This window comes from Antechinus flavipes, chromosome 1, assembly GCF_016432865.1.
Source record: "Antechinus flavipes isolate AdamAnt ecotype Samford, QLD, Australia chromosome 1, AdamAnt_v2, whole genome shotgun sequence".
Taxonomy (NCBI): Eukaryota; Metazoa; Chordata; class Mammalia; order Dasyuromorphia; family Dasyuridae; genus Antechinus; species Antechinus flavipes.
Window position 1 is genome coordinate 705,556,359 of NC_067398.1, and position 59,750 is coordinate 705,616,108.

The following is a 59,750-nucleotide window of genomic DNA, read 5'->3' on the forward strand; positions in this document are numbered from 1 at the left end:
CACTTCTCTCGTTGTCTCCCCACTTCTCTCGTTGTCTCCCCATTTCTCTCGCTGTCTGACTCCTCACTTCTCTCGCTGTCTCCCTACTTCTCGGTTTTCCCAATCTGGCCGCATCTGGGAATGCGTTTCTCTCTCCCCTCTCCCTCCTGCCCCCGCCCCTGCCCCCTTCCCTTCACACGGAGGCGGCGCCCTTGGCTCTGGTTCCCGAAGGAGCCCCAGCAGCAGCAGCAACAGCAACAGCAGCAGCAGCAGCGAAGACAGGAGGCAGCAGCAACAGTAGCAGCAACAGCAGCAGCGGAGCAGCAGCAGCGGGCGGAGGGATGAGAGGTGAGGTCACGTCTCCCCTGAGCCCAGCGCTGGCTTTTCAGAGCTTCTTTTGGAGCCCCCGACCAGAGTCCGCAGCTTCGGCACTCGTCCTGTGCTGCCCCCGCCTCCTCGGCCTCTCCCATGTCTCAGCACGACCCCGTATCGAACTCCAAGCGGGCTTTGGACGGCAGTTCCGAGACCCACATCGAGGATGAGGTCCCCGAGGAGGAAGAGGAGGTCCAGATGCCCCCCAACTACCTGCTGCTCACCATTTTGTCCTGCTTCTGCCCCGCATACCCCATCAACATAGTGGGCTTCGTCTTCTCCATCATGGTGAGTCCGGGCGGGCACGTCTAGGAGCTACGCCCTCCCCAGAGGGGAGAGGGGGGTGGATCTGTCCCGTCCGCCGCCACGCTTCCCCTCCCCGTATGCCATGCCCGCCCCAGCCAGCGGGCAACCCTGCCAATGGACGGATGGACGGACAGCGGAGGCTCGGTGGCTCATTATTGACCAGAGCAGCTGGCCGTGGGGTGATGGGGTTGCAGCGGGTTGAGTATCTGCCCGGCCTTGTCCCGGGACAACCCGGCAACCTCTTGGCCGGAGCCTCCAGCCTCACTCGGCCTTTCCTGCACTGGGAGATCCCCAAGCTCCTTCGCCGGCATCCCAGTCCCTGTCCCCGACAAGTAGAGCTCCTCCATTCTCCTGCACACCTTGCCCCAGGTGTGTGACTCCTGGTTCTCCCAGCCGGGAGGGCCGCCCCAAACCTTGCGACATATATTCTTAGCATTTCTGTGGCTTTGTACAAAGGGCTTCCCTCACAAGAATCCTGTTAGGAGTCGGGTTCCATCAGGAATAGTGTGTTCCTTCTTATGTTACACATGAGGAAACCGAGGTTCCGAAAAACTCATTTGCGGAGTCTCACAGGGAATATCAGGATGAACTGGAGCCCAAGATTTTTATTCCAAATGCAATGCTTTCCCCCCATCATATAGTCTCCCTGTCTACACCTAAAAGCCCATTGTTAATTTTGTCTCAACTTTGGGCAAAGGGAAGTTTCTGGCTCTCTCCCTAACATCCCTTTCACCCCAAATCTGAAGTGTCTACCCACTTGCAGCAGCAATGTCGCTAATGTCGACCTGGCCACTATAAAGGAGGGAAAGGAAACAAGCCAGATTTGCCAGGGTCCTCTTTGAATTTACAAGGGAGCCCTTATTTAATCGCAACCCTTTCCCAGAGTCTGTTTGGCAGTTTGGGAAATCAGCCAGTCCCACCCTTGCCAGGGCTACTGAAACATTTTGTGAATGTTATAGCTTAGAAAGAAGGCTAAGTAAGAGGCTAGTTTGGGTCCCTGTGATAGGGAGACCTTCCCACTTCTGGGAGACACAGCTAGCACCAAAGCAGATGGCCAGAGATGAGAAGCACAGAGATAAACCTGGCAGGATCCAGAGATGAGAATCACAGAGATAAAGCTGGCAGGATCCTCTTTCTGACTCTGAGGTGTACAGTTACAATCTCAGGGTATTTCTCAGAATTTCAGAGTAGGAAAGGACCTTAGGGATCACATAGTACAATCTATGTCTGGATTTTAAAAAAGAAGAAGAATTCTCCATAATCTTCCTAACAAACAATAATTCATCCTTGGAAAATCCATAAACTGGCTCCTTGCTGGGTCCCTTTTTTACCTTTTAACCTCCTTACCACCAGGCAGAGGTGCTACCTTCTCCAAACTACTTTCCACACAACTATTGAATTACTAAAACAAACATCTCAACATAGAATCATAGAGTTAAAAGGGATCTTAGAAGCAATCAAATCCATCTCTGTCATTGTACAGATGAGGAAATTTAGATTCATCAAGGTTAAGTGACTTACTTGCCCAAGGTCATACACCTCATAAATATCTGAGGCAGGAGTTGAACGCAGGTCTTCCTGACTCCAAACAGCATTTTAACCATTTTGACACTAGTTATCTCAATGCTGGCTTGTTCAACAACTTTCCTTGATTCTCTCTGGTTTCTAAGATTAAAAAAAAAAAAAACGGTAAGCCTGATATGAATATAGCCTTCCACAATATGATTCCCACTTACCTTTCCCATCTTTGTTGTCATTGCTGTTGCTACCCTTCATGTACTCTCTGCCCTAGTCAAAATGGCCTGCTACTTGTTCCCCTTACAGAAAATTCCATTCCAATTCCTTCCCACAGGTCTGGAATGCATTCCCTACCCCCATATCCTGGAATCCCTAGTTTGGGATCCTTTCTGCCTCTAAAAATCCAATCGAGGTACCAGACCCTACACATCCCCTTTCCTGATTACCCCCAATTGTTAGTACCCTTTTTCTCTTGATAATACTTTCTATAAATTTGAATATTCTGTCTTCAATCTTTAGTAAAGCATAAACTCCCTAAGGGCAGGCAAACTGGCTGTTGTCATCTTTGTACCATCAGTTTCCCCCTCAGTGCCAGGTACTCTGTAAGTACTTAATAAATGTGTGTTGAAGCAGTTGCTTTCATTAGGTGACCTTTGAGTTCCGTTCCAGCCAAAAATCTGCAATCTAAGAGTTTGCCTGTGAGAGGAAGGTATTAAAAGAGCATACTGCCAGGGTAGAAGAGTATGAAAGAGGGGAAAGAGAGAAGAAAATAGTAAATATGAGGTGGTTGTGAATTCTCCCTATACATTTTCTTCTTTTATTTTTGGGCTATTAAAATAGAGGACAGTTATGTGGTGCAGTGGATAGAGCCCTGGATTTAGAATCAGGAAAACTCATCTTTCCAAGTTTAATTTCAGTCTTAGATACTTAATAGATTGTGATCTTTGGCAAGTCTCTTAACCCTATTTACCTTATCTGTAAAAGTAAGCTGGACATCTCTAAAAAGAGCTGTAGAAAATGGCAAATCACCCCCGTATCTTTGCCAAGAAACCCCAAAATAAAGTCAGGAAGATTTAGAAATGACAAACAACAATCCTTATTAACAGCAGGATAGTCAATCCACATTCATTGATAATCCATTCATTTGAAATTTGTACTGAGCTGGGCTCAACCATCTCTGTTAAGGTTCACAGGGTTTAAGTACATCATCTGGAGTTCAAAATAGTTGTCTAAACCATATTTATTGAAAAAGGCTTAAAATATTTAAAAGAACAAGATCTGCAGATATTATTTTCAGTAATATCTGAAAGATCACGGAAAATGGGAGAAGTGCCACAAGATTGGAGAAGAGCAAATGTCCTGATTTCCATAAAAGGAAAGAACAGTTTGCAAGCCAGTGAATTTGACTTCAGTTCCTGGGGAAATTCTAGAATGAATACTTCAAGACATGATTGGCACAGGTGCGGAGAGGGAAGAGGCGATCACAGAGTCAACCTGGCTTCAACAAGAATAGGTCATGTCAGACTAAACTCATTTTTTTTGACCAGATTACTATATGAGGAAAATGATACTGACTCTAGATTTTTAGCAAAGTTTTGACAATATTATCTTCTACTATTTTAACATGGTTGACTTTTGGCCTCACTATCTTAGAATCAAGTCTGCCATATTTTTACCCCTTTAGGTTATTGGGTAGGTGCAAGGATTGGGAATTCTTGCTTTTCTCTGTCATCCATTCAAACCCCCATTGTCCTGCCATTCTTAGAGGAACTGGAACTATCACCTCAGTTCCATTTAACCACTTATTATTAGATTCATTTTTAGAAAAGGATGGTTACTGTAAAGATATCATAAGAACAAATATTCAGACATTTTCCCCAAAATCCTCTGGAGCATAATCTCCCCTACATTGCAAAAGACTTGGGTGGGGAGCAGATTAGGGTGACGATCTAGCTCAATTCCAATATAACATTAATCCCAGCTAGTTTAAAAACAGAAGGATTGGTTTCTGTTAGGCTGGCATCTTGATACCATGTTACTCACAGCATCACAGCATCACTACTAGACTGTCTGTAGTATCCTGTCTGAATTTCTGAACTCCCAGATTTTCAGACTCCATTCTCTCTATCAGGAATGGAAAAGAAAAAACAAAAAGAAAGATCCAGGTCTGTTTCTCTGAGTCATGTGACTATAGGGGGTAGAGGAAGGAAGTGAATGAAGGAGTCCTTCACCTTCAAACTTCAGATAGGAATGACATAAAAGCCTCTACAAGTATCTAATCAGACTGTTTAAAAGACGCCAAGAGTTGTAACTTTACAGCCAGCAGGAAAAGACTGTCCACAGGATGGGTTGATGCAAAAACTCATCCTTCAGTCTCCAATGTCTCAGAGATAAGTATCTAGAGTCATCCGTATAAATGATGCTATCTTAGCAAACTGGTGAGGTCTACATATAGCCCAGACCCTCACTGTACTATTCCTGGGCAGACTACGGACACATATGTATGAGAAGTTAATGCAGTGAGATGAAAAACTGGTTGAATGGCTAGGTCAATAGATGGTTGTTGATGATCCAGTGTCAACATGTAAGGAAGTCTCCAGTAGAGTGCCCAAGGAACCTTTGCTTGGCCCTGTGCCAATGTTTTAATCAATGATTTAAATGAAGACCTAGATGGCATGTTCATAAAATTTGCAGGTGGCCCCAAATTGTGTAGCTAACAGCATATGGTGAATAATAGGAAGAACCAAAAAGGATTTTGTCAGGCTAGATCATTGGGCTGAATATGAAAAGATGAAACTCAATAGGAAAAAATGTAAAGTCTTGCACTGACTACAAAGAATCAGCTCCACAAATATAAGGTGGGCCATGTTTAGAGAGAAATTGTTCAGATGAAGATCCAGGGATTTCAATGGACTGCAATGAGATGGCAAAGTGATATGACAACCATTACTACATTAAGAGAGGTCTAATTTCCAGAACTAAGGAGGTGATGATTTCTCTGTACTTTTCTCTGGTGAGAAAGCCTATATAACAGTTCTGGGCACCAAAGCTGAAGAAAGATGCTGATAAACTAAGTGTTTCTTGACAACCAAGATGGCGAAGAATGTTGAGTGTATGTCACATGAGGGTTACTTGAAGGAACGGGGACATGTTTAGCCTAGAGAAGGGAAGACTTCAAGGGAATATGATAAGTGCTTTAAGTCTTTGAAGGGTTACTATATAGAGGAAGAATTACATGTGTTCTTCTTGCAATCACAGTAAATATTGCAAAGAGATCAATTTAGGATTGCCATCAGGAAAAACGGTCTAACAATTTGAAGTTATCCCATCAGTGATAAGGGGGCTAGGGAAAATGATGTCCCTTCTATTTTCCAGCATACACCAGAAATAGCAAATTGATCCAAAACATGGGGTAATAATAATAATACTTGTAGTGTTTGCATCAAAGGGCAGTTTGTAAGCATGGAATTGCCATAGAAATGTGGTCAATAAAATGAACAATCACTTCTTCCTCCAGAAATTTGTTTTTAATTTTCCAAGTATTTTTTTCCCTTTTCATAAAATGGATATGCAGATCCAAGTAAGGGCAAAGTACATGCAAAGTAAATGAAAGATAATGGGGGGGGAGAGAATTATAAATCACTTCCAGAAAGCTGAATGCAGGAAGTGCTCCCTCCCCTCCCCATCGAGCTGTGGAGCCAATACAAGATGATGGGGAGGAGGAACTCCATTCCTAACATGGGCCACAGTCTATGCACAGTCACAGAAGATGACATGGCATATACCAGAAACAGTAAAGTGATATAAAACATAGGTAATAATAAGACTTGTAGAATTTGCATCAAAGGACAGTTTGGAGGAGAGTACTTTGTAAACATGGAGTTGCCACAGAAATGTTGTTGATAAAAATGAATAATCACTTCTTCCTCCAGAAACTGATTTTTAATTTTCCAAATATTTCTTTCCTTTCTCATGAAATGGAGTTGGTGCTCTCCAAGTAACTACTGTTAACACAGGAAGTGCTGAGTTTCAGATGGAGGTCATTAATATTTGGTTACAGACTACAGGAGTAGATACAAATCCAGAAGACTATCACAAGGCTAGTTCTCTATGAATATATTGGGGGTTCAACAGACTTCACATGTCTTCTCTGTTTTGTGGACCACAGTGTGGTCATTGTCCATTAAGAAGTAACTTTCTCATTCTCTCTTTCTTGTACTTTCTCTGTCTGCTTCTCTATATTTCCTTCTTTCTGTTGTTTCTCTGTCTCTCTTTCTCTATTTCCCTGTCTTTCACTCTCTCTGTATCTATATCTGACTAACTCCTCTGCCTCTAAATCTCTCTTTACGTTTCTGTCTCTTTTTTTGTCTGTTTGTCTCTCTTCATCTCTCTGTCTCTCTGTATATCTCTTTGTCTATCTCTTTCTTTCTCTCTCTTTATGTATCTCTCTTTGTCTCTATCTGTTTTTGTCTCTATCTCTCTGTCTTTGTCTCTATTTCTCTGTCTCTAGTTTTCTGTATTTCTCTTTGTCTCTTTCTCTGTCTCTGTTTCTCTACCTTTCTCTGTATCTTTCTATATCTCTCTGCCTCTGTCTCTCTGTATCTCTATCTCTTCTTTCTCTTTATGTATCTCTCTTTGTCTCTATCTGTTTTTATCTCTATCTCTCTGTCTTTGTCTCTATTTCCCTGTCTTTCACTCTCTCTGAATCTATATCTGACTAACTCCTCTGCCTCTAAATCTCTCTTTACGTTTCTGTCTCTTTTTTTGTCTGTTTGTCTCTCTTCATCTCTCTGTCTCTCTGTATATCTCTTTGTCTATCTCTTTCTTTCTCTCTCTTTATGTATCTCTCTTTGTCTCTATCTGTTTTTGTCTCTATCTCTCTGTCTTTGTCTCTATTTCTCTGTCTCTAGTTTTCTGTATTTCTCTTTGTCTCTTTCTCTGTCTCTGTTTCTCTACCTTTCTCTGTATCTTTCTATATCTCTCTGCCTCTGTCTCTCTGTATCTCTATCTCTTCTTTCTCTTTATGTATCTCTCTTTGTCTCTATCTGTTTTTATCTCTATCTCTCTGTCTTTGTCTCTATTTCCCTGTCTTTCACTCTCTCTGTATCTATATCTGACTAACTCCTCTGCCTCTAAATCTCTCTTTACATTTCTGTCTCTTTTTTTGTCTGTTTGTCTCTCTTCATCTCTCTGTCTCTCTATATATCTCTTTGTCTATCTCTTTCTTTCTCTCTCTTTATGTATCTCTCTTTGTCTCTATCTGTTTTTGTCTCTATCTCTCTGTCTTTGTCTCTATTTCTCTGTCTCTAGTTTTCTGTATTTCTCTTTGTATCTTTCTCTGTCTCTGTTTCTCTACCTTTCTCTGTATCTTTCTATATCTCTCTGCCTCTGTCTCTCTGTATCTCTATCTCTTCTTTCTCTTTATGTATCTCTCTTTGTCTCTATCTGTTTTTATCTCTATCTCTCTGTCTTTGTCTCTATTTCTCTGTCTTTATCTTTCTGTATCTCTCTTTGTCTCTTTCTCTGTCTCTGTTTATCTTTCTCTATATCTTTCTATATCTATCTGTCTCTGTTTCTCTGTCTCTCTGTATCTCTCTCTCTCTGTTTTTCTGTCTCTCAATCTCTCAGTATCTTTCTTTGTCTTTGTTTCTGTCTCTGTCTCTCTGTCTATCTTTATCTCTGTTTCTCTGTCTTTCTATTTCTCTATTTCTCTCTATTTCTGTTTCTCTGTCTCTGTTTCTCTCTGTGTCTCTATTTCTCTATCTCTCTGTATCTCTCTATCTCCATTTGTCTCTCGCTTTATCTCCATCTCTATCTTTTCCCCCTCCCCATCTCTTATTCTGTATTTCAAATTTTCATCCAATTTTCCAGCTCCCTTCTTACAAGGCTTCCCATTCTTACCATTGATGTGCTCTGACATTGGTATAGTAAAGAGAACATCTTGTACTTGGAGAAAAAAAGATCTAGTATGACATCCTTCTTCTGATATTTACTAGAGAGTGACCTTTGGTATTTCATTTTCCCTTTATGTGTCCCAGCCTTCTTACTTGTAGAATGAGCCCCCACCTCACAGGGTTGTCATGAGGCTCCAATGAGATAATGCCTGAAAAACACTTTACAAACTTTAGATGGCTATCAAGATATTTGCTCTTAGCATTATTTCTCAAGAAAGAGAAGCTTCTAACCCACAAGACCCCATTAACATCTCTCCTTCCCTCCTCTTCTACTCTAATAACAATTCCCATTTACACAGCACTTTATCCTTTTTAAAGTGTTCTCTTTGAAACACCCTTAGAGGGTAGATGGTATTATTTGTCTTTGTGGAGGAGAAATCAGTTGCTGTTCTTCTCATAACCTCAGTTTCCTCCTCTGAAAAATAGGGATGATAACAAACCTCATTCTAACCTCCTAAAAAGGTCAATAGGAGGAAAAGTATTTTTCCACTTTTAAATACTACACAAAATTTAAGCTCTTCTTTTATTATTGTTATTATTATCACATTCTCATACTTTTTGATGAAATTTAGATGAAAATAGTCATCATTATACTATTATTCTTTTTATACTTAATATTCTATGAACTATTCAAATAAGATAATTTTTAGTTTAATAAAATTATTATTATGAAATTAGTTGGTTTGGGAAATTATTATTTGAAAGAATTGGGCTGGGTTAGATTGGATCAAATTGGGTTGATCTGAAGTGAGTTGTATTGGTTGTTTTGTGTTAAATTGGAATGAATCAGGTTGGATTGCTTTGGGTTAAGTTGGGTTGGGTTGGATTATAAAGATGGCAATCTGAAGTATCTTTAATGAAAAGGTATAAAGGACTGAAACTTTGAGTTGATGCACTGGAATCAGATAACTGAGCACTTAAGGCTAATTACCGATTGGATAATACTCTATTACCATATGCTTGGAAAATGGCCCTTCTCACTATTCTGTGCTGGCTTGATCTTTTGGTATATACAGATAATTGTAGGAGGGATTAGGGGGTGGAGTAAAACAAGCCAGAGTCACTTTGGCTGTGGACAAGGAGAAGGGAGGTTGTGGAGAGCTTGTGTCCATCCCCTTCACTTCTCTCCCTAAAGACCAAGAATAAAGATCAAAGGCTTTTGCTTATCTTGACTCCGGCTGATTCTAAGGCATCCAGGGTGCTAACCTGGACTTCACAATTTAATCAGTTACTTGGATAAATGAATAAGTAATATGCTTATCAAATGTTTATATGACCCAATGCTTAAAGAATCAGTTAAATCACTGAATTTCAGTCAGATTCAAAAGTGATCATAATCAATTATAATAATGAGCTGAAACAAATAAAAAAGAAATTATTAGGATTAATGTATGACGTATATTTGTTTTTAAAAATCAATATCATTAGAACAGGTTGGAGCTAGGTGCACTGTGTGAAGGTTTGAAGTTTTTAGGGGACTGCAAGCTCAATTAGTCAATTAGTGTAACATAGTGATCCAGTAAATTAATATTTGGGCTGCATCAAGAGGTATATATTACAAAGTAAAGGAAGGAATAGTCTGTTCACAAGTATTATATTCAATTCCATATTTTAAGGACATTTAAAAACTGTAATATGTCCAAAGAAGGACAAACAACATAGGGAGAGGTCTAGATATCATACCATAAAAACATCAACTGAGAGAAATAGAGGATTTGTAATAGAAAGGAAAAGAAATGGGAGAAAGGATCAAAGAAGCTATTGTCAAATATTTCAAAGGGTACCACATATTGTAATCAGCTTAACTAAGAGTCATGGATGGGAGCTGTAAAAAGATAGATTTTATATGTATGTGCATGTGATATTTGTTTATATGTATATGTATATATGTCTATCATATAATCATACAATATTATATTATATGTCACATATCACTATATATATATATCAATTGGGACATATATATGTTTATAAAATCTAGACAGGTATATGGATAACTGCATAAATGGATAGATAGGTAGATAAATAGATGCATAGATGGATAGAAAGAAAGAAAGATAGACAGATAGACAAATAAATGTAGGTGTGAGTATCCTCTATATCAGGAAAAAAATCAAGAATCAATTATCCAAAATTAGAAGAGGCTACCTCAAGAAGGAGTGGGTTCCATCACTGGAGATCTTCCAGTGAAGACCAGATAATTCCTTGTTGTATGGGAAGTTTTATAGAAGGGAAGCTTATTCAGGCGGGCATTGGACCATAAGATTCATCTAGATCCCCCTTCTTTAGCAATCACTTGTCAGGGTCTTTCCTTCCTCCAGAATATCATTGAAGATATGCTTCTTCTACAGTATATCTGTCTACACTGGCTCTTTTTAGCATTCTTGTGCTCTCTTCAATCACTCAAAGATTTTCTTTTCCCTGAACAGCCTTAAGCTTAAGAGGAGAAAGGAAGGAGGGGAGAAATTTGGAACTTAAAACTTTAGATAAGAATGTCAAGATAAATTTTTAAAATATTAAAATAACAAAAAGCTAATGTTTAGATAACACTTTAAGGTTTACATATATATACACATACACATATGTATGTGTATAACATATGTATATATATACATATGTATATATATACATATATATTCATTTGAGCTTTACAACAGACCTATGAAGTAAATGCTATTCTTATACACATTTTACATTTGAGAAAATTATATAATTATATAGAGGCTATATAATTAGCCTCTATGATTTTTACAATGTCACAAAACTAGTAAGTGATTCTTATTGATTCTTATCACTTCTAGATCTACATTCTAGAATCAAGATTCAAAGCCAGGTCATCTTGTCTCCAGGTCCTGTGTTCTAATCCCTATCTAGCCACCTAGTTGATCAAACCCAGCAAATGGTCTTCTAGCCTCTGCTTGAAGAACCCATCACATCTTGGAGAACCCAAGCCCACTCCATTTGGGGACAGCTCTCATTGTTAGGAAGGTCATCCTCATAGCAATACTAAACCTGTCTCTTTGGCAACTTCTGTCCCTTTAAAGTTCTCTATTGATGCTGTCCTAATACTCTTCCAAAAGAACTCTTCCTTGAAATAAAAAATATAATTAAGTAAAACAAACAATGACTTGGTTTACAAACCAAATAAAAAAAAATCCTGTCTTCTGATCAATACCTCATTTTGTATCTCGAATCTACTGAGAGGTGGGAGGTATGTGACATCCTAGGAACACAGATCTTGGTTTGGGAAGGAGCTTTGTAGTAAAAATCCTCTTATTTTACAACTAAGGAAAATGAGTTTCAGAGATGTACAGAGACCAGCCCAAAATCCCATGAGTAAATAAATGGCAGAGGCTAATTAGAATTGAGATTCATGTCTGCTAATCCATTCTGAGTTTTGATTTATTTTGGTCGATTCTAAGTTTTGATTTATTTTGATCTTGTTTCCATTTACATTATTGTGGCCATATTTAGATTGTTCCTAAGGATCTGCCAACTTTGATCTGCATCAGTTTAGACAAATCTCAAGTTTCTCTGAATTTAGCATGTGCATCATTTACAGAGCAATCATATACTATTACATTCATAAACCACAATTTATTTGGGCATTTCTCAATCAATGGGCACCCATTTGGTTCTAGTTTGTTGATGTTGATGTTGCTGATACTACAAAAAAGTACTGCTATAAATATTTTGTTATATATAGAGAAGCTTTCTCTATGTCATTGACTATTTAATGGCTTTCTATTTTTCCAAATACACCCCAAAATAATTTTCAACATTAACCTTTGCAAAATTTAACATTCTATTTTTCTCTCTCCTCGCCTATCAACTCCCATAGACAGCAAGCAATCTAAAATAGGTTAAATATGTGCAATTCTTCTAAACATGTTTCCAAATTCATCATGCTTAACAAGAAAAATCAGATTAAAAGGTAGGAAAAAACATGAGAAAAAAACAAGCAAATAACAACAACAAAGTGATCTTTGATCTGAGCATAGTTCTCCATAGTTCTCTCTCTCTGGATGCGGATGGCTCTTTCCATCACAAGTCTATTGGAATTTTCTTGAATCACCTTATTGTTGAAAAGAATCAAGTCCATCACAGTGATCATCACATAAACTTCTTGTTCCTGTTTACAACATTCTCTTAGTCCTACTCACTTTACTTAGTATCAGTTCCTGTAAGTCTTTCCAGACTTGTCTGAAATAAGCCTGTTCATCATTTCTTATGGAACAATAATATTCCATTACATTCATATACCATAACTTATTCAGCCATTCTTCCACTGTTGGGCATCCACTTAGTTTCTAGTTCCTTGTCACTACAAAATGAACTGTTATAAACATTTTTTTGCATTTTCTCTTTTTTATGATCTCTTTGGGATACAGGCCCAGTAGAGACATTGCTAGATCAAAAGTTATAGCCCTTTGAACATAGTTCCAAATTGCTCCCCTGAATAGTTGGGATCAATTCATAACTCCACCATCAATGCATTAGTATTCCAGTTTTTTTATGTCCCCTCCAACATTTATCATTATCTTTCCCTGTCATCTTAGCCAATCTGAGAAGTGTGAAATGTTACCTTAGAACTGTCTTAATTTGCATTTCTTTAAATAGTTATTGAAAGCATTTTTCATATTAGAAATAACTAATTTTATCATCTGAAAATTGTCTGTTCATATCGTTTGACCATTTATCAGTTGGGGAATGGCTTGTATTCTTTATAAATTTGAGTCCATTCTCTATATATTTTAGAAATGAGGTCTTTATCAGAAACACTGGAGATAAACATCTTTTCTCAGCTTTCTGCCTGCCCTCTAATTTTGGCTGCATTAGTTTTGTTTATACAAAACCTTTTTAATTTAATATAATCAAAATTATCCATTTTGCATTTCATAATGTTCTCTAGTTCTTCTTTGGCCATAAATTCCTCCCTTCTCTAGAGATCTGACAGGTAAATTATCCCTTATTCTCCTAATGTGCTTATAGTATCACCTTTTATGTCTAAATCATGAACCTATTTTGACCTTATCTTAGTATAGGGTATTAGATGTTGATCACTGCCTAGTTTCTGTCATACTATTTTCTAGTGTTCCCAGCAAATTTTGTCAAATAGAGAGCTCTTATTCCAGAAGCTGAAGTCTTTGAGTTTTTCAAAAACTGTATTACTATAATCAATGACTAACCCATTCCACTGATCTACTGCTGTACTGCCCTCAAAAAGCTTCCATTATACAAGGGGAAACAATATATATACATACAAGTATATTCAAAATGTATACAAAGTAATGGAGAGAGGATTGGCTCTGGGGTCAGAGTTCCTAGATTCAAATCTTGCTTTAGAAGCTTACTATTTATGCAACTGAATAAGTCACATAATATCTGTGGGCCTCAGTTTCTTTATCTTTGAAATAAAGGAGTTGGACTAGTTGCTTAGACTAGAACAGAAAGACTAGAACTCTTCTAACTCTAGACCTAGAAGTCTGGCAAAATTCATACTAAGCAACCTAAATGGAAGCCAGAATTCAAAATTCAAGTACCTAGTAGCATGGTACTCAACATAGAGGCAAACAGGGTTAAGTGATTTGACCTGAACGACAGAGCTAGTGTCTGAGGCTAGATTTGAACTCAGGCGGCCTCACTCCAGACCTAGCACTCTTTGTATTATGGTACCTCATAGCTTCAAGTATTATTTCAATACCTCTTGCCATCTCATGGAATCTGAGTTCTGTTTTGCCTATTTTAGTTTTGAAGGAGTCCATTTTGGAGATAAGGTTTATCACTTTCCCTTCCAAGTTATTTCTTTTCCTAATTCTTTTCTCAAGAGCTTTTATTTCATTATTTAGCTCTTGCTTCATTTCTTTTTGGCATTTATGTAGTCCTTGTGGAAAATCTAATTTTTTCTTTTCAAATCCGCTTGCAGTTAGAGATCTTTAGAGTTCATTGGGATCTCCTTGCAGCGTAGTTGTGACATATTAGTGGGTTCTCCAGTGGCTCAGCTGTCCAATGGAAAGGGGGTCCAAGTTGGTTTGTTTTTCATCCCATGGGTCTTTTCTGTTTGCCTAACCACAGGCTGTCTCATCCAAACCCAGGTTCTGCCTCCCCAGACAGAGTCAGCGGTTAGCATCATGGCTCTCTGTGGCCATCCGCACTTGACAGAATGCAGAAATAGATCCCACTGAGGGTTTTAAAATAACTGCCTCTAGTTCGATTCAATTCAATTCAATTCAATAAGCCTTGTTTCAATAGGTGCCAGATTTGTATTTGATCCAAAGAGTAGTTGTAGGGATTAGCAGACAGATCTAGGTTTGATAAGAAGAAAACATTTATTCACCAATTGGCAAACATTTATTAAGTGACTACTATGTGCTTGGTTCTGAGGATACAAAGACAGAAATAAAAACCTCCCTGCCCCTAAAACAGCTGGAGCTCTGTAGAAGGAGACATAAGTCAATACAAAATATTTTCTCAACTGAGCTTTTATTTTCATGTCAAATCCTCTATTCAAGCAAGGCAACACTTTCTCTGTTACTTGTGGGCACTTAGAGGTTAAGAGACTTATCTAGTATCAATATGTGTCAATGGCAAGACTTGAACTCAGGTCAACAGAAGCCAGCTCACTAGCCACTTCCTAAGAATGAAAGCTGTAATAAGTGGACTGTGTAGCCTTGGGAAGTAGTTGTTTCCTTCTCACTGGAGCTCTTCAAGCAGAAACTGAATTGACCCCTTTTCAGGTATGTTTTAAAAGGGATTCTGCCTGGGGGAGGGGGTTATTTAGCCATTGAGGTCCCTGTAATTCAGGTACTGTGCTGAGTGCCTGGAATACCAAGACAAAAAACTGGAAGAGTCTTGCCCACAGGGAGCTTACTTTTTTTTGAGCTTACATTCTAATAGGAAGAAACAACATATACTCATATAAGTAAATCTCAAAAATATACAAAGTATCTTGGGCAGTAAATATTTCACAACTAAGAACATTCGGAAAGGTCTCATTTAAAAAGGTAAAATTCAAACTGAGCCTTGAAGGAAGTTAGGGAGACACAGAAGTGAAAAGGAATGGATAGAGCCAACAGGAGATTTAAGGTCTCATGGAAATAGGTGTGAGCCAGGTTTTAGCTGAAAGGGTTAAGGGAAAGAAGAATAATATGAAAAAAATCTTGACATACAGGTAGGGGCCAGACTATAAAGGACTTTATATGCTAAATTAAAGGATGTATGATTTTCTAACAGATCTAGAAATAGTTAGAAAACTATTTTTTAGTTTTAGAATCTAATGATTCTCAATCATTAGATCTCATTAGAATCTAATGAGAATTAGATTCAATGGATCATAGAAACATATATATCAACTACACTTAGCTACTGTACCTGGTTTCACCTCTGAGGAATAAGATAACCCTCCTTGCTGTCCCAACCCCTTTTTCTGCCTTCTTTTGTGTGTAATCTCCTTCCATTGGATTGTAAACGCCTTGAAAATGGGAGCTGTCTTGGTTACAGGTATTCCTAGTATCTGGTGAATAATAGGAGCTTAACAATCTTTACTGTATTGGATTGGAACTGTCAATTATTAAGTATCTACTGTGTGCTAATCACTGGAGTATATAAAGAAAATAAAAAGACTATGTCTGTTCTCAAGGTTCATGTCTAACAGATTCTAACAGGTGACAAGATAGATGGGATAAACTGGAGGTAGCTTCAGAAGGAAGACTAGCATTAAGAGGGCTTAAAAAAAAGGTTTATTATAGAAAATGAGATTTTCTTCTGGTACTTATAGAAAGCCAGGAGACAGCGATGAGGAAGAAGAGCGTTCCAAACATGGGGGAGAAGCCAGAGAAAATGCCCAGAGCCCTCCAAAAATGGATTGTCTTATGTGAGGAAGAGCAAGGAAGACAATGGGCCTAGATTACAGAGAATATGTGAATCTATACAAATTAAACGCAACCTACTTAAGGAAGGAGGGTACTATTACTTGGGGATTTTAGATGTAAGAGGTAATGCTTGGACTGAATCTTGAAGGAAGCTAGGAATTATTTGAGGCAGAGGAGAGGAGAGAATGTATTGCAGACATGAGGGACAGCTGTTAAAAATACATGGAGACAGAAGATGGAGAGCCATCTCTGAGAATGAAGCCAGTTTGCCTAAACGACAGAATGTGAAAGAGGGTGGGAGGGTAATCTATGAAACTGGAAGCTTTATTGGGCCAGGATGTAAAAGGCTTTAAATTTCAGTCAAAAGAAATTGATACTTTATCATAGAAATAAATAGCTTTTCTAATTGTTGAGTACAAGAGTAAAGTAGTATATTTTTATTCCCTTTGTTTCTCTTCCAATCCAATTCAGAGATTTTTCTAATGGACCTCATTTAATGTCCTCTCGCTCCTTTCTTCCTCCTGAGTAGCTATTTCTTAATCTTTCTCCAGGGTAGCTAGCCCTGAGTTTGGAATCAGGAAATTGAGGCAAATAGAGTTAAGTGACTTGCCCAGACTCACACAGCTAGTAAGAGTCTGAGGCTGGATTTGAATTCAGATTTCCCTGATTTCTGGCTCAATGCTCTATCTACTGCATCACTTTTCTGCTAAATGAGCTCTATAGTTTCTTCTCCTAGTTCTGGAATTCTATGATTCTCTGACCTCAAAATATTTCTAAACATCAGATTTTATCCAATGGAAAGAGTTTAAGCTGCTCAGAAAGTTATTTTTTTCTTCTAATAAGCTTATTCCATCGATATACAAAGCATTACCTATTCAAAATTTGTGATCTTCACCAAAATTGCCAAATTTCCTCCCCAGATTTTTAGCTTAAGAGATAACAAACAAAAGGACAAATTTTCCCTTTTCCTTCAAGATATCTGTGGAGCAAGAAAACCCAAAAGTAGGAGGTGAATAAATAAAATGTTTTGGATATGGCCACCAAAATAACTACCATAAGACATAGGTCTGATCCATCTCTCTTCTGCACAAAATGCTTCTGTTGTTCTCTATTGTTACTAGGAAAAAATACAAACTCCTTAGCCTGGCAGTTATGGCCCTCCTAAGCCTAACTCCAACCTCTTTGGCTTCTGTGTATACACTAAAGCTTTACCCATAAGCAACTTCTCTGCTTTACCTTTCCCAATCCCCCTTTTCTCTCTCTCACTAAAATCATAAATGCCATAATGAGAAAAGAGCTGGACTTGGTGTAAGAAAGACCTGAGTTCCATCTGACTCACTAGCCATGAGATCCTGGGAAGGTCACTTCAGCCTCAATTTTCTCATTTATAAATGATGATGATGATGACGATGATGATATCACCGTTACCAGATAGACTATTTGAGAACCAAGTGAAATAACCTCTGCAAATCTCTCCACAAAACTTAAAGTATTATATAGGATTTTCATTCTTTTTGTTGTTGTTTGCATTTTGTTTTCTTTCTCATTTTTTCCTTTTTGATCTGATTTTTCTTGTGCTACAAGATAATTGTATAAACATATATGTAATATATTATATTAATTATATTAATTAATAATTACATATATAGCATTTAACATATATACTTTAACATGTTTAACATATATTGGATTACCTTCCATCTAGGGAAAAGAGTTCTGGGAGAGGGGAGGAAATTTGCAACACAAGGTTTTGCAAGGGTCAATTATCCATGCATGTTTTGAAAATAAAAAGCTTTAATAAAAAAAAGCTTAAGTATTTTATAAATGTTAGTCATTATGCAAATGATTATTCTTTCTTAAATATCTTCTTCCTCCTATTCTCCTTCCTTCAAAGTTTAGCTTAAGCCCCATTTCCTATATGATGAAGCCTTTCTTGATTTCTGGCCTCCTTTCCTAGTTTTTGGGGGCTTACTCCCAACTTCCATACATGTTGTTGTATTTCCCAGGGGATTGGTCATCCCTTGTCCATATATCTCTAGCATCTATATAAAAAGAGAAATTTAACTATCTGTGCATTCATGAGGGAAGGATGCCCCCAGTAAGGAAACTCTCTCTCCCAATTCAGACCAGCACCTGCCCTGAAGTTCAGTATTAGCTACTTAGAGCACTCAGTGAAACATGGGGGATTTGGCCAGGATCATGCAATTATTATGTGGCAGAACTAGGTCTCTCTGGCTTTGAGGTCAGCTCTCTCTCAATTAAGATATGTTGCCTCTCTGGCTGTCATATAATAGGCACTATATAAATGTTTATTGATGATTGATCGGCTCCTCCAATTTTCCTAGGATCCCTTTTGGATCTGTTCTCTGCACTGTCACACTCTTAGCTGGCATCATACTTACCCTTGGATATTATAGAATCTCAGAGTTGAAAAGAACCTTGGAGTCCATCTAGTATAACCTAAAACTAAATGAAGATCTTTTATACAAATTTACTGACAAATAGTCATCCAGCCTTTGCTCACAGACCTCCAGGGCAGGGAGATCCACTTTTCAATACAATCTATTTCACTTTTTGGACCATTTTTATTATCTTTCTCTCTGAGTCTCAGTTTCTTCCTCTGTGACAATCAGAATTATATTCAATAATCTTTAAGGAGTCTTCCAGCTCAAAGTCAACAAGCATCATTAAACACCTACTATGTGCCTTAGTACACTGTATCAAGCACTGTTGATACAAAGGAAAGCAAAAGCTAGTCCTTGTTCTCAAGGAGCTCACAGTCCAATGAGGGGGATGGAAGGAGGACAACAGATGGGAAACTAGATGGAAAATTGGAGGTAGTTAATAGAGAGACTGTACTAAGATTATTAATTAATATAGGGAAGGAATGCAAAAGATTAAGACAGCCAGGGAAGGTAGGAGACAAAATTGAGGGGAAAAATCCCATGACCACAATAAACATCTTTTTGTGCTCTGGAAAAACTAAGTAAGTCAGGAAAGAGTGGCAGGCATTAATCAAAAAGAGGCAGCAAAGCAGTAAAGTCAAAAGCTCTCTGGACTTATAGTAAGGTGCCTGGTATGCAGTAGGTGCTTAATAAATGGTTCCTGATTAAGTGAGGGTGAAGAACATGTACTAGGATTGAATTAAATGGTCTCTCAGATTCCTTCCCGGTCTGTGATTTCTATGTGTTCCTATGAGCCATATAATTAGCTTAGCACTCAGTACAATGTCTGACACATAGTAGGTACTCAATAAATGTTTATTGATTGATAAACTGCATGACCATGAGTCAATTGCTTTCTCTCTCTCAATATCATTTTGCTCATGTGGAAAGTGTGGAAGATAATACTTGTATTTCCTGTTTCAAAGAGTTATTCATAGAATCAGGAAACCTTAGTCTTGAAAGAGATCTCACAGGTAATCTAATCCACTGAATTCCTAAAGGAGAAGCATCTGTATGCCCTCCAAGACAACTGTTTGTACACTCTCCCCTTGAAGATTTCCAGAGAGACAGAATCTATTCAATCCCAAGTAAGTTCACTTTCCAGTAATTGTAATTTTAAGGAAGTTTTTCAGCATAGCCTCCAAAATAGAATTTTTTCTTAAAGAATTATCTCTGAATTGAGATCAATTCATTTATGATTGATTACTCCTCGGATCCTGTCATTTCAGAAATTCTAAAGCACCCAACCATATACTCTTATGCAGTCCTAATCTCTCCATTTTGTCTGTAAGGATAAAATGGGAGATTGTTAAATGCCTTGATGTTAATCTTTCTTTTATCTAATAGTCTAGCAACTTTGGAAACTGCTAGATGATACAATGGGCAGCTAGGTGGTGCCATAGTGGATAGAGCATCAGAACTGGAGTCAGAAAGACTCATCTTCCTAAATTCAAATCCAGGCTCAAACATTTATTAAATGTGTGACTCTTCGCAAATTACTTAATTCGGCTTGTTTCAGTTTCCTTATCTGTAAAATGAACTGGAGAAGAAAATGGCAAACCACTCCTGCATCTTTGCCAAGAAAACCCCAAATGGGGTCATGAAGAATCAGACATCACTGGACAATAATAACCATCCTCATCAGATCACATATAGTTTTTATATTTTGTTTCCTGTTATCAGGTCTGGTATCTATCTTCTGTTTTAATGATCAGATCACATATAGCTTTTGTATTTTGTTTCCTGTTATCAGGTCTGGTGTCCATCTTCTGTTTTAATGATCAGATCACATATAGCTTTTATATTCTGTTTCCTGTTATCAGGTCTGGTGTCCATCTTCTGTTTTAATGATCAGATCATATGTAGCTTTTATATTTTGTCTCCTGTTACCAGGTCTGGCATCCATCTTCTATGTTTTAATGGTTATATTCTTACCTCTGAATTAATCAATGTAAGGAATTTCAGGTAGGGAAGACTGTGCCCTGAGGAAGATCAGCAATTCTTCTACAATATAAAGCTATATTAAGCTACCTCAGGTGCTGAGGAGTAAAGTGATTTACTTAGGATCACCCAGTCTATATGGGCAAAAGACAAGACTTGAACCCGGATCTTCCTAATTCTTTCCACTAAGTCTTGATATAAAATCTGAGGTGATTGATGAGCTCCTTGTCATCACATAAATTTCTATAGGCCGTTCCCTACTTTTTTTTTCCTGAATGGAATTGTTCCTACATAGTGAATATAAAAGTTCATTCTAGTGTCCTCCTGAAAAATACTTTATATCATTAAAAAGAAAACTTGTTTTATGTCTTTATATTTATTCTGTATATTGACTTATATGTGTTATTTATCTCTATGTGATCCTAAAACAAGTCATTTTACTTCTGTTTGCCTTAGTTTTCTCAGGCATAAAATGGATCCCATAGCATTGTTGTGAGGATCAAATGAAATAATATTTATAAAGCATTTAGCACAATGCCTGCCACATAGTAAGTGCTTAATTAATGCTTTTGCCCTTAGCATGTGAGTTCCTTGCAAATAAGGATTGTTTCATTTATTCTTTCTATATTCCTAAAATTTAGCACCATGCCTGGCAAATAGAAAGTATTTAATAAATGCTTGTGCCTGGCACATCAAAGAGTCTTAGCAAATGCTTAGTGAGTGAATGAATGGCTTTTCCCTTTTCATTTTAGGCTCTGAGTTCCTGCCCATGCTTTTTCTAAAATTTTAGAAACTGGTTTTTCCCATAAACTGACTATGTGACTCCATCATACAAAATCCTTCTCCTCTATCAGGAGTTGAAGCATTACAAGAGGGCTTGGATGGAGGGAATGCACAACCTATTTGTAGACAAAGGATCTGGGTTCAAATTCTACCTTACTACATGTGTAACTTTCGGTAAATCACTTAATTTCCCTGAGCCTTGTTTTTTCCACTTATAAAATGAAGGGATGGAAGGAGAAGCAGTTAATCTTGGGAGTTTGGAAAATGTGTGTTTAAGTATCCTCAAATGCTGACTAGTTATTTGATTCTGAACAAATCTCTAGAGCTCTCAATGCTCCAGCTTTCTCTCTAAGACTATAAACTACAAAACAGATGCCAATCTGCTGCGTTGGGGTTTTCTATATCAATAAAACCACAAATCCAGATCCTTGCCCCTCAAAATGAAGATGAGCTATGTTGTCTACTCTCCTGAAACACAAGTTTTTCCTCCCATGAAGGAAGAGGGTCTAGAGGGCAATAGAAATTATGAGAAGAAAAGATTTGAAAACAAAATTTTTAATTAAAAATAAATTTTAAAAAAGGAGAAAAAAGAAAAGATTTGTATTTGGGTCCCATTTCCAAGCCTTTCCATTTGTGTGACTAGTGCAGTCAAGTCATTTAATCATCCCAAGCCTCAGTGTGTCTCAGAAAGTAACATTAGAGGTGATATGATTTAATGGAAAGACTAAAGACATAAAATCAGGGAAACCCAGATTCAAATATGAGTGATACAATCTGTGAGTATTTAGACAAGTCATCTCATTTCCTTAGGCTTCAGTTTCCACATCCAGTTCTTGATACCATGAACTTCAAGACACTTTCCAGTTCTGATTATATGATCCTGTGATCTTTTCTGTGTTCAAATAAATCTCCAGATAAGGGTTCATCCATCATGCTTGGTTGGGGCTCACCCCTAGATCTCTAGAATATCATTATGTATGGGTTCAAAGCAGATAGAAATTGATAGAACTATTATCCTTTATTCTTAATATTGTCATTCTCATGGTGAAATTATTAATTGTATCTATGATTTGCTATTTCACCCATTCATTCTTTAGGATGAGATTATTTAGTTTCCAATTATTTTTTGGTCTATTTTCCCCTGGCTTTTTATTGAATGTAGTTTTTATTGCATTGTGATCTGAAAAGGATGCATTTACTATTTCTGCCTTTCCGCATTTGAATTTGAGGTCTTTATGTCCTAATATATGGTCAGTTTCCATGAACTGCTGAGAAGAAAATGTACTCCTTTCTGTCTCCATTCAGTTTTCTCCAAAGATCTATCATACCTAACTTTTCTAGTATTCTACTTACCTCTTTAACTTCTTTCTTATTTATTTTGTGGTTTGATTTATCCATTTCTGAGAGTTCAAGGTTGAGATCTCCCATTATTATAGTTTTGCTGTCTATTTCTTCTTGCAGCTCTCTTTACTTCTTCTTTAGGAATTGATATTGCTTCATTGTCTATGCTACCCTTTAGCAAACTATAGTTTCCTTCCTTATCTCTTTTAATTAGATCAATTTTTGCTTTTGCTTGATCTGAGATCAGGATGGCAACCTCTGCTTTTTTGACTTCACCTGAAGTAAATTCCAGCCTTTTACCTTTACTCTGTATGTATCCCCTGTTTTAAATGTGTTTCCTGTAAACAATATATTGTAGGATTCTGGCTTTTAATCCAGTCTGCTGTCCGTCTCCACTTTATGGGAGCATTCACCCCATTCACATGTACAGTTAAAACTACTAATTCTGTATTTCCTGCCATCTTGTTATCCCCATATTATGCTTTTCTCTTTCCTTTCCCCTTATTCCCCTTCCAATATTAAACTTATGGGCACCACTTGCTCATGCAGCCCTCCCTCCCTCCCCTTTAGCATTCCTCTCTCTTTCTTAAACCTTTTCCCTACTATTTCTGTATTCCCTTCTATTTAGCCTACCCCTTCCCTTTTCACTTTTCTCCTCCCACTTTTCAATGAGGTGGGAGAAGTTTCTCTGTAAATCAAATATGTCTAATATTTTCTCTTTGAGCCAAATCTGATGAGAGTAAGAGTCACACAATGTTCAGTCCCCTCCTTTCTTTCCCTCAGATATAATAGTTTCCTTTGCCTCTTCATGAGATGTAGTTTCCCTTTTTTAACCTCCACTATTCCCTTTTTCTGTATCAATCACCTTTCCATCTCTAATTCCTTTTTTATATTATAACAGTAAAATCAAATTATATGTACTCTCTATGTATAGCTATAACAGAAATACAGTTCTCAAGAGTTCTTTTTACCTTTTTTATGCTTCTTTTGAGTCCTATATTTGGAGGTCAAACTTTTTGTTTATTCTGGTTTTTTCATCAGAAATAAATGGAATTCACCCGTCTCATTGAATGCCCATCTTCTTCCCTGGAAGAAAATGCTCAGTTTAACTGGGCAATTTATTCTTGGCTTCATTCCAAGTTCTTTTGCCTTTTGGAATATGAGATTCCAGGCACTTCAATCCTTTAATGTGGATGCTGCTAGATCCTGAGTAATCCTTAATGTGGCTCCTCAGTATTTGAATTGTTTTTTTTGTCTGCTTGTAATATTTTTTTCCTGGGTCCAATGGTTCTGGAATTTAGCCACAATATTCCTTGGAGTTTTAATTTTGGGGTCTCTTTCAAGATTCTATGAATCTTTTCAATGGCTATTTTACCTTCTGGTTCTATGACATCTGGTCAGTTTTCTTTATTTACTTTTTTATTTCTTTTTGTATTTATCCAATTGAGTTTTTAAATGAGTTGTTTTGTTCTATGGATTTTTTTTCCCATTTCACCAATTTTTTAAAGAATTATTTTCTTTTTCCAATTCACAACTTCTGTTTTCCTGAGAATTCTTTATCTTTTCCATTTCATATTTCAGGGAGTTGTTTTCTTTTTCCACTTTAACAAATCTTTCTTTTATATTTCTTTTCCAAACACTCTTGCAGAGTTTTCCTTTCCTTTCCCCATTTTTCTTCTGGCTCTTTTTTAAGATCTTTTTAAACTTCTTCTAGGAGAGCTTTGCATGGGGAGGACCGGTTATTTCCCCCTTTGGGGCTTCATCTAGAGACAATTTGCTTTTAGTCTTCTCAGGATTTGAAATCTGTTCTGTTTCACTATAGAAGCTATCTATACTTAGAGCTCGCTTTGCCTTTTTACACTTAAAAAAAAAAAGTTGGGGTCTGCTTTTGGGGAAATGAGGGCTTTCCAAGCTTCCTCAACCAGGCACCAGGAAGTGGCAGTGAAGCAGCAGCAGTTGCTCTGGAATCAAACTGAGTTACTCCCAGTGCTGGGTGTGTGTGGCCAGGTCCTGTGAGACTCTGGCTCTTTGGGGTACACTCTTTACCCCCTGCATTTGTGTTGGAAGTTTTCTAACTTCTCTGCTGATCTACTGCCTTGAAACCAGAGCAGAGTAGCTAACACTGTGGTAGAGTCCTCCCCACAGATTCTCCACCTGCAGAGACCACACCCTGCTCCCAGTCTGCTCAGCATATGCTGGCCTCCATGTTCTGCCTATCTGCCTGCCTGTGCCTGCACCTGGCTTCTTCCCGAGCTCACACCTGACCAAAACAGACCTTTTCTGGCAATCTTTGAGATTATCTTCAGTTAGTAATGTGTTGCACTCCCAATATTCATGGGTTCTGACAGTCTAGCACTAATTCAGAGGCTGAATTTCATAAATAGTTGTTTCATAAATAGCCAATAAAGGGTAGCAGGAGAGCTCAGAAAAAAAGCATGTGTCCTCTCTGCCATTTTGGCTCCACCCCCCCCCCAATCTTTTATTCTTAATACATGGCACACTAGCACCATCAATAGAATCCAATAAATAATTTTTATTTGAATTGAGATCTTTTCTAATTGAGATCTCTGGCCTCAGTCATCCAAAGAGAATCAAACATATTCTAGTCTTCTTTTCTAAAGAGTCCCCTTATTCAGCTAAATTGTGAAGCCAAGAATTGGGGCCAATTTCCATGGTAACATGACAGCAGGTGGAGAGATACAAAGTGCTATCGTCAAGAAGTGAGACCTTGGAGTCCACCATAGACCACACTATAAGGCAATAGTTTCTCCATGGGCAAAACAGAGGCAACCCCAATGGGATTGAGAGAGGGAAGGAATTACAAAAAGACTTCTAAAGGGTTTCACATCAAAACAGGATGTTTTCTCTTAAGCTGAACTGGTCATCTACTCCCAGCCTCCATCAGCACAGAAGACTAATTTTTAATCCTTCAGCTTTATAGAAAATGTTCCCCAAACCCTTTTCTCTTTTTGCTTTCAGTCCAAAACTTATGAAAGAAGCACTCTCAGCTAAACCACAGAATGTTTTTAATGTTATTGCTTAATTGGCATATTTTGTGGTTTTAGCCTTCAGGATGAGGATACCAAGCAAAGGAATTACTTATCTACTCAGAATGAAAATTGCTAACTTTTTCTATAAAGAAATGATCCCAGAAATCTTAATTTTTAATTTTTTATGATTATTTTGTTTTTATATCATCATCATCTCTAAATATGACCCACCCACTTCCCCAACCCATCAAGCTAGCTCTTGTAATGAAGAACAAAAAAGAAAGAAAATCAATTCTGCAAAACTGACCAACACATCAACTTCCTAATAGTATGTGCAGTACCTTACACTCAAGGTCACCCACCTCCTCAAACAAGAGAAGGGAGCACATTTTCCACATCTTCTTCAAGCCAAGTTCGATCATTATTTCTACATTGTCTTCAATTTCCAGGTTTTCTTGTTGCCATTCTTTCTACTTACATCATCATACTCATCATGGATATTATTTTCCTAATTCTGTTCATTTGTTTTTAATCAATTTATATTTCTTCTCATGCTTCTCTGAATTCTTCATATCTATCATTTCATACACTGCAGTAATAGCCATTAACTTACATTCATGCATGGCCATTTGTTTAGGCGTTCCCCAATTGGTAACAACTATTCTGTTTCCCATTCTCTGGCAACACACACACACACACACACACACACACACTACAAAATCCAACTGCTATAAATACTTTGGAGTATATGGGGCATTTACTATTGTCTTTAACTTCTTTGGGGTATATATACCTAGCAGTGGGATCCCACATCTATTTTTGAAGTTTTTAATATTTAAATACAAACCATCAATTGGATCTGCGACATTCTGTCTCCTGTCTCTGAACCTTTAGACTGGCAATTCTCCAAGTCTGAAATGCTCTCTTTCCCCCACTCCCTTGCTTCTTTAGTCTCCAACTGCAATCAAAGCATAGCTTAGTTATCACCTCCTTCACAAAGCATCTTCCCCGTCTGATGGGGATTAGTGCTTTTTCTTTTCCTAAAATTGTTTTGTATAATATTGAGCATATACTTTGAATTAATTTATTGGAGACCATCCTGTGTTTGCAAATGAATGTGAGCCATTTTAGTGGAGGGGACCATTTCTTTCTTTCCATCCTCAATGCTTAGCAAACAGTGGATGTTTAATGAATATTTGGTGAATAGAGTTTTAACAGTCTGGAACATTGAGGTGACTAATAAGTTGAATCTAGTAAGGTTAAACGCACTAGGGACAAATGTAAAATATTCTTGAACTCAAGAAATCATTTTCACAAATACAAGATGGTGGAGGCCTGGTTAAACAAAAGATATTCTGGGAAAAAATATGAGAGTTGTGTGGACTATAAACTCAACATAGTACAACAGAATTGAAAGGCAGCCATAAAAAAGTTAATGGTTCTTAAGTTACAATAAGAGACAAAGTTTCCAGGAATAAGGAAATGATAAGGCTTTTGGAGTGTGCCCTGGCCGGATCATCTATGGAGTATTGTGTTCTCTTCTGGCCTGCACATTTTAGAAAGGATATTGATTTAAAAAAAGAAGAGCATCCAGAAGGGGGCAACCAGGATTGTAAAGGACTTCAAGTTCATGCTCTATGAGTAGCAATTGAAGAAATGGAGAGTGAGGAGCCTGGAGAAGAGAAGACCCTTAGAGGACATGGCAGTTACCATCAAGTATTTATTGTTCAGTCATTTTTCAGTCATATTTGACTCTTTGCAACTCCATTTCTTGGCAAAGTTTTCTTAGCAAAGATACTGGGATGGTCTGCTATTTCCTTCTTCAACTCATTTGACAGATGAGGAAACAATTGAAGCAAACAGAGTCAAGTGACTTGCTCAGAGGCACACAACTAGAAAGTATAAGAAGCTAGATTTAAATTCAAGAAAGTGAGTCTTCTTGACTCCAAGGCCAGCATTCTATCCACTCCACCTACTAGATGTCTCAAAATGAAGAACAAGGAGTCATGGGATGAAATTATAAATGGGCAAATTTAAGCTTGATGACAGGAAAAATCTTATAATAATTAGAGATATGAGAATTGCAATGGGCTCCCTTGACAGATAGTGGACTTCCCTTCATAGGAGATTTTTGAGAAAAGACTGGCTAATTATTTGTCACTTGTGTTGTAAAAAAAGATTCTTCTGCCTTCCAATTCTTAACTTCTATGATCGTATGACTCCTCATCTTCTTTACCAGAGCTAAACTCTGCCAGTGGTTGTCTTTCCACCCAGATCAATGGATAGACAAGCACCAAGAACCAATGGAGTTAATTTTGATAGGTTTATTACCATTTGGTCACAGGGGAATGAATTCTTTAGCCATAGAAAGTCTCAAAAGAATTTACTTAGTGGTCAAGAGGTTGCAATCTGCATTATGGAGGGAATATTCAATACATACATGTCCTTGAAGTATCAAAGGGTCTTTTCTGCCATGTTAAAAAGAATCATCTTGTTTTACCAAAGATTTCTTTATCATAAGGAATTGATGTAGAAGCTTCAGTTTCCCAAATACATAAGATGGGCTCATATGATCATTCATTCATTCAATAGACATTTATTAAATGCCTATCTTGTTCCTAGCATTGTGTAAGGTGCAGGAGGAGATAAAAAAAAGAAAACAAAATAAATATTTCTTGCCCTCAGTGTTTTGATGGGTTAGAATAAGTGTAAGTAGAAATTAGCTTTTGTTCCAGACAGAAACCTTGAGTTCCTCCCCTTCCCAGACTGATGGCAAATTAGGCCATAGTTTGTTTCAATTCTTATCTAACCTTTGGCTATTGAATGGGCACTGCTTCAGACAAGCTGAGACCTGGGGGGAAAGGACAAGGTCAACCAAGCATGGGCCATTGCCAGTCATCTTGATTTTTATCTTGCTACTGGACTTCAATGACACTAGAAAATGCATAACTTCACATAGTTCCACCTCACTTAAATCCAATTTATGGGCAAGTTAAGACATCCTTTTTTTTCTGAGGCAATTGGGGTTAAATGACTTGCCCAGAGTCACACAGCTAGGAAGTATTAAGTATCTGAGGTCACATTTGAACTCAGGTCCTCCTGACTTCAGGGCCAGTGCTCCATCCATTGTGCCATCTAGCTGTCCCCATCATCCTCTTTCAGAATGAAGGACAAACAACAATAACAAAAATGATAATAGTGATCCTATGAGCTCCCTCCTTTTTTAGGCAGGGAAATCAAGATCTAGATTTGGGAAGTACCTTGACCAAGGCCACACAATGGTAAAGAGAGGATCAGGTTTGTTTTCTTCAGGATTCTGTACAACTTTTCCAAATTCAGCTTCGTTTGAGAGTTTTATCCCTCTAACAAGGAAAACATTTGTCTTCCTTGTCCTAAAGAAATTGTTCTCCTAAAAAACAATATACTCACACAGTGACACTTATAAGATAACAGTACATCCAGAAGAAATATAGAAAATTCATTTTATCTTCCAAATGTTTCCTCACGTTCCAAACACTACAGAAAAGAAGTTCAATATGGAATTATCTGCATTTTGACCAAGAAACACCAGTTCCAAGGTTATGCCCCAAAGAGAAGAAAGGAAAGGATCCATATTTACAAAAATATCTTGTGATGACCAAGAATTAAAAACTAAGGGGATATCTATTTATTGGGGAATGGATGAACAAATCATGGTATATAAAGGAACAGAAACATGACAGCACTATAAGAAATTAGGAAAGGGACTGCAGACTTAGATGAAATGACGCAGAATGAATTGAGTAGATTCAGTAAGATGCTTTATTTATTGACCACATTATAAAGGAAAACAGCTTTGAGAAACTATTAACATTGACCAATCAAGATTCCAAATGACTAATGATGAAATATATTTCCCCTTTCTTGAGAGAGAACCAGTGGACAGTAGGTACAGAAAGATGCATATTTTTTCAGACAAGACTATTATACTTGGCTACATACAAGGGAGAATTTTACTTTGAGAGAGAGATAAGAGTGAGAGCAGAGTGAGAATAATGAGAGAAAAAAAGGGCAAAATGAAAGAAAAGAGCATCAATAAAACATTTAAAAATATATAAAGGCAATCTATCGGGGATTCAGAGAAGATCATAAATAAGTCAAGGTTGGTCATATCGTGTTAAAATGAATGTAAATTAAAAGGAAGAAAGTTAAATGTAGTAGAGTAGTCTCACATAATCTCTATTTTTTAGTCTTTGTGCATAGAAATATTCACATTTGGTGATGAATTTTTAGTTCATAACAAAAAGTAAAATGCAATAAAATAAAATGAGGCGATAGATTCAAAGATCCCTAAGGTTCCTTCCAAATTTAAATCCATGATGCTGGAGCTATGGATATGTATAAATTTAATGAATTAATTAATTAATGTCATCAATTCACCAATTTTTTCCTTTGTGTGGATTTCTCTTTTTATATAATGTCATGTATCTTAAATAACAATCATTTTGTCGGTCAGTCACAAAGTATTTATTAAGTGTATACTGTGTGCCATACTCTGTGCCTAGTGTTTTTATAATATTATCTCATTTGATCCTTCCAACTCTGCGAGGTAGGTATTATTATTGCCATCCCCATTTTACAGTTGTTGTTGTCCAGGGTCACACAGCTAGTAAGTATCTGAGACTGAATTTGAACTTGGGTTCAGGGGTCTCTCTATTCCCTGCACCACCAGCTGCCTCTAACAGACTATAAAACCAATCAAAGCTACCAAGCTCTCTTCACTTAATCACTGCTCAGGTTTACAAGGTATACTAGCTCTGTGAAAGTATTATTATCCCTCTTCTAAATAGATGGAGAAACTAAGAATCATGAAAGTGAAATGACTAGGCCATACTTAAGTAACCAGTGAGTATGAAAACCAGGATTTGCCTGAACACTTCCTCATTGCAATTCTGGCACTCTACACTGGGGACATTTCTTGGTACCCTGAAGATATCTGAGAGATGATGCCATCCATCTCCAGCAAGTCATCAGAAGTGGGGAAAGGTCCTCCATGGAAAAAAAAAAAGAGACAGAGAGCCCTGAATGATATTGAGCAATTATATAGTGGCAAGGACACTGACTTGGAGTCAGGAAGACTTCCATTCAAATCCCATTTCAGACACTTATTAGTTATGTGGGAGTGGAGGGTGTGTTCAGAGAAGATTACTAGATATGGTGAGAGGGCTGCCAAACCTTTTTCAGGGCTGTTTTCCATCTTTCTGTTTACTTGATTCACCCAACTCCCACCTGTGAACTGTAGCATTGCAGTGGTCACAACCCAGTAAATCATTTCAGCAGATGGGCTAACGAAGGTTAAAGTAACCCTTCAGTGAATTAGAGGTGTTTCTACCCCAAGCATGAGAAGACTTCCCCAGTAGTGGATGGATGAGAATGATTTCTTCCAAAGCCCTAAAGTGGGCTAACGCAGCCATTGTAGCATGCTTAGAGCTTGGTTATCACTAAAGATATCAGGGTCATCCACTATATCCTACATCACTAATCAACTTGACTTTTATCTTGCCACTGGATTGATGACTCTGGAAGAAAGAGAATAAAGCTGACAACTTTATGCAACTTTTCTTCTCTTTCCATCAACTTATGCTCCAATCAAAAGACACCAGACATACCATTATTATCATTTTTTACTTCCTCAAAGTCCTTTCGCAACAGACAAGTGACAAAGCAGCAGCTTTGGATATACTGGGAGCTGTAGTTGCAGTCCTGCATACAGGCAACCCAGGCCATAGGGACATATTCTCACTGGAGCAGTGGGACTCAATAACCCCCTGTGTTTCTAAACAGTCTTTTTGAAGGACCTCCCTGCTCACCTCCTAGTAGGAGGAAAGGATCAGAAAAGTTTCCCTAAAATTGTCTGCTTCCCCTACCTAATGTTGGCAGGCTTGCTACAGCAGGTGGGAATCCTACCTCGCAGTCAAAACACACAAGAAAATGTACAAACTTTTGCAAAGATGATCTCATACTCCATCGGTACATCACTACATATGCACACTTATAAACAACACAAAATCCAGTAGACCCAAAAGATGAACAGCTTTTGTTACAAGACAACTTAGCAGTCATCACATACAAATAGCCTCCCTGAGTGAAACAAAGCTGGCAAATAAGGCCAGTTTATTGAAATCAGAACTGGCTACACATTTTCCTGGAGTGACTGCAGTGAAGTGGAACACCCGCGAAGTTGCTGTTGGGTTTGCGATCAAAACTAATCTTGTCAACAAACTTTATGCCTCCCAAAAGGAGAGAACATCAGAATTTGTGACAAAGCGATTGCCATCCGAAAGAAAGCACCACACCACATCAGCGCGTATACTCCCACCGTGATAAACTTTTATGAGGCCAAAGGAAAACATTTATGAAGACCTGGAGATGCTCATCATCAATGTGTCGAACAAAGACAAGCTTACAATTCTGGATGTCTTTAACACACAAGAGCAGGTACAGATATCAGATGTAGCAGAGAATCCTTAAGTGGAAAGGAGTTGGAAACAATGACAACAATGGCCAATTACTACTGAAAACTTAGACATCTCACGACCTACTCATCACCAACATTATTCCAATAGCAATAAAATTTCTTGGATGCAAATACTGATATTTAACAAAATATGTGATTGCCAAAAGAAGAGACAAACAGGATGTGAGTATAATAAAGGTGATATGTCGTGCAGAATGCAGGACTGATCATAGCCTTATCTTCTCTAAGATTCAACAAAAGTAATGACCCTAAAAATAAAGATAATTGCCAGAAGACTCAATGGCAATAGATTATAGCACTTCTCTGAGAGGAATCAGTTTGTTGCTAACCTGAAGGAGAAGCTTTAATGAAAATGATGGGGAAATTCAGAAGCTTCTAAAGGAAAAACAAGAATTTCTCAGGGTTTGCCCTAAGCAGAATAGTTCATTTGTCTCTAAGGAGGCAGCATCCAATTCCATCAAAAGCAAAGCAAAAGTGAAGCTTTGAGATGCAAGATTCTTAACTTAGTAAAAATATTAGATGAAATTTTGTTTTACACTAATAGTAACAATTCAAACCACTTTTATGATTCACTGACTGCTGTTTATGGGCCAAAGAGCTATGGTGTATCTCAATTCTTCAGTGCTGATGGAACCACATTGATATGATCCTGGAGAAATAGGCTACACGTTGACCCTGCCCCCTACAGTGCTCCTCCCTTCGATTGTCTGCTCGATGGGTTGGATGCCCAATTCTCCGGAGAATGTATAATAAACTGCTTTGCTTCTTGAGAGAGAGAGAGAGAGAGAGAGAGAGAGAGAGAGAGAGAGAGAGAGAGATAGGCTACACTCCCATGTGTACTTAACAGACCATCATCAATCAATGTTGCAGCCATGGACTATATACTTCAGGGGCTTCTCTAACTTCCAACTGAAAGTTGATGCCGTTTGGTTCTTCTCATATGTCAAAACACCTGGTGTTGAATTTATTCCAGACAAGATTTACAAAACAGGGGTGTCCATTGCTCAAACAAAAGTTGATTGAAATTTTCCAGATTATATGGCATAAAAAGATTATACCCCAGGAGTTCAAAAATATCTCCAATGTCCATCTCTATAAAGATAAAAGAAATAGATTGCCCCGTAACATATTACCAGAGATAGCTCAGTGTATGGGGGAGACTCCAAAGAAAAGTGTGGAAGAGAAGAGATGTTAGATTGCCCGCCAAACTAAAGGTCTGCAGAACCCTCGTACTGACCTCATTGTTGTATGCTTTTGAAACCCGGGCAATGTACCAGTGCCCTGCCGAGAAATGGAATTGCTTCCATCTAAATTGTCTCAGGAAGATTCTGAAGATCACCTGGCAGGATAAGGTACCAGACACTGAGGTCCTTTCTCAAGCTAAACTGCCAAGAATTGAAATTCTACTGCAGAGAGCCTTGGGCATATTGTTTTAACGCCAGATGAATATTTGCCTAAAAGTCTATTTTACAGAGAACTCACACACAGCAAGCACTAACACTGTGGCCAGAATAAGTGATACAAGGATACTCTTAAGGTCTCCCTGAAGAAATTTAGAATCATGACACGAGAAACACTGGCGCAAGATACCCCAAAATGATGCGTCCACATCAGAGTAGGCACTGTGCTCTATGAGAAAAGCAGAATTGAAATAGTTCAAAAGAAATGTGAGCTATGCAAATTTAAAGCTATCGCTCTCCAAATGTTCATGTGGATCCATGTAGTAGAGCCTTCCTAGTTTATTATCCTTTGTGTTCAAAGAGGACTAAAATGACATCAAGGATCTTAACATACTGGTGTCATTTTGGTCCTCTTTGAACACCAAGGATAATAATCCTACCAGCCACATAGACAAATCACTGAATCTTTCTAGTCCTCATCTATGAAATGAAAAAGTTGCAACCAATAGTTTTCCAGGTCCCTTTCTGCTCTAACTCTATGATTCCATTTCTTTCTGTCATTTTCCACATGGCCTCACTGTTCACTTTGAAATGTTGCAAATTTATACTGTGCTCTTGTTCACTGAATTATAGATTTAGAGCTGAAATGGATCTTAAAAGAATCTCCAATTTCCTCATTTTTCAAATAACTAAGCTGCAGCCCTCAGAAAGTAAATGACCTGCCCGAAGTCACACAGACTTAGTTCAAATGCTAAGGACAAACAGCCAATGATTTTTTTTTTTTTACTACTTGAGAGTGGTTATAATATTCTTAGTGAATAAAATTCATTAAGTAACTTGGATCTGAGTTCAAATATGACTTGAGACACTTACTAGCTGTAGAACGCTGGACAAGTCAATTAAGCGCGGTCTCTTTCGGTTTGCTCAACTATAAAATGGAAATTATGACATCACTCACCTCACATGATGATCAAATGAGATGATATGTAATAAACTTCACCCATTGACAAACACTAAATAATTGTTCTCCTTTAATATTATTGGATTGCTAGGTGGCCCGATGGCTAGAGATTTCTTACATTCAAATCTGGCCTCTGGCACCTACTACTTGTATGACTCTGGACAAGTCATATCTGCCTCAGTTTCCTCAACTATAAAATGGGAATAATAATAGCATCTATTATTTTTTCTCATCTCAAAAATGGGGATAATATTGCATGACTGTGGTAAAAATCAAATGAGTGACTCATGCAAAGTACTTGGCAGACTTTAAAACACTAAATCACTGTTAAACTTTTTTTGCTGTTGTTACAGCTACTCTCTTTTAACACGGAGAGACAAGAATTGACTAGAATTAGCTTCATTGGTCCAGGAATCCTTGGGGTACGGTTCCCCTGTACTCTTCCATAGCCTCCTTTCAAATCATTTTTTAAAGTCATAGCACTTACGTCTAGCTCCTAACTTATTTTCCTTCTGCAGGTATTTGGATATCATGTATCCCTGGAAGGGGGTAGGGGAGTATAAATAAACCCGAAATAACTAGGAGCAAGAGCAAGGAATATGTCATCTGTATTTACTGTGGGAGAGAGAGCAATTCCACCCCCTCTGTGGAGTGTGACCTTTGTCTGCTTGGAGGCTGCTGACCGAGCAGAACTGTCCATTTTCTCCAGTTTTATAATGAATAATACATTCTGGTGAAAGGCACAGTGCCCCAAAGCAGAATGGAGGCAGCTCACCTGAGGACTCTGAAGTGCTTCAGAGAGAGACTTCCAGGGCAGCCAGGATTTCACCTCTCTTCCAGAGGGAATTTGGTTGACAGAGACAACTTGGAAAAGCAGCCTTTCCTTACAGCTTAATTTTCACGTGGAGCAGACAGCAACTTGCAGCTGGAGGCCCTCAGCAATGGCTCATTGCAAATAGCCACAAGGTGCTCTACTTCTTAAAATAAGGGGCCAGAATAAGATTCCATGACCAAGCAGCCAGTTGTCCCAGGGAACCACAAAACCATGGTATTAGAAGGGCCTTAAACCTCCATAAGTCATGGAGTTATGAAAACTCAGGTCGGTCAAGTTAAAACATAATGTCATAAATCTGGAGCTGGAAGAACATGAGATCATCCAGTTCATCTCCTTCGTTTTGTACATAAGGAAGCTGAAGCCTCGAGAGAAGAGAATTAGCCAAATTCACACAGAGGCAGAAGCAGGATTCATCCATCACCTCAGCCCTCCTCTGCCTCTGGGCTGGAACATACTGACATCTAAACTGATCTTCCTTCTAGGTCAGACCCCTCTCAAGAATCTTATATTGCTTTCTATTACCCTAAAATAAAATACTGCTTGTTGTTTCAAGTTTTTCCCAAGCTGGTTCCAGATGCCATTTCCAGGCTCACTTTACATTAGCCTCCTTTGAGCAATCTGTGATCCAGCAAAACTGATCCACTTATTGTTCTCAGAATTCAGCATTCTATCTCCCACTTTCATGTCTCTGAACAGGCTTTTCTCCATGATTGGTAATATACACCCTTCCTCCTCTTAGAACCCTTGGCTTCCTTTAAGCCTAAGTTCACACCTTTTCCTAATGCCCCCAGCTCCTAGTTTGATTTACTATTTAATGAATTTATTAATTTAAACGGGTCCCTTCCCATAAAAGAACATAAGCTTCTTGAGGGCAGGGATTGGTTTTGGGGATTAATTTTGCTCTGTATTATGTGCATATCCCAATGCACATTGGGCCTAACCCAGTGTCTTGTACAGAGTAGGTATGGGACGAATGTTGGAATGAATGAATAAATGAATCCAGGAGAGACCCTGCTCAGTCTTCAGAAGAAGCACTTTTGTAAGCCCCTTCTATAGCCCATGCTTGCATCTCACAGTTCTCCCCAGCAAGAGATCTCTACCCAAGAGCCCCATTACTGAGAGACTAAGAGATGAGTATGTAATTTTTGAATCCATGAATAATAAATCTGAATTGCATAGAAAATTATTCACTACTTTCATTTCAACAAACAGTCATTGTGCATTAGTGTGTGTGTGTGTGTGTGTGTGTGTGTGTGTGTACACATGCACATGTTTAGGCTTTTGTGCTGGGCCAATGATCTCATCAGCATTGCAGACTCCCTCCAATGATGGGGAACAGCAACTTGCCAACGATTTATGGCCTTCAAGACTTGCCTGGGACATGAAGAAGTTAATTGTCCAAAGTCACACAGTTAGTCTGTGTTAAAGGGAACGCTTGAACCTATGTCCTTCCTCCAAGAACAGACCTCTCCCCCTCAGCCTCTTTGTCTCCCTTGTTAAGCCCTAAGTGTATACAGAACTCTACAGGTGATCCCAGGTTGCTTATTGTTCATCTTCTCAATGCTAATGTTCTCTGGATGAGTCTATGGCTGAAATTCCTGCAATATCATTCCAGAGGATCCAAAGGCAGTGGAGGGAGACCCCTGGTGGCTATAAATAACCCTTCCCCATCTTACCAATGAAATACTCTTCAAAAATCAAGTGAATCCACGATATCCTTGATTTGACCCAACCATATCCCCCAACCTGTGAGTTTCTCATCTTCATCCTCTCCTAACTTCAATACAGGGATTCATGCAACGTGTTGGGGGCAGTCCTCAATTTCTCCTGTCATTATCAATATTCAATAGTCAACAAACATTCATTAAATGACTATTATATGCTACGTACGGTGTGCTAAGTGCTGAGGACATGAAAAAAGAAAGACAGTCCCTAAAAGTGCTTACAATCTAACAGAGGAGACAATATAACAAAAGGAAGCTGAAAAGGGAGAGTGAAGGGGATTGTCAGCACTGAGATATAATATCCATGGAGCAGGAACCAAGAAGAAAAACGTGGGAAATGAAGAGATGGCTGGAAAATTTCAAACCCTCTATTAAAGGAAACTTTAAGAAGTTTTTTGTCCTGTTCTCTGGCCCTTCAATCAGAGGAGAGAATCAAATAAAAAAGTATTGAGGAGGAGTTGAAGTATGAATATCAAAACTACAGCAATCCCATGGGATTGGAAGTAATCTTGGGCAAATGTGAATTATCACTACTAATCTCTCTGCTATATTTCGCAATATAACCAGGAGGCAGGGAAGAGGCAGTGTGGTAGAGTGAAAAGGTCTCAGGTCTCTTTCACAGGACTTGAGTATGAATTCTGCCTTTTCCATTTATCATCTGGTGACTTTGGGTGGGTCACAACCTCTCTGGGTCTCAATTTCTGCATCTCTAAAGTGAATGGGTAAAAATGAAGATTACTAAGGTCCCTTCCAGTTCTAAATCTCTGATGCCATGTCAATATCCAAAGACAGTAACAGAAATGTTAAATTTCCAAATTTACAGAAATGTTAAATGTCCAAAGTCATTCCACCAATAATCATCAAATTATCAGTAATGATTATTGTTATATTATACAATATATTAATCTATAATAATTATCCAAATCCAGGTCTTCCAAAACCAGCACTATTTACACAATAAGATTTCTTAAGGCATGAGAAAGTCAATAACTATGGAACTGGAGAAGTTAGAGAATAAGCATAATTCTGTGACATTTAAAAGTTTCTAGAGACAAAGTTTCGAGGTAATTAATCATTTTATTAATAATGCTAGCATATTAGCAATAAAATTGGTCAATGACAAATGCCAAAGACCAATCATGGTATTAGGTTTATGATTTATAAGGGCCCTTGGAAAACTGGGTGCTCCTGAGGATGGTAATCAATTCTGATTGGTTAACAATTAATGACAGAATCAATATTATATTGAGAGGTAAGTTTATTCCAACGAAAGTCTTGAGTTGTGTGACAGTGAGCACCAAAACTTGGTCAAAGAGACAATTTCCATATTATCTGACATGGACTGAGACAAAAGGGAGAATACACATAGTCTCAGATCTAGCTGGGTAGACCCAGTGAGCAGGAATCCACCCATTTGTCTAAATTTAGAATTTCTTTATTGTCTTTGATTAGATCTTAATGTGGTTAAGTCTTTTCCCAAGATTTGCTACATTGGTTAATTTTGGGATGAGGAAGTAGAAATTCAATAATTAATTATTAAATACAAGAGAGAAATAATCATTGCTCGCAGTGCACTGTGATATTAGGCTTCCTTTCCCTGTCCTAGGAAACACAGAGGCATAGCCTCACTGATCTTGGGATCATAGAATCAGAGAATTAGAAATGGAGGGGAAATCTCCCAGGCATTCAAGCCTAATCCCCTGATTTTATAGATAAAAAGAAAAGAAAAGTTAGGGCACTTGTCCAGCATTACATGGGAAGTATGTAAACAGAGCTGGGCTGTGAGCACAGGTTATCTGACTCCCTCCGACTTCTAGTCCACTGAGCATATTAATAATACTGATGCTTAGGTTGTAGTATTTCATGAGTCATGTTTTGCATTCACTCCAAACATTAGGACAGAGATAAAGAGAGGCAGAGACAGAGAGAGAAAGAAAAATAAAAACAGAAACAGAGATGGCAAAGAGAGACAGAAAGAAACAGAGACAGAGAGAAAAGTAGGGAGAGGCTTTGTATTTGATGTTTTGAATGAGCAAAATGTTGGACTCAGAGTCAGGAAGACTAACATTCAAATACTAACAATGATGTTGGGCAAGTCATTGACTTCTCAAAGTCTCAGTTAATTCATCTGTAAAATGGGGGAAATAATAACACCTACCTCACTGGATTGTTGTGAGGATTGAATGGAGTAGTATATGTAAAGGGTTTTGCAAGCATTAAAGCACTATATAAATGCTATCATTTTTAAAATTCCCATGGGATGATGACATAGTATACAGTACTGAATATGGAGTCAGGAAGGCTGGGTGACTTTATAAAAGTCATTCATCTTCTCAAATGCATCAATTTTCTCATCTGAAAAAATGAAGGGGATCAGACTAGAGAGCCTCTCAATTCTTTCCTGGCTCTAAATCTTTTATCTTTGACTGAGAGGGCTTATCCAAGTACAATATGCTGAGATCAGATTCTTATTCTGAATCCAAGAACTTTTGAGTTGGGTAGAATATATTTTCTTTGAAGGCAAGTAATGTCTGATTTTTCTATATATTCTTCCAGCTCTTAGCACAATTCCTGGAAGACAATGAGTATTTAATAAGTGTTTGTTGGCTTGTCATTTTGATTGGGTTATCTCAACGTTCTGAGCTTTAGTCCCAAATCCTGTGTAAGATAGTGAGGATTCCTTTTAAGAATGCATTAGTGACCATTGAGATCCCTGCCAACTCTTCAATTCTGGATTCTGGATATGAAGTAGGTGGTTCACACAATGTTTTGTTTTGGTTTTTTGCTATCTCAATTAACAACTATGGATTACAACCAAAGATTAGCAATTATTGTCCATGAGGCAAAAAGCAGAATTTTGAAGCCATTATTTTATTAAGGAGAAACAAATGAATCAATGAAGGAATCAACAAAAAATCATTTAAGTACTTACTATGTCTTGAGCTCTGCACCCATATTCCCACCATTCAAAGGAAAGATGTCTCATTATCTGTTCTCTTGAATCATGGTTTGATCCACATCCTTGTATCACTTTAGAATATACAAAGAACTTTCCTCATACCCTAAGACTAGAGAAGCCCCTGTGAGGCAGGAGAAAGAATGAGCTGAAAAGGCCTGGATTTGAGTCCCAGTTCCATCCTTTCTCAGATGAGTCACTAGAGGAAGCAAGTCTCTTAGGGAAGCTCAGTGCCACAGTGGATAGAGGAATCAATTCAAATTTAGCTTCGCAAACTGACTAACTATGTAACCATGGGCAAAAGTCACCTCACTTCTGTTGCTTCCATTTCTGTGTAGACTAAATTTGCTTAGTTACAGGGAGAAGTTTGACAGAAGGAATGGATAGCTATAGGAAAATGAGTGTGATGTAAAACAAAAAGTATTAATAAAATAAAATGCTTGGTACACAATAGGTACTGAATAAATGCATATTTAATTGCATCTGAGTTAGTGAGCCCCAAAAATGCATCAATAAAATATATTTTTAATGAACAGAAGGAAACAAAAAGTCAGTCAGCTAGTTCATACTATGTGCCAAGCAGTGGGATGCAAATAAGTTTTGCTACTATATATTTTTAGATATAGAAATATATTTATTTTTTACATTCTCAAAGCTATATAATAGAGATTAACAGCTCTTTATATAAACCTTCTTCGTATTCTTCTTTATAAATCTTGTTACTTTAATTTAATGGGCTATTGCTGTGCCATAAGACATAAAGAATAGGCTGGATTCAGAAAAGAATGGCAACTGATGTTAAGTGAAGCAACAAATTCAGGGAAACAATGTACACAACAATAACAACCATGTAAATGAAAATAAAACAAATGAAAATTAATAGAGAGTAAATATAATGAACAAACTTGGTGCCCAAAAAAGAGTTGAGAACATGTACCATTCTTTGCAGTAGAATCATTTACTCTCAGACTTGATTATGAGTTGGTTAGTTTTGCTTATCTGTTTTTTTCATCCTTTCTTTTTATTTCTTGTTTTAAGGGCTAGCTCTGTGGGTTGATAAAGGAGAAGGGATATATTTGGAAATGAAGATGATGTTAAAACAAAATATACCATTTTTAATATTTAAGGCAAAAAAATGGGGGTTACAGTCTAGTAGTGGTGATATATCAAAAAAAGAAAAACTTTGCCTTTTAACCTTCCTTGAATCTTGAGTTAAATTCAATTCTACAATCCTTTATAATTTATTTATTTCAACAAATATTCAACAACAATCATTTAATAGTGCCTACTAGGTTCAAAGCAGAGAATGTTAAGGACACATTAGGGGCAGGGATTTCAAAGACTGAAAGCAAACTATTTGGAAATTTCTGAAGTTTGGGATAATTCCAATTCACATCTGGAATCTGACAATCATTCCCATGTTTAATTCTGTACCTGTAAATGAATTCTAAGTTTGCAGAGATGCATCAGTTAAAGGAAGTAGAAAGATGTATTTTATTGGTATCTCCTTAGCTTAGAATTTTTTTTTTTATTCACATAATCCTGCTTAATGTACCATAGAGAAAGGCAGAAGGGAGTTTAATTGAAGAGTTGAGATTTAGAGATCAGAAATCATGGGTCTCCCTGATACCTAAAGTAGGGCAATGAATATCATCATCATAAATAATAGTCTCAGTCCATAATAATCCACACTGGAGGAGGGAGAGACAAAAATAGAGGAATGTAGCTTAACTGCTCTGTGCCTCAGTTTCCTCAACTGTAAAATAAGGATGATGATATCATCTAACTGTGTGAGGATCAAATGCAAGAAAACTTATAGAGCATTTAGCAGAGTGTCTGACACATATCAGTTACTATATAACTATTAGCTATTATTGATATTATTAGTTTAAGATTCAATGGGTAGTTGTTTAAAGAGCTGATCACAATCAACGATATCCCCAGAGCCGGGTTGGCTAATATTTGAGGGTCCCTAGCAGGCCTTCTTAGCTCTAAGCCCCCTGTATATTACTCTGACTGGCATTCCTCTAGTTTTCTCTTTCTCTCCCCAATCATGGATTATTATGGACTAAGCTAAGAATATATAGAAGGGAATAGCAATAAATAGCACCTACTATGTGCAAAGTGCTTTACAAATATCTCATTTGATCCTCATAACAACCCTGTAAGATAGATGCTGTTAGTATCCACATTTAACAGTTGAGAAAAATGAATCCTACAGGCCCCAGGATCATACAGGCAGGAAGTGTCTGAGACCAGATTCAAACTGAAGTCTTCCTGAACCCAGCCCCAGCACTCTAGATACTGCATCAGGTATCTGCCAAGGAGTCTAAGCAGTGTACTTTGGGCTACATAAACAACTCAATGTCAATCTAAAACCATATTGTAAAGGCCTGGCAACCAAATGAACAAGAGAGGAGGGGGAGGAAAGATAGAGACAATTTGAGAAAGAGAAAATGGAGAGGAGAGAGACAATCAGAGACAAAAGAGAGAGAGAGAGAGAGAGAGAAGAAGAAGAAGAAGAAGAAGAAGAAGAAGAAGAAGAGAAGAAGAAGAAGAAGAAGAAGAAGAAGAAGAAGAAGAAGAAGAAGAAGAAGAAGAAGAAGAAGGAAGAAGAAGAAGAAGAAGAAGAAGAAGAAGAAGAAGAAGAAGAAGAAGAAGAAGAAGAAGAAGAAGAAGAAGAAGAAGAAGAAGAAGAAGAAGAAGAGGAGAAGGAGGAGAGGGAGGGAAAGAGGGAGAGAAAGACAGAGAGACGGGGAGACAGAGAAGCAAAGATAGGGAGGGAGAGGAAAAGCTTGTGACCCATTTATATAATGAACAAGAGCTCTGTTCCATTAAAGGAAGAGACTAAAAGTCTAGTTTCTGAACAACTTGAAAGGGACAAGTCCAGATAAGATCCACAATTATTGGCTCAAATGATTCACTATGACATACAAATTATTAACAAGGCAATTTGTCAGCTTCTTCTATTGCAAGTCAGGTTCTGTCTCTCTTAACTGAAGACATCATAGATTTATTATTAAGAGATGAAAACACCAATAATTCCTCCAAATATAGGCCAATTACATATTAGTGTACTTTATATATAATGTATTCACAACTTGTTTTACTCCAAAAAATGTATAAACTTACATATTGGCTGATGAGCAAAAAGGGAGTGACCAAAAGTCCCAAGGAGTGATTTCAGCACTCGTTATCAATTCAATAGAATGAACCACCAGAAAGTACTGTAACATTTAAACTGCCTTTATTGACAATTTTAACCCTTAAGACCCTGTTCCTCACACTGGCTTATACACATATTGCAAAGACATAAAACATAACTAAAGTTAGTGATAATGCAAGAGACTGATTTTGTGTTTCCACAATACAAAACTTAGCTTTATTTAAAACACTCCAATGATACAATAATGTCAAGACCAATTGATGTAAAGTATGGCAGTAGTTCTCAAACTTTTGTCCTTAGTCTCTTTATACTATTAAAAATTATTGATCTGTGCACAGAATTTTTGCATATAGATTATATTAATAGATATTTACCATATTAAGAAAAAAATTGAATTTATAAATCCTCTGAAAGGGTTTAAGACCTCCAGGATTCTCTGGACCACATTCTGAACTATGACATCTTCCAAAAAGAAAGTTTAAGCCCACCACTGTGTTTCTACTTAACCTTGTATACATTTCACTTCTATATAGAACCAGATGGGCACGTAACTGGCACACTGTATAAAGTGACAGGGTTCAAATATGGCCCCAGACATTTACTAGCAAATCACTTAACCCTGAGATGGGGCAGCTAGGTGGACCCATGGTGCATAGATTCCTGGGCCTGGAATAAGGGAGACTCATCTCAGTGAATTCAGATTTGGCCTCTTCACCCTGTTTGCTTCCATTTCCTCATGTAACATGAGCCAAAGAAGGAAATGGCAAAAGGAAATGGCAAAGTTCAATATCTTTGCAAAGAAAACACCAAATAGGGTTATGAAGAATTACACATGACTGAAAAATGACTAAACAACATAAACTGAATGAAAACTTCTTTCAATTCAGAGGGAAAGTCATACCAAAAATGAATTAATCATATCAATCTCTATATGTAGACAGAGAACATAATCATGCTATGCAATAAATAGATACTTTATCTCATGGAACCTTTCTCCAATGATACCAAAATGTCATTTGGACTCAATAAGTATAAAATGTTTAGTGTGCACTACTGGAGAAGAGAGACCAAAGGTTTTGGACTTAAATTCAGAGGTCAAATTGAATCAGCAGATAAAGGTAATAGCTTGTCTCCTCTAACTCAGATACATCAAACCTAAAACTGTCAAGGAAAAATCTAAGTCTTATGGATGTTCAAACACTAAGGGATACAGTGGGTAGAGCATCAGCCTTGGAATCAAGAGAACCTGACACCCACACACACATGTAAAAACAAGGCATTTATTAAATACTTACTGTGTGCCAGGTACTGTGCTAAGTGCTGGGTATACAAATATAAGCAAAAAGATAGCCTTTACCTTCAAGGAGCTTACATTCTAATCAGGGGGAGGTCACACACAAAAGAAAACCAAAAAGAGAGAAGGAATGGTGCCCAAGTAAGGGAACACTGGCAGGGTGTAAAGTCTTGAGAGTCAATGAAATACAAGGTTCATCATTTCAAGATAGTGAAGAAAAGATTAACATTCCCTAGGGGAAAAAAGGAGTAAGAATATAGTTAGCTGGGCTAGATATGCAATAGTTGAAAATTTTATTCCATGTTCAACTACCTTTGAAACCAATAGACCCCTCGTCATAAGGCAATAGCAAAGACTGATAACAGGTACATGCCAGTGAATTTATCAAATGTCACCAAAAAAGGCCATCTCTGGACACTATGAAATGACTAAGAAGGAATCAAAAGTCTCTATGTAGGTGACATCCACATTAATTCATTCATCTAACATTCAATTCAATAAAGAAGAATCAGACAAATAAATGACTGAGAAATGAAACTTTATTTCCAAAATAAAAAAGTTTATTATATAATTCAGAATTATCATTGATATCTGAAATCCTATATCTATCCTTAAGGCCTTATCTATGCATTTATTTATAAAGGCAATGAGTTAATTATGTGTTGAAGGCTGTATTATGTAGACTATAGACTGTAAACATTTAATATTTACCACCAGCTATCAGAGAGATCCAATCAGGTGGCTGGAATCCTATATCAAAAGTTTACTATATTTTATGAAGTAACATATACCAAATCTCCATCCTACAAATACAAATTCTAAAATATCCTTAAGAATTCAGCAAATGAACTCAACTGAAGCTAGCACACCATGGTAAAGGATCATTGCCCTTGATATCCCAGGCAAAACACTGATCCATAAAATTTCAGAGCGATATTTTTAATGCGAGAAATCAATACTATGTTGGAAAAGAACAAGATATGTGTCATCCTTATCATCCCATCCACTAATGGAAGAAACTTTCAATAAGTTTTCATTCCAAATCTTATATTCACTTATAAAAAGCAGTCATTTGACCCATTTGTTCAAAAGACTACAGAATATTAAATACAAAAAAAGTGGAGAATGACTTTTCTTGGAACCATTTCCATTTGAGTCCCATCAAAAAAGATGAAAATAATGAGATGATATTTATAACAACATCAATAATAATTAATGTTTAATAGAATTTTAAAGTTTATAGAGTATAAACTTTATACATGTTGCCTTATTGAGCCTCACAATACCCATGTGAGACAGATTTTATTATCCCCATTTTACAGATGAGAGAACTGGGGCTCAGAGAAGTGGAGCTCAGGCCATGACTGAAAATGATACCTTGGCATTCAAGACGGCAAAGCCATTGTCTAATTCTTGAAAACTTGACTGCCAACAGTCCCAAACCTGGAGATCACTGGGCCTACAACCACATCAGTACCCTATTATCACCAGCTCTCGCTTTCTGTCTTGCAGTCTCTAAACAGCTTTAATCAAGGTGACATAGAAGGGTCAAAGAGATTGGGCCGAAATGCCAAGTGGGTCGCCATTGCATCAATCATCATTGGCCTTTTGATCATCGTCATCTTTTGTACGGTCAACTTCACAATGGAAAGGTAAGCAGATTTTTTTTCCTGTCCTTTCCAAGGAATCCAATCTTCTTGAATACCCTTTTGACCCACTTAGGCCATTGGAGATCTGTCCTCTGATTTTCAATAACCTGATAGACTGATTTTCAGTAAATACACTGCTTGATTTCTCTCACACCTCTGGGCATGAAGATCATAGCTTATTCTCAGTGTTAATCCCTTATTGTAAATAAATAGATTCTGTTTATCTTTTTTCTTAGGCTCATGGAAAGATTTCTCCAACTATCTAGATTGTTGTTCCTTGGATAGAAAAAATGATAGTAGAACAAATAACACAGGCCTGAAAATCAAAATTCCAGCTTGGGCACAGAGTGAAATTTTAGACTTCAAAGGGACCTTAGAACTTAGAATGTTAAATCTGGAAAGTATTTCAAAATATAAGATATTAAATCACATAACATATCATGTCATACATGGAAGAGACCTTAGAGTATGAAATGTTTGAGCAAGAAAAAGTCTTAGAAAACAGATTATTAGAGTAGGAAGGGAAACATAGAATGTTAGGCCTGAGTCCCACCTTAGAATATAAAGTGCCAGAACTAGGAAGGATATTAGACTGGATAATATCAGAAGTGGGAAGGACATTAAGACAGAGAATGTCTGAACTTGGAGGGGCATTAGAACAAAAAATATCAGAACTTGGAGAGAACTTAAAACATAGGATGTCAAAGCTGGAGAGATCCTTAAATAGATTGTGAGAAATGGGAAGAATCTTAGAAAAGAAATGGAAGGAAGCTTGGAACACAGAAAATCAGAGTTAGTAAAAATATTACAGCATATCATGTCAAAACTGGGAAAGACCTTAAGGTCAAAATGTTAGCGTAAGAAGGGTCTTTAAAATGTAGAATGTAAGAGATAGGCAGGACCTTAGAATGTATAAAATGAGAGCTAGGGGAAATATTAGAAAATAGATTATCAGAATTATATAAATATGTATACATATAGTGTATTTAACATATACTTTAACATTTTTAACATGTATTGGACTACCTGCCATCTAGGGGAGGGGGTGGGGGAGAAGGAGGGGAAAATTTGGAACAGAAGGTTTTGCAAGGGTCAATGTTGAAAAATTACCCATGCATATGTTTTGTAAATAAAAAACTATAATAAAAAATACTTACCAAAAAAAAAAAAAAAGGAAAAGAAAGAAAAGAAAATAGATTATCAGAGCTGGGAAGGACCTTGGAACATAAAATGTCAGAAAGGACTTTGAACATACTGTGAGAGGAGGCTTAAAATACAGAAAGTAACCTTGGAATGACCTGAGAACCTAAAATGTCTAAGTTGAAAGAGACCTTAAAATCAAAAATTCAGAGAAAGCTAGAGTTGAAAAGGGAGTTAAAAGCCATATAACCCAACCCCACCAATTTACAGAGAAATAACCTGAGACAAAGGTTAGATAGCAACCATGTTCAGTTCCAGGTGCCACATTTTAGGTAGGATATAAATAAGCTAGAGAGAACTAGAAGATGATAAAGGCTCTTTCATTAATTAATTAAATCAGCAAGAATTCATCAAGAATCTACTCTATGCCAGTCACTGGGTTAAAAATTTGGGACATGAAGACAAAAATGAAATTATCCCTGCCTCTAAAGATATCACCATCCATTGGGGAAGAAAATGGGTACAACCACATTATGCAGAACACATACAAAATAATGACAAAACCTTTTTATAGAGAGGGCACTGGAAAAGACTTCATATAGAAAACACCTGAGCTGAGTCTTAAAAGAAACAAGAGGATGGATGAAGAATAAGACAGGGAGGATGAAGAATAGTGAGACCAGTTCAGCTAGATTATTGAGCATAAGAAGAGAAATGATGGATAATAAGTAGATTAGGACCAAGTTGTAAAAGATTTTATGTGGAAAGAAAGGTATGATCCCAGAAGGAACAGGAGATTTATTGAATAGGGAAGTAGATTAGGACCAAGTTGTGAAAGGTTTTATGTGGAAAGAAGTGTCCTTATTTGATTCCAGAAGGAACAGGGGATTTATTGAGTAGGGAAGTGACATGATCTGGAAAATCACTTTGATAGCCATATGAAAAATGAATTTTAAAAGGGCAAAGAGAAGGCTAGGGAGATCAATTCAGAGACCATTGTAACCAGGAATGTGCTAGAACTGGCTTGTACCAGCTATCAAGTTTTGTCGAAAAAGTTATATCTTTGTGACTCCATTTGGGATTTTTCTTAGCAAAGATAATGAAGTGGTTTGCCATTTCTATATCACACTCATTTTACAGATGAGGACTGAAGCAAACAGGGTTAAGTGACTTCCCTCAGTCACACAGAAAATAAGTATCTAAGGATAGATTTGAATTCAAGAATTGGAGTCCTCTTGACTCCAGGGCTACCACTCTATCCACTGCCAGATAGCTATTTATTGAAAGCCAATTTAAAATTTTTTCAGTGTAAGCATTTGCCTTAGAAATTGGAAAAAAACTACAAATCAGGACTTGATTTGTTTTGTTGATTGTCTAGACCTAATACAGTAATGGAGAAAATGTTAATGATGCTGATTAAATTTAAAGGTGTGACATGAATACTTTTAAAAGGAAAACCAATTGTTAAATATTAAACGTTATTGATTACAACAATCCAGGTGAGAAGTAATGAGAATCTAAAATAGGGTAGTAGTTATATGAGTTGGATAAGAGAAAGATAGACAGAAAACCTATAAAATTTGAAACCTTATTGGATATGGGGAGTCAGAGAGAGTCAAGTGGAATAGCCCAGATGGTGCAAACTTGGGAGATGAGGATAGCAGTACACTCAACTGTGAGACAAAGTTTGGAGTAAGAATGCATTGGGGAAGAAGATAATGAGTTTTGTGTTAGGCCTGGTAAATTTGAACTATCTATGGGATATCCAGGTCTAAATGTTTAATAAAAAAAAATTGGTTTAATAAGCAATTGGAATTTAGGAGAGTTTAGGTAGTTGTAGTTTAGATAGTACATAGATCTGGGAGTCAACTGTGAAGAAATTTTAATTTAACCCATCTAGTGAAAACGTAAAGTGACAAAATATATATAAAGAGAAGAGGAACTAAGACAGAACCTTGAGGAACACCCCTAATTAGGAGGCATTATATGGATGATACACCAAGGAGATTTAGAAGAAGCAGTCAGAAAGATAAATATGGAAACTAAGAAAATGGTCTTTTTGTCACTCTGTCTCTCTCTTTGTCAGAGAAAAAGAGAGAAACCACTGTGTCCAAGACTACAGAATGAAGGTAATCTATTGAGATGAAGCCATTCAATTTAGCTATTAAGAGATGATTAATAACTTTGGAGAAAGCAGTTTCAGCTGAGTAATGAACTTAGAAGACCAATTGTAAAGGGTTGAAGAGTAAGGTGGAAATGAAGTGGGAATATGCAGCTGAGAAAGTGAGAGGAAAGATATGGTTGAATAACTTCAGAAAAAGATAGGATCTAGTGAGAGGTTTTGTTTTATTTGTTTGTTTTTTTCCAAAGATGGCAGAATGCGGGTATATTTATAGGCAGTAGGACAAGAACAAGTTGTTGGGGAGAGATCAAAAACTACAAAATGAGAGGTGAATGTGGGATCTCTTGAAGAAGAAAAGATAGAATGGGGTCAAGGGCATATGTAAAAGGGTTGGTCTTAGTGATCAAGGGTTACATCCTCATCAGACACATAAAGAAAAGTGGGGATGAGATATAGTGAAGGAAAGAAAAAAAAGCTCACCATGAATTCCCCTATTTTCTTTTTTGTTATTTATTTTAAACATTCTTTTTTTTTGTTTGGTTCCCGATTCTTTCCCTTCCTCCAAGCCCTTCCCCACCCACTGAGAAAACAAACACTATGATATCAATTATACATGTGAATTCATGCAAAACATCTATTTATGTTAGCTATATCACAAAAAAGCAAAAAATAAACAATAAAAAGTGACAAAATTATACTTCAGCTTATGCTCAGAGATCATCAGTTCTCTCTGCAAATGCATAGCATCTTTTTATTATGAGTCCTTTGGAATTGTCTTGGATCATTGTCTTGATCAGAGTAGCCAAGTCTTTTAGTTGATCATTATTAAAAATTGCTTTTATTGTGTGCAATGACAGTCCTTCTTACTTCACTTTGCATCAATTCATATAAGTCGTGCCATTTTTTTCAAAAAACTATCCCCTTCATCATTTCAAAATATATGATATACCAGGCCTAACACAAAACTCATTATCTTCTTCCCCAATGCATTCTTACTCCAAACTTTGTCTCACAGTTGAATGTACTTTTATCCTCATCTCCCAAGTTTGCACCATCTGGGCTATTCCACTTGACTCTCTCTGACTCCCCATATCCAATAAGGTTTCAAATTTTATAGGTTTTCTGTCATAATGTTGTCAATAATGCTCTGCCACAGCTTGTTCAATCATTCTCCAACTGATGAACAGCCTGTCAATTTCCAATTCTTTGCCAATATAAAAAGAGTTACTATAAATATTATAGTATATATATATATATATATATATATATATATATATATATATATATATATGTCATTTTCCTTTTTCTTTGATCTATTTGGGGTACCCCAAAGAGTAAGCACAGTTTTATAATCCTTTGAACATAGTTCCAGAATGTTCTCCAGAATGGTTGGACTAGTTCATTACTCTACCAGTAATTTATTAATATACTTTTCCTTTAGTCCCTCCAGAATTTATCACTTCTTGTATGAAGTGGCACCTCATAGGTGTTTTAATTTGCTTTTCACTAATCAGTAATGATTTAGAGCATTTTTATATGACTAAAGAAGCTTTTATTTCTTCTGAAAACTACCTATTCATCCTTTGACCATTTGTCAATTGGGGAATGGCTCTTGTTTTCATAAGTTTTACTCAGTTCTCTGTATATTTGAGAAATCAAGCATTTATTAGAGAAAAGTGCTACAAAATTTTTATATTATTTCATTATCTGTGATATCTTAGCAAAGATAATGAAGTGGTTTGCCATTTCTATATCACACTCATTTTACAGATGAGGACTGAAGCAAACAGGGTTAAGTGACATTTATGATGACATCACAAGACTGTGATGTCTTTTCACAAAATATGGCTTCTTTGATTATTTCACTTAATCGGATCTATTTTTGCTTTTGCTTTTGCTCTAAGATGAGCCTTTTTTACTTCAGTTGAAACATAACTGCTTCCATTCTTAACTTTATTTTAACTCTGGGTATAATTCTATTACAAATATATCTCTTATACACAACATATTGTTTGATTCTGGTTTCTAATCCATTCTGCTATCCACTTCTGCTATATGATTTAGTTCATTCCATTCATATGCACATACCATGTATTCCTTTCCATTTTATTTTCTTCTGTCTATTCTTTTCTCTCTTTTTAACCTGTCTCTCCTCAGAACTCTCCCTTAATCTGCCCTCCCTTTTATCACCAAGATAGATTTCTATATTCAAAGAACTGTGTGTGTATATTTGCATGTACATATTTTTCTTCCCTCTTTGAACCAATTTAGATGAGAATGGGGGTCAAGCATTGTCTACCATGCCCTCATTTCCCCCTTCACAATAAAAGCTCTTCCTTGCATGCCTTTTTTATCTGAGAAAATTTTCCCCATTCTACCTCTTTTCCCCTTTCTCTAGGGCATCCTTTTTCTCACCCCTACATTTTTTGAGATCATCCCAACATAATCGACTCACACTCATGCCTTCTATGTAAACTCCTTTTAACGACCCTAATAATGAGAAAGTTATTAAAGTTACATGTATAATCTCCCCAAAATGGATTGTAAACAGTTTGACTTTATTGAATCCCTTATGATTACTCTTTCATGTTTGTTTACCTTTTTTATGTTTTTCTTGAGTCTTCTGTTTGAATGTCAATTTTTCTATTTGGCTCTAGTCTATCCATCAGAGTTGCTTAGAAGTCGTCTATTTTATTAATTATCCATTTTCTCCTGAAAGATTATATTCAGTTTCACTGGATAGGATTTATTTGATTGTAATCCTAGCTCCTTTGTCTTGTGGAATATCATATTCCAAGCCCTCTCTTCCTTTACCATGGGAGCCATTAAATTTCTTGTGATCTTGACTGTGGCCCCATGATATTTGAATTGGTTCTTCCTGGCTATTTGTAATAGTTTTCCTTGACTTGGTAACTCTGAAATATTGCCATAATATTCCTGGGAGTTTTCATTTTGAGAGTTCTTTGAGAGAAGTAATCAGGACAAATGGTCAAAGAATATGAAGACAATGTTCAGATGAAGAAATTAAAAGTATTTCTAATCATATGAGAAAGTGCTCTAAATCACTATTGATCAGAGAAATCTAAATTAAGACAACTCTAAGATACCACTATATACCTCTCAGATTGGTTAAGATGACAGGAAAAGACAAGAACTAGTGTTGGAAGGGATGTGGGAAAACTGGGACACTAATACATTGTTGGTGGAACTGTGACTGGATCCAGCCATTCTAGAGAGCAATTTGGAACTATGTTCAAAAAGTTATCAAACTGTGCATACCTTTTGACTCAGCAGTGTTTTTATTGGGTCTATATCCCAAAGAGATCTTAAAGGAAGGAAAGGGACCCACGTGTGCAAAAATGTTTATAGCAGCCCTTTTCATAGTGGCAAGAAACTGGAAACTAAGTGGATGCCCATCAGTTGGAGAATGGCTGAATAAGTTATGGGATATGAATGTTATGGAATATAATTGTTCTGTAAGAAACGACCAACAGAATGATTTCAGAGAGGTGTGGAGAGACTTACATGAACTGATGCTAAATGAAATGAGCAGAACCAGGAGATCATTGTACATAGACACATCAATATTATAAAAGATGATCAATTCTGATGAATGTGACTCTTCCCAACAATGAGATGATTGATGCTAGTTCCAATGATTTTATGATGAAGAAAGCCATCTACACCCAGAGAGAGAACTGTGGGAACTAAATATGGATCACAACATAAAAATTCTCACTCTTTTTGTTGTTCGCTTGCATTTTGTTTTCTTACTCATTGTCTTTTTTATCTGATTTTTCTTATACATCAAGAGAATTATATATGTTTATACATATTGGATTTTACATATATTTTAACATGTTTAACATATATTGGATTGCTTGCCATCTAGGAGAGGAGGTGGGGGGAAGGAGGAGAAAATCTGAAACACAAGACTATGCAAGAGTCAATGTTGTCAAATTATCTATGCATATGTTTTAAAAATAAAAAGCTTTATAAAAAAAGTAATCAGTAGATTCTATCAATTTGTATTTTGCTCTCTGCATCTAAGATACTGGGACAATTTTACATGCTGATTTCTTGAAATATGATGTATAGGCTCTTTTTTCATCATAACACTTGAGTAGTCCAATAATTCTTAAGTTATTGCTTATCAATATATTTTCCAAGTTTTTTCCAATGAGATATTTTACATTGTCTTCTATCTTTACATTCTTTTGATGTTGTTTCTTGATGACTCTTCTTTGATGTTGTTTTTTGAAGTTTCATGAAGTCATTACCTTCACTAGCCTAATTCTAATATTTTTTATTTTTAAATAGCTTTTTTATTTTCAATATATATGCAAAGATACTTTTCAATATTCACCCTTGCAAAACCTTGGGTTCCAAATTTTTCTCCCTCCCTTCTCTCCACCCCTCTCCTAGATGGCAAGTAAACCGATATACATTATACAGGTGCTATTCTTCTATACATATATGCACAATTATGCTGCACAAGAAAAACCAAATCAAAAAGTAAAAAATAAGCAAACAAAAAGCAAGCAGACAACAACAAAAGAGGTGAAAATACTATGTTGTGATCCAGATTTGGTCCCCACAATCCTCTCTCTGAATGCAGATGGTTCTCTTCATCATAAGCCTATTGGAATTGGCTTGAATCACCTCATTGTTGAAAAGATCCACATCCATCAGAATTGATCAACGTATAATCTCGTTGTTGCTATGTACAATGATCTCCTGGTTCTACTCATTTCCCTCAGCATCAGTTCCTGTAAGTCTCTCCAGGCCTTTCTGAAATCATCTTGCTGATCATTTCTTATAGAATAATAATATTCCATAATATCCATACACCATAATGTACTCAGCCATTCCCCAACTGATGGCAACCACTCAGTTTCCAGTTTCTTGTCACTACGAAAAGGGCTGCTATAAGCATTTTTACACATGTGGGACCTTTCCCCTTTTTATGATCTCTTTGAGAATCAGGCCCAGGAGAAACACTGCTGGATCAAAAGTTATGCCCAGTTTGATAGCCCTTTAAACACAGTTCCAAATTCACACTCCATATAGCTGGGATTGGTTCACAACTCCACCAATAATGCATTAGTATCCCAGTTTTCCCACATCCCCTCCAACATTTATCATATCTTTTCAAACTCTTATCTTAGCCAATCTGTATATTGTCTGAATTTAGCTGGTTCCTGGTCTGTACTCTGCTATCATGGCTCTTCTTTATGAATGTCCTTTATTTTCTGAGTAACATATGAGTGATATCCTCAGCTGAGAGAATGAGAAGAAGGGGAATGTAGGGGATTTGAGGAGAAAAGAGGTTTGGGAACTACATCTGTTAAGAATAGGAGAGAATAAATTAGGAAAGAGTAAAAGGATTGTCTTTCTTTATTAAGAATCCAATTGAAGTTAGATAATATAAATTGCAGTGGACCTTGGTCAGCTCAACTGCATGACTCCCCTAAACTCTGTTCTATGACCTAGTATAAGGTCAGAAGCAGCAAATAGGAACAAGTACAATATTGATTGAATTAACTGAGAATTGACTGCAGGAACTGAGGATATTTCATATAGAGAAAAGATGATTCTGGGTGGTAGAGGCAGGTGTCTGAACAACTTTATGCAAAAGAGATGACTTGTTTTTTCCTGGTCCTAGAAAGCAGAATTGGACAGAAGTATCACGTCAGTCAGTCAGTAAACACTGTTAAGCACCTAATACACATGCTAAGCACTGTGCTAAGTGCTGGCGATAACAAAGAATGGCAAAAGACAGAGATCAGTTTGAAGCTTCCTTATAACTAGAGCTATCTAGGAAGAACATCTTCACACCAATGTCTACCCTTCTACTGTTGTCCAAAAGTCAATCCTACTGGACCACAGGAGACTAAAGAGATGGAAAGGACATTTTGTGTCATGGACCCCTTTGGTAGTCTTCTATATCTTATCACATACATAAAACATACAAGATTCCAAAGCTAACCAATTAGATTGGAATACAGTAATAAAAATAAAAAGTTTAAATTCATGGACTCCACATGAAGATTAGGGTGACCCTCCCATTTTTACTGAGGAAATTAAAGCCCAGAGAGATAACCTACTATAGACCAGGCATTTACTAGGTACTGGCTACTCATAGCCTTAGTCCTTGATTTTGAGGAGCCGAGGTTGGAGAAGCAAATCTCCCAGCAAAGAGTAAAAAGTACATTGGCCCTGCAATCAGAGGACTTGGCTGGGCTCCCATTTGTACCCCTGCCCACCTTCCTACCTGAGCTAAAATCAGTTTACTTTCCTAGGATTGTTTTCTCATATGTAACGGGAAGAGGTCGGACTGCTCCATAGAGGTCCCTTTGAGGGTTGAATCTATGCTCCTTCCTTCACCCAAGTATCCCTAAAGTTTTCAGTGGTTCTTTTGGCAACTTTGCCAGAATTGTGAGAGTCTTCTGATTTAAAAGTAAAGTCTCAAGCATTTAAGTAGAGGAGGTGGGGCAGATAAGGAAGGAAATAAGGGGGAGGAGGAGGAGGAGGAGAATTTGAGAAGATAAAATCAATTCCACACTTCCATTAAGCCCCGAGACATCCCCTCTGTCTTGTAATTTCCCGGCTCTGTTCAGAGACAGTATTTAACAGTTCTGGGCTATGGGAGGATGGGAATGGGAAAGTGGAGGAGCTAAGAGCTGGAAGCCACACACAGACCAATGGGGGCAGGGTGTGCCCACAAAGTCCCTCCAGTTGAACTGGGAAAAAAAGGGAGGAGGAGATCCAAAAGGAGAGAACACAAGGAGTAGGAAACTGTTGCTGGAGAAGTAATCAACTTTCACTTACATCAGTAGCATGTCAGGGTCACTCTGTTAGGGTTCCCTGGATGCCAAGAGCGGGAGCCATGAAGAGATTGTTTTGTAACAAGCTGAACTGCATCCAAGGGTCTGGAAAACCCTGACACTAAATCAGCGCACAAGCATTTATTAAATGGCTATTATGTTGCAGATACTGTGTTAAGCTGTGAAGATACTATAACAAAAAGGAAACAGTCCCTGACCTCCGGGAGCTTATATTCTATTGGAGGAGAATGTACATATAGGAGTATGTGTACATTTTGCAGACAAATAGATAGGAGGCATCTGGGAAGCCAGCTGGTCCAGTGGAAAGAGTGCCAAGGCTGAGTCAGGAAGAAATGGCTTCAAATCCAGCCTCAGACCCTTAGCATTCAAATCACTTCGCCACTTCTGTTTGCCTCGCTTTCCTCAGCAGTAAAATGAGGATGATAATGGAACCTACCTCCCAAGATAGTTGTAAGGATCAAATGAGATATTTGTAAAAAGCATTTAGCACAGTGTTTCACACATAATAAGAGCTATATAAATGTTAGCTATTATTATTACAAGATCATTTCGGGGACTAGAATTGGTAGCTGGGGGATCAAAAAAGATCTCATTAAGAAGTGGTGCTTAACTGAGTTTAGTAGGAAGCTAGGAATTGTGGAAGATGAAAGAGCTCATTCCAGAAATGGGGACAATTCATGCAAAGTTAGAGAGATAGGAGGCAAAGTGTTGTAAAGAAACCTGGAAATGAGAACATCATTCACTATCCATCCACCCATCCATCCATCTATACATACATACATATATAAATCTTCAGTAACCGTCTCAAATACTCAAATGCTCCAATAAATCTATGATTTCGATTCACAAGTCCCCTCCAAAAAGGCAAGTTACAATCCATCCAGGCCTATTCATCCTGGCAACCCTTATCCAAGTTCACCACAAAAGATTACTCAATGTGTTAGAAGCTTCTGTTACTTCCTCATGAAATCATGAGAATATCATTGGAGCTTTCTGTCTATTTCCCTGTCATCCATGACTCTGCCTGTGTACCAATAATTGACATTTATATTGCATCATGGAAAAAGGCTTTACATGTGTAATGGCAGACAGATCAAATGCTTAGACAGCAGTTATATACATATGATCTCATTGGTTCACCATTTTTCATTGGTTTATATGTTTTAGCTAAACTGAGTCAAACATTTTCAACCACCATCCTTGCTCGCCATTCAGAAAAGTGGTACCCATTTCTCACTCAAACTGTCATACCATATGTGTACACGTCTTTTTTTGAAGCAATCCCAATAAAAGTCTTGCTAGATAAGTCCTAGTTTTCTGAGCTCCTCAACTCCTGAACTCCCACCCAACCTTAATTGTCTCTAGTTATGTTAATGGGTAAATATCATAAATTCTCAGAATGAAATTAGTTTCCAAAAAATAAGACAAAAACCCAGCACCTTGCAGAGGAGTGAGATCGGGGCCTAAAGTTACAATGAACTGAATTCAAATCTGGCCTCAGATACTTGCTAGCAGTGAGAGCCTAGCAATGTAAGAAAACACTTGTTAGTAACCGGAGCTGTCCAGTAGTAGAATGGGCCACCTCAGAAGTCTGTGGAAGGCCTTCAAGCCAAAGCTAGATGTAAAGAGGGTGTTCATTCAGTTTCAGGTAGGATGAAATGGCCTCTGACATCTTTCTAACTCCGAAAGTCTCTGATTTGGGGACTCCCTGGAGCAGTGCATTCCATTTTGGACAATTCATTTCTGCTAATCAAACACTCACTCTCTCTCTCTCTCTCTCTCTCTCTCTCTCTCTCTCTCTCTCTCTCTCTCTCTCTTAGATAATCTGAAAGCCTGCAACTACTATGAAGTATCAACAGCATCTGAGAATGGCAGACCGGGTGTTCCTGAAGAGTGGCCCTTCATTTCAGACTGTCAGATTCTATCGTTATCCTCTCAGGCTTTCCAGAGGCAGGTCCTTGGTGAATGAGCTAAGCAAAATCCAATGTTTATGACATATGAGGGGCATGACAGATTAGCCAAAGTATTTATTTGTTAAAAAAAAATAAAAAAAACACCTCCGTTTGCCATCAGCCACCCAACCTTTATCCTCTTTCTCCTTTTCTTCCTTCCCATCCTCTTCCTGCTCCACTCTTCCTTATCTCAGGTACAGTGGGTGCTGATGACCCTCTGGAAATCCCAGTTGCTTTCCATTCATGTGGAGAATTTCCTAGATATTGGGGTCTTATTTCCTATGATCCCCAAGACCCAGAATTGATGCTGTTTACAATGAATGGCGTGTTTATAGGCTATTTTAGTATTACCTAACCCTAAAAACTCAGTTAAATTTGTGACTTTTTTACATGTTCAATCAAGTTTCTGCTTGAATTACCATAATCCTTCCTCCCTCAGACTTCAGTTCCTTCATTGATTCCTGTCCAACTCTCAACTACTCCCAACCACTCAACCACCTTTTGGTCCTCGAACATGGCTTTCCTTTTGCCAAATAGGTGTCTCCTACCTTTGACACCTTCAACTATTGGACAAATTGGTAAACAGCTATCCACTCCTCCAATATGCCCTGAGTATATATTTGGGCTCCTCTCCAAATTATGCCCTTCAGACCTTTGCTTCCCTTTTGAAAGCAGCTGACAGAAAATGCTTTTTTAATTTCTTCTATACTAAGCCTTCAGCAAGATCCTTGATTTCTTTATATGCTGCCAAAATGTTGCTATCTATCTATTCCCTGCTGCATTTCTTTTCCATCCCCTATGAGTCTGAGTATACCAACTGACGACACCATTTTTCTGCCTGCCAGGATGTGCTAATCCCATTAGTCTTGTCCAAATAAAAAGGACCGAGAGAAGGGGGAGAGGAAAGTATAGCCTAATTGGAAACAAAGCCTGAACTGGGACACTAGTTCTAGATTTGAAGTTAGTCACCTGAGGCAAGTCTAGGCCTTTTTTAGAAGTTTTTAGAATCTGGAAAATGGGGATAATAATGGCTGCCCAATTTACAAGATTATTGTTGGGTGGAAAGGATTTGAGATGGATCTGGAAAATTCAGAGTTTCATGTGGATATTGATTGATGATTATTAGCAAATCTCAGGTTTTAATTAAAACCTTTGACTCTACTGGAAAGTCAATGGTCCTCAAATTTCAACATTCATTTCACTAAGAAGAAGCAGCAACACAAGCCAGCCCTTGTCTCATGTGAGCATTTGGATCAGAAGCCCTCTCTGAGCCCACTGAGGTGAAGAATCACCCCATCTCCTCCTTTGAGTCCTCACTGCCCTGTTTCTGATGTCCTGGTGGGCTTTGCTCCCTACCTTTTTGTTGGTTTCTTCTCATTGTTGGCTCTCTTCCTGATTGCAATGATGGCGTTGCTGGGATGCACAATAAAAGTGGTTTTAACTAAACCTACCTGTGGTGGTGTGTGTAAATCATTGGGGGGAATGATACAAAAGGGGTAAAGTCTAACCTCTTGGCAATGCTCACCACACGAGCAAACCAAGCCAGCGGGTGAGCTCTATAGCACCTTTCCAAGGGGCATCTTCAACTTTGTTTTGGTCTTATGACATTAGGGTAATGCCTTTGGGGCAAGAGACTTAACTTTGAGTCCTAGCTCTGAGCTCTGTGATCCCAAGGTTATTGCATCTA

The 59,750-nt window shown here is 37.5% G+C and overlaps 1 protein-coding gene across 1 annotated transcript; it reads left to right on the forward strand.

The window, feature by feature from the left end:
• Positions 1-263: 263 nt before the first annotated feature.
• Positions 264-59,509, forward strand: TMEM233 (transmembrane protein 233). Its single transcript, XM_051972901.1, has 3 exons — positions 264-639; positions 45,865-46,004; positions 57,932-59,509. The coding sequence occupies exons 1-3, from the start codon at positions 448-450 to the stop codon at positions 57,933-57,935; spliced, it is 336 nt and encodes a 111-aa protein (XP_051828861.1). The 5' UTR covers positions 264-447; the 3' UTR covers positions 57,936-59,509.
• Positions 59,510-59,750: the final 241 nt, after the last annotated feature.

Excerpts from the sequence above, each read along its gene's own strand:
- TMEM233 (XM_051972901.1), top strand. The coding sequence starts at position 448 with ATGTCTCAGCACGACCCCGTATCGAACTCCAAGCGGGCTTTGGACGGC. Across the intron at positions 640-45,864 it reads GCTTCGTCTTCTCCATCATG|TCTCTAAACAGCTTTAATCA; the intron begins GTGAGTCCGGGC and ends TCTGTCTTGCAG.